The sequence below is a fragment of the Humulus lupulus genome, chromosome 6 (genome assembly GCF_963169125.1).
Source record: "Humulus lupulus chromosome 6, drHumLupu1.1, whole genome shotgun sequence".
Taxonomy (NCBI): domain Eukaryota; kingdom Viridiplantae; phylum Streptophyta; class Magnoliopsida; order Rosales; family Cannabaceae; genus Humulus; species Humulus lupulus.
In genome coordinates, this window is record NC_084798.1 from 32,883,839 (window position 1) to 32,955,927 (window position 72,089).

Consider the following 72,089-nt stretch of genomic DNA (forward strand, 5'->3'; position numbering starts at 1 on the left):
CATCTGATCTTGAGTACAGATCCATAATCACAACTCTAAAGTGGATTAGGCTATTACCGACTGATCGGGGCTGAACCACTATAAAAATATTGTGTGTTATTTACTTTTCTTGTTTGAACTGTATGTGTCGTTTACATTCTCTTGAAGGCTTGTCGTTATTGACGTTCTCACGTCGTTGGCTAAAAACACAGTCAACAACTGTATTTTTGTTTAAAACATTGGGGATCCCTTGTGTAATGCCCTGGTTAACCTAAATCATCACACTATGTACTTTAAAAAGTGCTTAATTCGTTAAATGAGTCATTAAGCCATAAACGTAAATCTAAGTGTTATTAATAGGCCAGAGTGAAAATCTCGGTCAAAAGGAATAGATATATTTGATTTAAAACGTTAAATTGTACATGGGATCCCATAAAAGTGTTTACAAAGTTTTTTACAATCGAAAATGGTCATTACAGCTCAAAAGTTACAATATGCCGACCTAAGTGGCAAAAATAGGGTTAAACCCTAGTTCCCCTGAGAAATACCTGGCCGTGATGGTCAAGCGACCGCATATGTACACATCACCACCTAAGCTTTCCACTCAAGGTCGGGTAAGCTTTTCTTTCCCTTTACCTGCACCACATAGCACCCGTGAGCCAAGGCTCAGCAAGAAAACTTATTACTGCATGTATACAATATCAATAAATGATCATGAGTCATTCTAGGGTTCGTAACCCTAATTAAATGATGACTATCAAGTCATTCTAGGGTCCTGCGTCCTGAACAGATGACTAATGAGCCAATCTCTGGGGACCTACGCCTGGATAGATGACTATTGAGTAAATCTCAGGGGTCCTGCGCCCTAAGCCATGTGACTATCAAGTCACTTGAGCTTCTTTTAGCCCTAGCTCTAAGTAACTAGTCATAGACTAGCCAAGTGCTTTAGTTTTCTTCAACCAATGGGTCGGTCAAGCGTATAATGCTCATGTTGATTAGATCTAATCATTTCAGCCTGCGATCAGAACACTAATGCCGCTCTTGACTCATAAGCTAATTCCATACGACCAACGCTCAGTACTATTGCCGATCATGACTGAAAAGTCAGAGCTTCCCAACCAGTACTAAACATCGTTGTCATTTCTGACTAATAAGTCAGTGCCATTCAAAAATAAACAATGCTACCAGGCAATTACAATGCAACCAATGTCCATATATAGAGCACTCAACATGCCTCATCAATAACCATGCATGTCACATACTGGGTGTAGTTTTCTTACCTCGGGTTCAAGCGTAAAGTAATTAAAGAACGACCCTTGAGAACGATCTGTCCTTAGGCCCCTTAGCGGTCACCTAATCACAACCAAATATGAAATCCTATCAATAAAATGAGTAATAAAAGGTTCATGGACTAAAACCCAACTCCCCGGACCTTGAATCCTACTAAAACGGTTAGTAGATTTGATCCTGGGCCTTGAGATTCGAAAACCTACGCTCAAAATTGACTAAAACCCAACCTGGCACAAAGAGGACAGGCAGGTCGCGACCTGCCCCCAAGGTCCATGGCGCGCCCCCAAGACAGAGAGCCCCTTATCTGGGTGCCAGGGGTGGGCTGCGACTTGACCCTGAGGCTAACGGCGCGCCTGCCAGACAGAGCCTAGGGGAGGCTCTGGGGTTCATTCACGTCGCGACTTGACCCCACGAACCCAGCTCCCCTGCATTTTCCTCAATTCTTACTCAGCCAAATCTCATCAATAAATCCCCAATAACACAACCAAACCTTAATACAACATTATCACCATTCTAACAACAAAAGCCAATCTTTATAACACTTAAAACATCACCAAACATCCAATTACACAATCAAGATATCAAACTTATAAACCATCTTAAAAATAGAGTAAAACCAAAGATTCAAGCTGGAAATCCTACCTTAGTTATGAATTAAACCCCTTTCAGTTGTTGCAATCCAATCCTAAACTCTCAAGCCTTAAAGCCTTAGCTTCAACTTCCTAATTTGCTTCAAAACACCAAACCGAGTGAGAGAGAGACAAAGAATCGAGATAGAGAAGAACAACACTCTGTTTTGCCTTAGTCCTTCTACAACCTGCTAATCCTGAGTATATCTAATGGTCAAAATGACCGAAATTCCCCTAGGGCATAATTGTCATTTCTCACCTATCCCGTCAATCATAACTAACATCCTCCAATACCCGTTACTCTCAATATCCTCAAATAATTATTAAATCATATCCCATTGACCAAAATAGGGAATTTGGGATGTTACACCTTGTGTATATTCAAATCTTTTATATGAGAAGTTGAAATTCCATTTACCAAAATTTTTAGTACTTGAACCATATTTAAAATTAATTACACTTTTGAGTCCAAATGACTCGCTTAACGAGTTAAGCATTGTTTTAAACACACAATGTAACAGTCCTGAATTAGTAGGGCGTTACACTCTTGGCCCGACGAGATGCCCCGAGTACTATGGGCCTATCGCACAATGGCTCGGACTTTCATTGACTACACACCATTCTCCATGGCCTATGGATTCGAGGTCATGCTTCCAGTAGAGGCAGTTATCCTTACACTCTGGTGCGACATGAATGACCCGACAATTTACTACGAGTTGCCCCAAGAGTCACTCGACATAGTGGAGGAACACCGCGAGTTACCACAACTTCGGGTAGCCTTGTACCAGTAAAAAGTTGTTCAAGACTTCAACTCCAAGTTTAAAGATTGTAAGTTATCACCATCCTGTCCCTTCGCATTTCCCATGCAAACCGGGACCACTTATTTCCCCTAATTAGACGTTTGTGAGGTCAAAGCCACCATGTAGGTGTCACCATATCATGTATTCGACCCACAACGTGGTGACAAGTGTTGTACGATCAAGTCGGACACCACCACCTAATCGGAAAGGTCAATACTAATCTTGTAATTTACTTTCTGCACCAATCCCTCATTGCCGCCTATAAATAGGGCAAGGAGGGGTCATTTGTAAGACACATCTCATCTTGGCGCAATATTATTTGTTGCTCATTGTCACCCTAAAGAACTTGTGATTTGAGTGAGCTTTAAGTGTATACAGTAACCCGTGGATTAGGCTTCATTAACAACTGAACCACATAAAAATCATTGTGTCTTTGTCATTAACTTCTTCTAATTCTCTCTAAATTTGAGTTGGCAAAAAATTGCATCAACAATTGCATATAGAAAACTTGTTAAATGTAAATGTGACTTTTAGTTGAGTTGTAGTACTTTTATTGGTTTGGGACAGAGAGACGGACAGCAAATGGGAGTGAACAGCCCTTCACAACAATATAAGAGTTGCATGACGCTGCAATATTCACCTTCTCTCCTACAATAACTATTCGAATTCCCAAACTAGTCGACCAAAGCATCCTACATCCATGGTGGCCACCACCAAACTTTATCATCCTACCTACATTGTTTGTTTTTAGTTTATTTTGATGGCCAAATGTTGGATACGGGCCCCATCCCACTATTAATAGAATTAGTATAATATAGTTGTTATGATTTGTCAGGATGCAAATAAAAGTTTATATAATTACTTTTTTCACGTAGACGCAACGTGCCAACTACCAGAAATATTATTGGTTCACCCAAATATATAAATCAGAAATCATAATGTCAGCACATAGTAATAATGATATACGACACGATCCAATTGATTTTTAATACTGAAAACATATCAATTATTTTTCCACTTATAGACAGCGCCACATACTAGCATGGGTAACATTTCATTATTGATTCAGAATATAAATTTACGTGGGTATTCTCATATAAGGGTTTCTAGTATGTGTTCTCGACCTTTGAATAATTTTTGGCGTGATCTTTTTTTATAACTGTGTATATTGTAGCTATTTAGAGCATTCTGCAAATTTTCAGAAAATTCTGAATAGTTTACAATACCGAAAACTAGGTTCAAACATGTTGTTGCACTCATGACTAATTTTTTTTATGCGCGTGGAAAACAACATGTTTGAATTTAGTTTTCGGTACTTGTAAACTATTCAGAATTTTTTGAAAATTTGCAGGATGCTCTAAACAACTACAATATACACGGTCACAAAAAAAAATCGCGTCAAAAACTATTTACGAGTTGAGAACAGTGAAGAGTCCCACCGGTTGGGGTTAAAGTGAAGTCCCTATAGGAGAATTGTCCTAAATTTATTTATATATATATATATGGGAATTCTCCTATAGGGGCTTCACTTTAAGCCCTACCAGTGGAGCTCTTAGTGTTTTCGACCCGTGAACAGTTTTCAGCACGATTTTTTTTTTATGACCGTGTATATTGTAGCTATTTAGAGCATCCTGCAAATTTTCAGAAAATTCTGAATGGTTTACGGTACCAAAAACTAAATTCAAACATGTTGTTGCACGCGTGACTAATTTATTATGCGCGTGGAAAACATGTTTGAACCTAGTTTTCGGTACTGTAAACTATTCAGAATTTTCTGAAAATTTGCAGGATGCTCTAAATAGCTACAATATACATGGTCATAAAAAAAATCGCGCTGAAAACTGTTCACGGGTCAAGAAACACTGAGAGTCCACCGGTAGGGCTTAAAGTGAAGCCCCTATAGAAGAATTGTCATATATATATAGGAGCGACTACTACGAGTACGATGCATCTATTTTTTTGACAATATCGATATGTACTTTTTCTATTTTAGGCACCTGGATAGATAAAATTCTAAAAAAAATTATATGACAGTGTATATCGTAACTATCTAGAATATCCTACAAATTTTCAATAAATTTTGAAAAAATTATTGTACCGAAAATAAGATTCAAACAGTTTATTATACACGTGTTTATGTTTTTGTATACATGTATAAAAGTCAATTGTTTAAACATTGTTTTTAGTACTGTAAATTATTCGAAATTTCTTGAAAATTTGCATGGTGTCTTAAATGATTACAATGTACATTGTCATATAAAAAAACTGAAAAAAAAAATTATCGAGGTGTAGAAAACACAAAATGGTTGCACCAGTGTTGTCAAATAAAAGGAATGCACTGTTATCCCTCTATATATATATATCAATTTTTTTTAGCTAGGGACATCATTTTTGCTCCTACTTTAGGAACCTTTTCTATTTTCGACACTTTAAGAAATTGCAACCCAATTGTTTTTTTTTTTTTTGCATGATGGCATATATTATAGTTATAACAGACTTTCCGAATAATTTTTAAAAAATTCTGAATAATTTACAGTGCCAAAATCATAGTTCAAATAGTTAGCTACACATGTGCTTGATTTTTTTATACACGTAGAAAACAGATTATTTAAACTCTGATTTAGGTAATGTAAATTATTCATAATTTTTTAAAAATTAGCGGGATGCCTACTATAATTATCATGTACATTATCGTACAAAAAAAAATTAATTATAATTTCTTCAAATACCAAAAATAAAAAACACTTCTAGAGTAGGTGCAAAAATAATGTCGCTACTTAAAAAAACTTCCAATATTTATATATATATATACTAGTTTGAGAAAAGCGTGTGTACACGCTCGCAACCCGTTGATTGAAAAAAAAAATATTGATTTAAATACATACATAAACATAAATATATATAGGGGAATTCTCCTACAGGGGATTTCCACTCGCATAAAAAAAATTAGTCACGCGTGCAACAACATGTTTGAACCAAGTTTTCGGTACTGTAAACTATTCAGAATTTTCTAAAAATCGCACTGATGCTCTAAATAGCTACAATATACACGGTCATAAAAAAAATCGCGCCGAAAACTGTTCAATGGTCGAGAACACTAAGAGCCCTACCGGTAGGGCTTAAAGTGAAGCCCCTATAAAAAAATTGTCCAATATATATATATATATATATATCAAATTTGAAAAAAAAAATAAACAAAATTAACAAAATAAGGGAAAAAACATGTAGCAGGCAGCCAAGTTAACATGTGGCATGAGGAAAAAACAAAATAAAAAATATATAATAAAGAGTGATAACTTATTCAAAATTATATATAATAAATAGTGATAAAAAATCATAAATAATATTTTGGTTTAATTTTTCATTTAATATATTCATGTCATTCTTTTATATTATAATATTATTTATTTATTTAAAATTTATATGAATGATATAAATTTGATAAATATAATTAATAAATTCTATAAATAAAACTAAGTAAACGTGCAATGTACATTGTTTGTGTAGATAATGGAAATTATTAGTTTTGACGGTTTGTTTTATTAACTTTGATAGAATATTTTAAATATTTAACGGAATATACATTTAAAACTAACTTAAATATAATTATTTATCAATTATATTAATATAACTTCAAATATTATAAAATATCATTATTATAATAATATTTAATATAGGACTACATATATAATAATTATATTAATATAAATTCAAATTCAAATCCAAATATTATAAAATAACATTATTATAATAATATATAATACAAGACTAAATATTTATAAATAATATTAATATAAATTTAAATGTTATAAAATATTATTTTTTACTAATTATATTAATATGAATTCAAATATTATAAAATATTATTATTATAATAATATTTAATACAAGATTAGAAATTTAATACTTATATTAATATAAATTTAAATATTATAAAATATCATTATAATAATATATAATATATAATCTTAATTTTTATTAAAAAAATTATTATTTATGTTTTAAAAGGTTATCATATTATATATATATATATATTTATTTTTAAAAAATCATAATCAATGTTTTGGTTTAATTTTTCATTTAATATGTTTATGTTATTTTTTTATATATAATATTGTTTGTTTATTTGAAATTTATATGATAATGATACAAATGTAATAAATATAATTAATAAATTCTATAAATAAAATTAAGCAAACGTGTATATATATAGGGAGCGACTACAACGCATCCCTTTTTTTTGCAATATCGGTGTATCATTTTTCTATTTCGGCACCTGAATAGTTATAATCCCAAAAAAATTTATGTGATGGTGTACATTATAGCTATATAGAACATCCTACAAATTTTCAAGAAATTCTGAATAAATTATGGTACCGAAACAGGGTCTAAACTGTCTGTTGCAAGCATGCCTATTTTTTTGTGTACGCGTGTAAAATTTGATAGTTTGAACTCTGTTTTCGGCTTCGTAAACTATTCATAATTTATTAAAAAATTTCAGGATATTCTAAATACCTACAATGTACACCGTCGTATAAAAAAATTTGAGATGATATCTATTCAGGTGCCGAAAGGTGCCGAAATAGAAAAATAATGCACCGATATTGCAAAAATAAAATATATGTTGTAGATGTTCCCACTATATAAATATATATATATATTTATATATATAAATACTAGTGATGGAATCTCGTGCAAAGCATGAGGTGCTGTTATAATAAAAATATATTTTATGCAGAGTACATGATAACATTTAATTTATATTATTTTTCCACATATAGATAACGCCACATACTAACCATCCTAACATTTCATTATTGATTTTAAATATATATTAATGGAAGATTTTTTAATGCCTACGTTACCATCTGGTTATATTTTTAGTGACATTTTATAAAAGATTTTAATGGACTATCAATTTTTAAATTTTAATTTTAGAATTAAAAATGAATTTAGTTATTTATTTATAATCATTATGGGATTGTAACATAAAAATACACAATTAATTTATTGATGTTGTTATAAGTAAAATCTCTAAATTAATTTATTTTTAAGACTTTAATTTTAATTTAAATATTAAATAAATTATTTTTAAAAAAATAATTATGTTCGTGTATATGCTTTGTAACTTTCTTTTTATTAAGAATTCAAAAATCTATTTTCATTTGTAGCAATTTTTGGATATATTATTTTACAAAACAAACGCATTAGTCAATATTAACTCTTAGGGTAAGTAATCAATGATTATGTCCAAAATATACTTATCGATATCGATGGTTACATTAATTCTAATCATTGGATCATTATTGAATGATTATAATTAATTTAATAATTAAAAATATTTAATGAGTGACTTGTAACCTAATATTATAATATTTATTTAAAAGATTTTGTTTCTTTATAAAACATTAATAAACATTTATTTTATTTTATCAGTAAATTTAATTATAATTGATAATTAGTTAAAAAAAATTAAGTTTTTTAATTAAAATATTTGATAGGGATTTTTTAGCAATTAAAATTCATTGTTCTTTTTATTATTTTCATTACCATGGGCTTGCATGTCTAGTGTCACAGACCGGCTATTTGGGTACTCCAAGTAGACGGAACGTGCTAGCAAGTCAGCCTTCAACACACACCTGTGGGCAAACAAACTCAGTAGTTAGCCACAAACACATCTCGGACATGCAACGGGCAATAACGAAGTATGAGCAAGCACAAAGCAAATCATTCCTTGGAACGTCCACACAACACAAAGCACACAACAAGGCAAGTGGCACGCGATGGCCCAACGAAGATGACAAACAAGTAACACATAGGCAATAAGGAAGCATACAATGGAAAGTATGGATAAACATCATTTTATTAATATATAGCCTTGATAGGGCAAGGGAGTACACAGCTTTGGCCCCTATCTGCTGGTGGCCATGGTGCTTCCCTAAGTCACCAAGTCACCTCCCCTTAAGGAGCCTTCTAGGGATACAAGGTCTTTCCAGTAACATATATGATCTTTGTCTGGGAGACATATGCATAATTACAAAATTGTCACTGCCCTACCCCATGAGGTTGCTTGGTGCAAGACTTGACTAATGATCAAGCATCAAGGCATGCTCATTTACAAAATGGCCCCATGTGGGTGTGCCAAAGGGGCAGCACGCCACACTCTCCCCCACTCAATTCTTCGGCGTCCTCGACGAAGTAGCTTGTAGATCTTCAATCTTCTGTGTGAGCTTCTTCAAGTCTTCCGCCCTCTCCCAGCTAATCTCGTCATCTGCGAGCCCCTTCCATTTTACCAGATACTCCTTATGCTTTTTACGATCAGTGGTGACCGTCCTCTCTGCCAGGGTTTCTTCAGGTTGACGCTTGCTCCTTGGCTGAATGATGACTCCTCCTCTGGTTGACTGGTTGTGCTCTGGATTTGCTGGATCTTCATGATACGACTTCAAGTTGCTAACGTGAAGGACAGGGTGTATCTTCATCCATGCTGGTAGGTCGACTTTGTAGGAAGTTAGGCCAACTTTTGAGATGATTGAGACCGGACCCTTGTACTTGCGAACGAGTCTGATGTCTTTGTCCCCTCGGAATCTCAACTGTTCGGGCCTCAACTTGATTAACACTAAGTCACCTGCTTTGAACTCTAGTGGTCTGCGTTTCTGATCTACACACTTCTTCATTCTTCTTGATGCTTTTTCTAAATAAGCTCGGGCAATCTCTATCGTTTTCTTCTAGTCTTTTGTGAAGTGAAAGGCTCGCGGGTTCCGATCGCGGTATTCGTCCACTGTGTGGGGCAATAGTGGCTGCTGTCCATTAACGACTTCAAAAGGGCTCTTATTCGATGAAGAACTCTTTTGAGAGTTGAATCAAAAGTGAGCTACATCGAGCAGTTGCGACCAGTTCTTCTGATTGGCATTGACAAAGTGGTGCAAGTACTCCTCCAACATCCCGTTGAATCTTTCTGTCTACCCATCTGTCTGTGGATGGTAGCTCGAGGATATGTTCAATTGTGACCCCAAGAGACTGAATAGTTCGGACCAAAAGGTCCCAGTGAATCTTCCATCTCGGTCACTAACAATGTTCTGGGGCATTCCCCAATATTTGACAATATGCTTGAACAATTATCGTGTTGTCTCCTCTGCCGAATGGTACTTCGACACCGGGATGAATGTTGTGTACTTCGAGAATCTGTCCACGACCACCAAGATCGCACTTAAATCCCCTGTCTTCGGTAGGCTGGTTATAAAGTCAAGCGACACACTCTCCCATGGTCGACTTGGGACTCGCAACGGCTCCAACAACCCAGGTGTCTTGTTTCTTTCGACCTTGTCTTGCTGACAGACGAGACAGGTCTTGGTGTACTCCACTACATCATCTCGCATTTGTGGGAAGTAGTATCCCTGCTTCAAAAGGGCATGCATTCTCTGCCACCTTGGATGACCTGCCCACAAGGTGTCATGACACTCGCTTAGTAATGTCTTCCGCAAATCTCAAGCTTTCAGAACATATAAGCGGCCCCCTTTGGCCCATAAAAGATCATTCTCCACCCAAAACTGGCGAGTCTTGCCTTTTTCACGAGCTTCAGGATGGCCCTGACAACTGGGTCTTTCTCCAGGTTTTCTTTGATACGCTCCTTGAGTGGAGTGTTCACCACACTAGCCGACAAACTAGCCAAGATCTTTAGAGTCGTCAATTATGCTTTGTGACTCAAGGCATCAGCTGCCTGGTTCAAGGGTCCTGCCTTGTGCTCAAAACGGAAGTCAAATTCCGCCACGAACTCCTACCGTCGAGCCTGCTTAGGGGTCAGTTTCGGCTGTGTAAGGAAATGACTAACCGCTACATTATCCGTCTTCACCACAAACTTCGACCCCAGCAAGTAATGTCTCCATACTCGCAAGCAATGGATAACCGCGAGGACTTCCTTCTCCTGGGCAGTATACTGCCTCTCAGCTTCAGACAGCTTGCGACTCTCATATGCTACCGGGTGGTCTTCTTGTACCAGTACCCCTCCCAAAGCATAATCGGATGCATCTATCTGTACTTCAAAGGGCTTGCTAACGTCTGGCAAGGCAAGAACAGGATCCTTCATCATGGCTTCCTTCAAACTCCTGAATGCTTCAACACACTTGTCAGTCCATGCCCAAGTCACACCCTTTTTCAGTAGCTCGGTCAAGGGTGTCGCTCTTCTTGAGTAGTTATCCACAAATCGCCTATAGTAGTTGGCTAGGCCCAAGAAAGAGCGGAGTTCTTTCGGAGTTCTTTCACGTTTGTGGGGGCTTTCCATTCTTGGATTTCCCTCACCTTCTCCAGATCCATGCGAATTCGGCCACGTTCCACAACGTGGCCTAGGAGCTTAATGCTCTCCTGTGCAAATGAGCATTTCTCGCGCTTCACATATAGTTGGTTCTCTCTCAACTTCTGAAATACTTGAGCCAAGTGTTCTTGATGCTCTTCAATTGTGGTGCTATAAACCACGATATCATCCAAGTACACCACCACGAACTTATCTAGATACTCGTGGAATACTTGGTTCATCAGTGTGCAGAAAGTGGTAGGTGCATTTGTCAACCCAAACAGCATTACTCGAAACTCAAATGCTCCATATCGAGTAACGCATGTTGTCTTTGGTTCATCCCCATTAGCAATCCTCACCTGATAATAGCCCGATCTTAGCCCCAACTTTGTGAAATATTTGGCTCCACTTAGCTGGTTAAACAAATCAACGATTAGAGGGATGGGGTAGGTGTTGCGAACTGTCACCTTGTTGAGAGCCTTATAATCAATGCATAGTCTCAAGCTCCCATCGTGTTTCTTCTAGAATAGCACAAGTGCGCCAAATGGCGCCTTTGACGGTCGGATGAAGCCTGCCTCCAATAACTCCTTTAGTTGTTTCCTTAACTCTTCTAGCTCAGGGGGTGCCATTCTGGAAGGCGTTTTTGTTGGAGGTTTCGCTCCCGGCACCAGCTCCATCTGGTGAACAATACCCCTTCTTAGCAGCAAGGCTTTGGGAAATTTATCTGGCATCATGTCCCCATACATCTTCAAGACCCTCGTAATTTCAAGTGGAACAATCTCTTCCACTGTTTCTTCGAACACGGTGGGTACCGCTACATAGGTGGGCTCATGTTTCTTCACGCCCTTCTTAAATTGTAAAGCTGATAGAAGCTTCACACCAGGGGGTGGTTTCACCTTTGCAGGCACCATTGAAGGAGTCTCTCCAATTATGAGCAAACTCCCAGTAGCAGGAATCAGGATGGCACCTTTCTCGGTTAGGAAGTCCATTCCCAAAACTACATCAAAGCCGTCCATATGGACCACCACTAAGTCAGTCTGCCCCTCCCATGTGTCGATCTTAACTTTTACGCCCTTAGCCACTCCAGTTGTGGCCAAGGCCTTGGAGTTGACCGCTATCATGCGGCCTGCATCTTTCTCTAGTTTTAGTCCCAGTCGCTTGGCTTCGAGTTCTGAGATGAAGTTGTGGGTGGCGCCAGTATTAATCATCACGCTTTTGGCAGGCTTGTCGTTGATGGTGGCATCCACAAACATTAGCCCCTTCCCTAGGGTCTTCTTCCCTTTTTCGCCATGCTTCTTGAGAGCATTCAACAGGCAGACAGCGCCCATGTGCACGTACTCTTCATCCTTTTCTTCTCATTTGCACTGTTCTTCTTGCCCAATGAGGGCATTCAACTTGCCCATGTAAAGGAAAACTGCCGACTTATGTGGTCCTTTACAGAGCCAACAAGCTAGCGACTTCCTCCCTGCAGCAACATCTGTACCGCTAGAACTGGACTCTGTTGTCCTCTTCTCTCCCCCACTCTTGCCCCGCAATGACTTCCCAGACTTCTTACTCCCAGCGCTACTTGAGCTGGTTGGAGGGGTAGCCCTCTTCGGCAGACTGCTCTTCGAAGTGTAGTCTGTCAAGCGTTCAGCAGCAGCTTGAGCGGTGGCTAGGTCAAACGCACGCTATCTCTGAAGTTCTTGCTTGGCCCATGGTTTCAATCCCTTGAGGAAGCAGAAGAGCTTGTCTACTTCGGACATGTCCTTTATATCGAGCATTAGTCCCGAAAACTTCTTCACATATTCTCGGACTGTCCCAACTTGTTTAAGCTCTCTCAACTGGTGTCGAGCCATGCAGGCAACATTTTCTGCCAGAAGTTGCGTCTTCAGTTCTCTCTTTAAGTCTCCCCAAGATGTGATGGTGCATCTACCATTCTCGATGTCATCATACTTTGTCCTCCACCACACCTTGGCATCCCCAGACAAGTACATGGTAGCCATGGCGACCTTTCCTTCTTCAGAATCGGCCTACACGACTCTAAAATAATGTTCCATGTCGAAGAGAAAATTTTCCAAGTCCTTTGCGTCTCTAGCCCTGTTATAGGGCCTTGGCTCAAGCACTTTAACTCGGCCATATTCCATACCTATCGGCCCTGTTGCAGGTGCATTCTCAACCGCTCGCATGGTTAGGTTTACCTTTGCAGTTAGCTCAGCCATTTCTTCTCTGAGCACGCCAACTGCCTCCCTGCAGTCTTTCGTAGTGTCATTTATGTAAACTTGTTGTTCCTTCAGCATGTGCTCCATCGTCGCAATGCACTCTTCCCACCGAGGGGAAACATAAGTACTTGTTGGAGTGTTTCTTTTCTCCAACGTGATTATTCTGGATAGCAGAACATCGTTTTCCTTCTCTAGTGCAGCTATGCGATTACTTGCATCTGACGATCCAGAGTTATGACTTGCAGAGGAAAGATCCCTGACCCTTTCATCCAGGCCATCTAGTTCCCCCACACGCTTCTCAAGTGCTTCGATCATCTGAGTGTTGCTCACCATTAGTGTGTTTTGCCAAGCTTTCTCTAACTTGGCTCTGATACCAACTGTCACAGGCCGGCTATTTGGGTACTCCAAGTAGACGGAACGTGCGGCACTTGCAGACATTATAAACCAGTAAGTCAGCCTACAACACACACCTACAGGCAAACAAACTTAGTGGTTAGCCACAAACACATCTCGGACATGCAACGGGAAATAACGAAGTATGAGCAAGCACAAAGCAAGTCATTCCTTGGAACGCCCACACAACACAAAGCACACAACAAGGTAAGTGGCATGCGATGGCCCAACGAAGATCACAAACAAGTAACACATAGGCAATAAGGAAGCATACAAGAGCAAGTATGGATAAACATCGTTTTATTAATATATAGCCTTGATAGAGCAAGGGAGTACACAGCTTTGGCCCCTATCTGCTGGTGGCCATTGTGCTTCCCTAAGTCACCAGGTCACCTCCCCCTAAGGAGCCTTCTAGGGATACAAGGTCTTCCCAGTAACATATGTGTATATAATTGTCAATAACAAGAACCCAAGCAAATTATTTTCATTAGCAAAAAAAACAAAAAAACAAAACCAAGCAAATTACGTCTCTAAAATTTATTGGCAAACCAATATATGTGTATATAATAAAGAGTTTTTTCATAATTATATTTTATAATATTTGAATTCATATGAATATAATTAGTAAAAAATTAGGATTAGATATTATTATCATAATAATATTTATAACATTTAATTTATATTAATATAATTATTAATTATCTAGTTTTGCATTATATATTATAATAATAATGATATTTTATAGGATAAATACCATTTTAGACCCTGTGTTTTGCAAAAGTTACCGATCAGACCCTCTATTTTGTTAAATGACAATTCAGACCCTGTGTTTTGCAAAATTGAACAAAATAATACATTGAGTCTAATTTTGGTCAAACTATTTTTCAATATAACCAAAATGCCCTCATATTTTATTAATTAGTTAATTTAATAATATAAAAAAATAAAAAAATTTAAAAAAAATATATTTTATATATTAAATACATTTAAATGAATTCAAATGTAAAAATAATTTTAATGAATAAAAATCAAAATTAAACATAAAAAACTTAAATGTAAATAAAATAAACAAAAAGATAATATAAATTAAAACTTATCTAACATAATAAAAAAAAATCTCCTTTCTACTTCTTCTTCTTCTTCTTCTTTTTCTTCTTCTTCTTCTTCTTCTTCTTCTTCTTCCTACCTCATTGTTTGGCCTCATGTTCTTCTTCTTCCTTTGTCTTGCAGGTAGATCAATGACGGGATCTAGGATTCTACTGCTACGAGGGCTTCCTTCTTCATCCTTTTTCGGATCTGGTCTTCAAATGGCAATGGGGATGGATCGCGGTGAGGCTTCCTACTTCTTCGATCTGGTCTTCAAATGAAGGTGGGTTGGATCCGGTCTTCTTCTTCTTCTTCGCAGGACGCCGAGTACGTGCGACCGATGGAGACCTGGGTTGAAGCTTGCAAAACCATGTGCGTGCGATAGATGGAGGCATGTGATGTGTGTGCGACAGATGGAGGTCTGGGTTTGGCGACGGGGTGATGGGGCTTCAGATATGAGCGATGGGGATAGGCCACAGATGAATCTAGGTTGGAAGGAGCTGGATTTGTGGGTTTTGTTGAGAGATGATTTGCTTGTGTAATCTGTCTGTGTGGGATAGGCTTATTTTTGTTAATATTTTTGCTGGATTTTTGTTCACATATTTATTGGGCTTTGTAACGCCCTGGTTACACCAAGACCGTTACGGTGAATGTTGAACCGTAAATTTAACTCGCTACCCGAGTTCTTTGGTTAAAAACGTGTTATTAATAGGTTAAAATGAAAAACCAATCAAAAGGAAATGATATATTTTATTTAAATCATAAAATTGTTCATGGGCCCATAAAAAACATTTACAAGTTATTTACAACTCAAAATGGTCATTACAGTTTCAAATTTACAAACCCGCCGACCTAAGCGGCAAAAATAGGGTAAACCCCCTAGTTCCTCTAAGAACTCCTTGGTCGTGGTAGTCAAGCAGCCACATATGTACACAACACCACCAAACCTCTCCACTCAAGGCTGGGTGAGCTTTACTTTCCCTTTACCTGCACCACATAGCACCCATGAGCCAAAGAAAACACAATAATGCAAGCATATAATATCAAATGATGATCATGATAATCATACAGAGCTTATAGCTCTAAACAGATGAGTGAATATCACTTTGTGGTTACCTTAACCATGAAAGAGTTTATAGCTCTTAATCAAATGAGTGGTTTAACACTTGAGATTCTGGTAAATCATAATGAGTGACTGACGAGCAAGTAACTAGCTTAAACAAATGAGTGACTGATGGGTAAGTCACTAGCTTAAACAGATGAGTGACTGATGGGTAAGTCACACGGGGCTCGACACCCACAGCCATGTGATTAAATAGTCACTGTGGCTCTAAATAACTAGCCTTTGGCTAGGCAAGTGCTTATAGTATTCATCGAACTTGAGGTCGGTCTGGGATTAACGCTCTTCTGAGTCATTTAATGCAGATGTCGATTAGATCTAATCTTTGTTGGCTTGCGTTGAACACGCTAAGGTCGTTCCTGACTTATGAGTCAGCACTGTGTGACCAGTGCCTAGTACCACTGCCAAACTTGACTAATGAGTCACAGCTTCACAGTTGATACTGACACCTTTGCCAATTCTGACTATTCAGTCAGTACCATGCATAAGTGCGCAAGATTTTCTAAGCATTCAATAGTCAATCCATGTCCACATTTAAACATTTAACATGCCTCATGAATAATCGTGCATGTCACATATGGGGTGCAATTTTCTTATCTCTGGTTCGAGCGAGAATTAATATAAGAACGACCCTTGAGAACAATCAACCTTTTAATTCCTTGACGGTCACCTGGTCATAACCAAATATGGGATTCCATCAATAAAAATGAATAACAAAGGTCCCTGAACCAAAACCTAGCCACCAAGACATCGAATCCTACTAAACTAGGTAGTAGGATCGATCCCGAGGCCTAAGGCTTGAATCCCCAAGCCAAAAACCTATTTCTGCCTAAAATGCCACTAAGGGTCGCGACCCTCCCTGGCCATGTCACGGCCCGCCCCTCAAATAGAGGCGACCTCCCTTCAACTCCCAACACGGGCCACGGCCCTCCCTGGCCATGTCGCGGCCCTTCAGCCTCTTCCTCTCTTTTTCTCAAGCTTGGGCCGCGGCGCTCTAGAATAGAGTCGCGGCCCCACCTGAAACTCAGTTAAAAGCCATGGTTTTCTCCCTTCGAGCTCAATCCAAAACCTCATTAAAAATCCCCCAACATCACCAAGCAAAGCCCCCAATTGCTACCATAACTTACCCACTATACAAGCATCAAAACCCAAGTGAACTTCCTCCAAAAACTTCCATTAAATCTCAACTTAACACCTTAAATTTTACAACTGAAAACCATAAGAAAAACATAGCATAACTAAGATGCTCAAGCCCATATTATGATGCTCTTGAATGGTGAAACACACTCCCAAGCCCTCAAGACTTACTTCCCAAGCTTGAATCCTCAAGTTAGGCTCAAAAATCCAAAGAGAAAAATGAAGAGAAATGGTGTACGGGAGGAAATTTTCTATACTCTGTGAAAAGACTAAAATACCCCTAGGCCAAATAAAGGTTTCTAAAGATCCCCAAGGGCAAAACCGTCCTTTCCCACTTATTTCGTTAATCATAATTAACTCCCTTAAATTCCCGCTATTCTCAATATCCTCAAATACCAATAATTCATACCCCGTTACCCTTTAATTCCCGGTAATGCTCTAATCACCGAAACACCCCGAGACTCATCCCGAGCCCCGAGCTTAAACCTGTTATGACCAAACCGATAGTTTATATTCAAAGATCGCGTCATGCCTAATAGCTCGAAAAAATCCACATTATAATGTGGCCTCAACAATTAATCACAAACATGCACCAAAATATACAAATATTCCCTCAACGGGCCAAATTACCAAAATACCCTAACAATCAAATGTGGACCCACATGCATGCATTTAACATCATATTATAATATAATTCACATAAACATGCATATAATTATTTAATGGCATAATTAAACAGTTATGGCCCTCCCGGCCTACTAATCCAGCCATTAAACCACAGTTATGGCCCTCAGGACCTAAGTATCTCCTTTCACCTGTCTCATCCCAATGAATGGGAGATCTGCACTTCCTACCATACAGCATCTCATAAGGTGCAACACCAATGGAAGACTAATAACTGTTGTTGTTGGAAAACTCTATCAAAGGTAGATACTTACTCTAAGATCCACCAAAGTCCAGCACACATGCTCGCAGCATGTCTTCCAATATCTGGATCGTCCTCTCAGATTTCCCATCTGTCTGAGGATGATAAGCAGTACTGAACTTCAACTGTGTTCCCATGGCCTTCTGTAAACTCCCCCAAAACTTGGAAGTAAAAGTGGGGTCCCGATCTGACACGATCGACCTCGGTGCTCCATGAAGCCGCACAATCTCTCTCACATAGAGATCTGCATACTGATCAACTATATATGCAGTCCTCACTGGCAAGAAGTGAGCTGACTTGGTGTAGCGATCAACTATCACCCAAATGGAATCATGCTGACCAACAGTATGGGTAAGCCCACCACGAAATCCATCGTGATGTCCTCCCACTTCCACTCTGGAATATCCAGAGGCTGCAATAACCCTGTCGGCCTCTGATGCTCAGCCTTGACCTGTTGACATGTCAAGCACTTAGCCACATATTCCACTACATCCCTCTTCATCCCTGGCCACCAATACAACGATCTCAAATCCTGATACATCTTCGTGGTGCCTGGATGGAAAGAGTAAGGTGTAGTATGAGATTCATCCAGAATCCCTCACCTCAAAGTAGTGTCTAACGGAACACATATCCGCCCCTTGTATCTCAACAAGCCTAAATCAGACACTGTATAATCTCTGGATGCTCCAGCCAAAACATCCTCTCTGATCTTGATCAGCTGTGGATCACCCAACTAACCCTCCTTGATTCTCTCCAACAGTGTAGACTATAGTGTAATATTGGCCAACTGGCCCACCAGCAACTCAATACCAGTTCTAGTTATATCATTAGCTAACTCTCTAGTTATTAGCCTCGCACTATGAATCTGCCTCGGGCCCTTCCAGTTTAAAGCATCAGCTACCACGTTGGCTTTTACTGGATGATACAAAATCTAACAGTCATAATCTTTTACTAACTCCAGCCAATGCCTTTGTCTCATATTCAGATCTTTCTGGGTGAAGAAGTATTTCAGGCTCTTGTGGTCTGTATAGATCTCACATTTCTCCCCATAAAGATAATGCCTCCATATCTTTAAAGCAAAGACCACAACTGCCAACTCTAAATTATGAGTGGGATATCTCTTTTCATACTCCTTCAACTGACGTGAAGCATAAGCAATTACCTTCTCTGATTGCATCAGAACACAGCCCAAACCTTGATGTGAAGCATCACAATAAATCACAAATTTCTCCTGATCTGTTGGAAGACTCAGAATCGGAGCTGTAATCAATCTCTGCTTTAGTTCCTGGAAGTTGTTCTCACACTTATCTGACCACACAAATTTCTGATTCTTGCGTGTCAGCTCAGTCAATGCAGTAGCAATCTTTGAGAACCCTTCCACAAAACGCCTATAATAACCTGCCAATCCAATGAAACTTCTAACCTCATAAGCATTCTTTGGCCTTGGCCAATCTCTGACCGCCTCAATCTTTGCTGGATCTACCTTATTCCCTTCCTTATTGACAATGTGCCCAAGAAAATATACCTAAAATAACCAGAACTCACATTTCTTGAACTTTGCATACAGTCTATGTTCCCTCAGTCTCTATAGAACCAACCTCAGATGCTGCTCATGCTCTGACTCAGATTGAGAATATACCAGAATATCATCGATGAAGACAATCACAAACTGATCCAGATAATCCTTGAACACTCTGTTCATCAGATCCATAAAAGTGGCGGGGGCATTAGTCAATCCAAACGACATAACTAAGAACTCATATTGCCCATACCTGGTACGAAAAGCAGTCTTCGATATATCTCCCTCCTTGACCCTCAACTGATGATAACTAGAATGAAGGTCGATGTTTGAGAATACCGTCTTACCTTGCAACTGATCAAACAGATCATCTATCCTTGGCAAAGGATACTTATTCTTGATTGTTAGCTTGTCCAGTTCTCTATAATCAATACACATCCTAAGAGAACCATCCTTCTTCTTTACAAACAGAACTGGCGCACCCCAAGGTGAGAAACTAGGTCTGATAAAACCCAAATCCAACAGCTCTTGCGACTGTACCTTTAATTCTTTCAACTCAGCTGGGGCCATTCTGTAAGGTGCTCTAGACATTGGCTCTATCCCTGGTGCCAGTTCTATCACAAACTCTATTTCTCTGCGCAGTGGCAACCCTGGAAAATCTTCTGGAAACATATCCAGGAATTCACAAACTAGTCTCGTCTCTTCTTGTCTCACTGGCACGACCTGAGTAATGTCAACCACACTAGCTAAGAATCCAATGCAAACCCCTTGCAATAGATCTCTAGCCCTTAATACAGAAATCATAGGTATGCGAGGTCCATGCACAATACCAACAAACACAAAAGGATCCTGTAATGCCCCAAATTTCCTAATAAGGTTTATGACCTTGATTAGGAGGCCGGGAGGGCCATAATTAATTTATTATGCTATTTAATGATAATATGCATGTTTAGGTGTATTAAATATGCATGTGAACCCATTTTTGAGTAATTGGGTGATTCTCATCTTTTGGCCATTTCAGGCATATTTGGCATATATGTGATATGTGTGTGGTGCTTTATTATTATTTGGTTATGCCAGGGTTGCCCAGCATGAGATGATCCTAGGAGGTAAGCTAGTGGGAAAGTCACAACGGGATTTATTCTTGACTCGGTGTGAGTCAAGGGGTATTTAGAGCATTACCGGGTTATTGGGTAATGGGAATCAATATTTGGTGATAAATTGGGAGTTAGTACGATCAGGGGGAAATTCTAGAGGTTTTGACTATTTTGTCCCTGGGGGTGTTTTCGAGACCCCGAGCGTTAGGATTGGGTTGAGGCTACTTAAGCTTGAAGTAACCTTTAAAGGAATAAAAAGAACGTTCAGGAAGTTATCTCTCCGTCAAAGTTCCATTTTCGCCTCCCGATCGCATTTTCGAAGGTAACTTGAATTCTAAGACTCGGATTCAAGCGAGGATCAAGGCATAGCGATCCTAGGAAAGATTAGAAGCTTATTATCTGGAGGATTTAGTTGGAAACAACTCAATTGGAGGTAATTCAAGTTTTAAGTTTTTTTAAAGTTTTTAAGCTTGAATTGGACTTTGTGTTTTGATGAGTTTTTGTTAGATTTGAGACTTGAGTTTTATGGGTTTTGGATCATGGGGATGTTTGGGAACTTTGATTTTTGAGTTTGGAGATGTTTGGATATGTTTTTGGGAGGTTTTAAAAGGTTAAAGTTGGGGAAAAATGGCTGGTCCGAGGTTGGGCTGTGGCCCTGTTCTTGGGCGCCGCGGCCCAAGCTCGATGAAGCAGGTGGAGTGTGTTGTGAGCTTTGGCGGTTTCGGCATTAGGTGTAGGGCACCGCGGCGCTTGGCCCTTATGGTTTTGTTTTGGCTAGGGGCCGCGGCTCAGGTTTTTGGGGTCGCAGCGCTTGAGGGTATTTATGACCGAAATGATGTTTTAAGCTTGGGAACTCAAACCTTAGGCCTCAGGATCATTCCTACTACCCGGATTAGTGGGGTTTGATGTCTTGGAGGCTAGGTCTTGGTTCCGGGATTTGTTTTAGAACTTGAACTTATTGGATCACCATTTATGATTGTGACTAGGTTATCACTAGAGGCTTGGAGTAAGGATTGTGCTTGTGGCTCGTTTATTGGTAACCTGTGCTTGGACCAAAGGTAAGAAAACTGCACCCCATATGTGACATGCATGGTTATTCTTGATGCATGTTGGATGTTTAAATGTGATGCATGAGATGCACGAGAAACATGTGATTAGGGCATGCCATGAATATTGAATATGAGATTGATCAGACCTTGAGTCTCTGTGTTTGTGCATGATTCCAAGTATGCTAGTAATTTTTAAGTAAGCATGTTAAATGCCCTGTGTTGGATATTTGATATATGATATACGTTTGGTAGCATTGCTTACTTGTGCATGGCCCTGATCATTCAGATTTGGCATTGGTCGTGTGTTACCAACCTAGGAGCCAGAAACGGCATAAGCGTCATGAACGCAGAGACGATAAAAGATTAGATCTAATCGATATCTACATTAGATGACTCAACAAGAGCATTAATGCCCGACCGACCTCAAGTTCGATGAAAACTAAAAGTGCTTGTGTGACTACCCATCAGTCACTCATCTGTTTAAGCTAGTGACTACCCATCAGTCACTCTTCTGATCAGAGCCATTGCAGGAAAGCCCAGGTCACGGTTTCGTTACACGGCTATGGGCACCAGGCCCCATAGTGACTTGCTTATCAGTCACTCATTATGGTTTAACAAAACCTTAAAGTGATATGCACTCATCTGTTCAGGGCTATAACCTCTGAATGATCATTCTGATCATCATTTGCATGGCTTTGGGTACTGAGCCCCGTGGTGACTTGCTTGTCAGTCACTCAGTATGGTTTACCAGAACCTCAAGTGTTGAATCACTCATCTGATTAGGATTGAATTGATAGTCATCCAATCAGGAGGGCAGGATTTCTTATCCTAGATTCCCCAGCATCATTTGAATTTACTTGCATGCTTGAATAGAGCTATGTTTACTATGCACGCCAGATGTGATTTGATATCATGATATGAATGGTCATGAGCATATTGAGTTTTCTTGCTGAGCTTCGACTCACGGGTGCTATGTGGTGCAGGTAAAGGCAAAAGAAAGCTGGACCATCCTTAAGTTGGATAGCTTAGGTGACGATGTGTGCATATGCAGTTGCTCGACCGCCACGGCTGAGGTTTGAAGGAGAGGAACTAGGGTTAAACCCTGTTTTGCCGCTTAGATCGGCTAGTTGAAATATTTTTCTTGTAATAGACCTCTTTCTTATATTTTTTGGGATCCCAATGTATACAGTAAACGTTCTAGTGAAACGTTACATCTTAACCAAAATTTGTAAATCCATAAACCGCTAATCATACTTAGTTACACGATTTTGGCCAAATGACTCGATTAGCGAGTTTAGCACTGTTTATAAGGCACACTGTAACGGTCCCTGGAGTTTAGGGCATTATAATTTGGTATCAAACCTTTCAAGGTTTATGGGTTCCTGAAGACAAGCTGGGCATGTACACTCGTCACTGAAGATAGCTTCACTCAGGGAATGGTAACTATTTATGTAGTTATGTGTTAAACTGCTTAAATATAATGTAAATGCTTTACCTGCACATTGTATTAGGGAGCATGAGATTCTGATAGAGCCTGGCTCTTGAATATATGATTATATGCTCTGTGAATATATATATATGAATGTTGGAAGAGCAGGGATTATGATTGATGTATGAATGCCATGGGCATGTTTTTAGCACTGCAGTGATTTGTGAATGTGGTGTGGTAAGATTGTTTTCATGGGGAAATCTTTTGATATGCTCATCATGCTTAATGGGTCAAGTTATTGACTGCAGATTCAATCAGCAGGTTTATATCCAAGGCAGATAATGAGGCCTGGTGGTGGTTATAATGAGGCTGGGAGTTACAGCCAGGGTACTAGTTCTTCATCTGCCCCTATGAATTTTCAGCAGATGTTCACATATTTGCAATCAAGATTGAAAAGGTATGAGGAAGAGATCAGGTGTCTGAAGCAACAATGGAACCTGTCAGAAAATACTTCTTCCTTGGTTATGCCAGGAGTGGCATCAGCTTTGGCTCAGCCTAGGGTTGAGAACAGATGGGAATTTCTCTATGGAAGATTCCAGGAGTATTACCCTCTAGTCTTTGAGGGAGGTCTAGATCCATTTAGAGCTGAGCAATGGATGGGCATGATAAGTTCCATTCTGGATAGTATGGGGTTGGTAGGTCACGATAGGGTGGCTTGTGCGACATTTGTATTGCGGGATGATGCCCGGGCGTGGTGGGAAGTAGTATCCCAAACACGAGACACATCTGTGATGGATTGGTAGAATTTAGGCAGCTGTTTAATGAGAAGTATTACTGTGATGCAGCCAAGACCGCTAAGATGAATGAGTTTCTGAATCTCGTTCAGGGAAAGGCATCAGTAACCGAGTATGTTAACAAATTTGATGGGTTGGCCAGGTTCGCTCTTGACATGGTACCCACAGATGTAGCTCGGAAAGAAAAGTTTGTTCAGGGATTGAATCCTGGAATAGCTCGGGGCATTAGAGTTGCCCTAGTGTATGAAATCTCTACCTATGCTCAGGTGGTAGAAAAGGCTCTTGCTGTTGAGAGCATAAGAGATGAGAAGAAGAGTGTTAGGGAGCACGGAGCTCGGATAGTGGTACCTCCACTTATTGGAGCAAGTAAGAATGTTAGCTGGAAGAAAATTTATCCAATCTGCACTCGGTGCAAAAAGCGTCATCTGGGAGAATGTCGAGCAAAGGCATGTTTTGCATGTGATATGGTTGGGCATTTCAAGAAGGATTGCCCAAGGCTAGCAGAGAATGAGCAAATGGGGAAGGACAGCTCGACTCCAACTCGAGTGTTTATTCCGAGGCAGTAAGAGTCTGAGATTGAGACTAGTTCCTCAGGGGTGGCAGGTTAGTTTTCTAGTTCTGATTTTTGAGTTATGCTTATTGGTTTTAGTGCCATGTTGCTCCCTTGTTTGTTGCATATAAAGAAGCATAAAGATAATATGCAGAGCACATGGTTATGTTATGATGGGAAAGTAATACTGTATTGGTGACTTAAGAGATGAGTTGGATTATGGTGAAAATGACTCATCAACTAATATGATAAGGTTGGTTATGATTGATTTTGAGATGATCCTGGATATGGATTGGTTAAGTAAGTGTGGGGCAATTTTAAATGGCAAGGAAAGAATAGTAGCTCTTGAGCTTGAGAGTGGAAAGCCTTGTGGCAGTTGGCACTGTACATAGATTTGGTATGCTGATGACATCTGTATTGAGAGCTGGAGTTTTACTGCAGGGGGATGCATAGAACTCTTAGCTAGTGTGGTGGATACCACTTGGATTGTGCCAATGGGATCAGGACAGACTAGACTAGTCTCTGAGTTTCTTGGTGCAAGACTTGACTAATGATCAAGCACCAAGGCATGCTCACTTACAAAATGGCCCCATGTGGGTGTGCCAAAGGGGCAACACGCCACATCTAGCATCTTTTCACCAAAATTTGCACCTAAAAAGTAGGAGCGGAGTTATGAAGAGTACGCCCCAACAAGATTTCGTCTAAATTGTTATAATGATTAAAACAACGAAAAGCAAAATAATCCATAATCTAGGAAGCAAACATACATATTTTCAACAGTCAAATGAATTGTCAATGAATAACAATTTAGCTGACCAAAATTTAATTGTCAGTAACAAGAACCCAAGCAAATTATTTTCATTAGCAAAAAAAAAAAAAAAAAACCAAGCAAATTACGTCTCTAAAATTTATTGGCAAACCAATACATGTGTATATAATGAAGAGTTTTTTCATAATTATATTTTATAATATTTGAATTCATATTAATATAATAAGTAAAAAATTAGGATTAGATATTATTATCATAATAATATTTTATAACATTTAAATTTATATTAATATAATTATTAATTATCTAGTCTTGTATTATATATTATAATAATAATTATATTTTATAGGGTAAATACTATTTTGGACCCTGTGTTTTGCCCAATCAGACCCTCTATTTTGTTAAATGACAATTCAGACCCTGTGTTTTCTAAAATGGAACAAAATAATACATTGAGCCTAATTTTGGTCAAACTATTTTTCATTATGACCAAAATTCTCTCATATTTTATTAATTAGTTAATTTAATAACATAAAAAAAACAAACAAAATGAATTAAAAATTTAAAAACAATATATTTTATATATTAAATACATTTAAATGAATTAAAATGTAAAAATAATTTTAATGAATAAAAATCAAAATTAAACATAAAAAACTTAAATGTAAATAAAATAAACAAAAAGATAATAAAAATTAAAACTTATCTAACATAATAAAAAAAAATCTCTTTTTTCTTCTTCTTCCTACCTCATTGTTTGGCCTCATGTTCTTCTTCTTCCTTTGTCTTGCAGGTAGATCAATGACGGGATCTGGGATTCTACTGCTACGAGGGCTTCCTTCTTCATCCTTTTTCGGATCTAGTCTTCAAATGGCAATGGGGATGGATCACGGTGAGGCTTCCTCCTTCTTCGATATGGTCTTCAAACGAAGGTGGGTTGGATCCGGTCTTCTTCTTCTTCTTCTTCTTCTTCACAGGACGCCGGATACGTGCGACCGATGGAGACCTGGACCAAAGCTTGCAAAACCATGTGCGTGCGACAGATGGAGGCATGTAATGTGTGTGCAACAGATGGAGGTCTGGGTTTGGCGACGGGGTGACGAGGCTTCAGATATGAGCGATGGGGATAGGCCACAGATGAATCTAGGTTGGAAGGAGCTGGATTTGTGGGTTTTGTTGAGAGATGATTTGCTTGTGTGATCTGTTTGTGTGGGATAGGCTTATTTTTGTTAATATTTTTGCTGGATTTTTGTTCACATTTTTATTGGGTTTTGTAACACCCTGGTTACCCCAAGACCGTTACGGTGAACATTGAACCGTGAATTGAACTCGCTACCCGAGTTCTTTGGTTAAAAACGTGTTATTAATAGGTTAAGGTGAAAAACCAATCAAAAGGAAAGGATATATTTTATTTAAAACATAAAATTGTTCATGGGCCCATAAAAAACATTTACAAGTTATTTACAACTAAAAATAGTCATTACAGTTTCAAATTTACAAACCCGCCGACCTAAGCGGCAAAAATAGGGTAAACCCCTTAGTTCCTCTGAGAACTCCTTGGCCGTGGTGGTCAAGCGGCCGCATATGTACACAGCACCACCAAAGCTCTCCACTCAAGGCTGGGTGAGCTTTTCTTTCCCTTTACCTACACCACATAGCACCCATGAGCCAAAGCCCAACAAGAAAACACAATAATGCAAGCATATAATATCAAATGATGATCATGATAATCATACAGAGCTTATAGCTCTGAACAGATGAGTGAATATCACTTTGTGGTTACATTAACCATGAAAGAGCTTATAGCTCTTAATCAAATGAGTGGTTTAACACTTGAGGTTCTGGTAAACCATAATGAGTGACTGACGAACAAGTCACTAGCTTAAACAAATGAGTGACTGATGGGTAAGTCATTAGCTTAAGTAGATGAGTGACTGATGGGTAAGTCACACGGAGCTCGACACCCACAGCCATGTGATTAAATAGTCCCCGTGGCTGTAAATAACTAGCCTTTGGCTAGACAAGCACTTATAGTATTCATCGAACTTGAGGTCGGTCCAGCATTAACGCTCTTCTAAGTCATTTAATGTAGATGTCAATTAGATCTAATCTTTGTTGGCTTGCGTTAAACATGCTAAGGCCGTTCCTGACTTATGAGTCAGCACTGTGTGACCAGTGCCCAGTACCACTACCGAACTTGACTAATGAGTCACAAGTTCACAGTTGATACTGACACCTTTGCCAATTCTGACTATTCAGTCAGTACCATGCACAAGTGAGAAAGATTTGCTAAGTATTCAATAGTCAATCCATGTCCACATTTAAACATTTAACATGCCTCATGAATAATCGTGCATGTCACATATGGGGTGCAGTTTTCTTACCTCTGGTTCGAGCGAGAATTAATATAAGAACGACCCTTGAGAACGATCAACCTTTTAATTCCTTGACGGTCACCTGGTCATAACCAAATATGGGATTCCATCAATAAAAATGAATAACAAAGGTTCCCGAACCAAAACCTAGCCTCCGAGACATCGAATCCTACTAAACCAGGTAATAGGATCGATCCCGGGGCCTAAGGCTTGAATCCCCAAGCCAAAAACCTATTTCTGGTCAAAATGCCACTAAGGGTTGTGGCCCTCCCTGGCCATGCCGCGGCCTGCCCCTCAAACAGATGCGGCCTCCCTTCAGCTCCTAGCACAGGCCGCGGCCCTCCCTGGCCATGCCGCTGCCCTTCAGCCTCTTCCTCTCCTTTTCTCAAGCTTTGGCGGCGGCGCTCTAGAACAGAGTCGCAGCCCCACCTGAAACTCAGTTAAAAACCATGTTTTTCTCCCTTCAAACTCAATCTAAAACCTCATTAAATCTCCCCCAACATCACCAAGCAAAGCCCCCAATTGCTACCACAACTTACCCACTATACAAGCATCAAAACCCAAGTGAACTTCCTCCAAAAACTTCCATTAAATCTCAACTTAACACCTTAAATTTCACAACTAAAAACCATAAGAAAAATAGAGCATAACTAAGGTTTCATGGATAGATTCTTACCTCAAGCCCAGATTATGATGCTCTTCAATGGTGAAACACACTCCCAAGCCCTCGAGACTTACTTCCCAAGCTTGAATCCTCAAGTTGGGCTCAAAAATCCAAAGAGAAAAATGAAGAGAAATGGTGTCCAGGAGGAAATTTTCTATACTCTGTTTTCTTCAAGCTTCCACAACCTTCATGGCTTTAAACTATCCTAGGGGTAAAAAGACTAAAATACCCCTAGGTCAAATAAAGGTTTCTAAAGACCCCCAAGGGCAAAATTGTCATTTCCCACCTATTTCATTAATCATAATTAACACCCTTCAATTCTCACTATTCTCAATATCCTCAAATAACAATAATTCATACCCCGTTACCCTTTAATTCCTGGTAACGCTCTAATCACCGAAACACCCCGAGACTCACCCCGAGCCCCAAGCTTAAACTTGTTATGACCAAACCGATAGTTTATATTCAAAGATCGTCTCATGCTGAATAGCTCAAAAAAATCCACATTATAATGTGGCATCAACAATTAATCACAAACATGCACCAAAATATACAAATATGCCATCAACGGACCAAATTACCAAAATACCCTAACAATCAAATGTGGATCCACATGCATGCATTTAACATCATATTATAATATAATTCACATAAACATGCATATAATCATTTAATGACATAATTAAACAGTTATGGCCCTCCCAGCCTATTAATCCATCCATTAAACCGCATTAGGGATTTCGAGGCATTACAGGTTTTATTCATACTTTTACATGATTTTTTATCATCATTTGTGTATGAAAATGGGTATGGAAGAAATTAAATGGATTGCTTTTGTTATGGATTTTGGATCTTGATTTGTGATGTTGATAATTTTTTTTTAATCTGGTTTTGACGATGAAGATCTCAATAACAGAAATCCAATTTTTTTTTTAAAAGTTGGGATATTTGAGAGTTATATTGTTTATATTAATTTTTATTTTATGTGATTAATTAAATAATAAATTGTATTTGTAATTTGATTTAGGATTGATTAGTTTTAATTCAATGATATACAATTATTTATGTTAATTTTTAATTAATAAAAATATTTTGTAATTATATTTTATTTTAAAATCAATTTATATAATTTTTTATTTAAAATTTATTTTTGATTATATAATTAATTAATTAAAAAAATCAAGGGTATTTTGGTCATATTGAAAAATAGTTTGACCAAAATTAGGCTCAGGGTATTATTTTGTTCCATTTTGCAAAACACATAGTCTGAATTGTCATTTAACAAAATAGATGGTTCAATTGGTAACGTTTGCAAAATACAGGGTCCAAAATGGTATTTATCTTATTTTATAACATTTGAATTTGAATTTATATTATAATATTTACATTTATATTAATATAATTAGAGAACATGTGATTAGAAGATATATATTTTCTATATAAAAAGTGTGTAGATAACGGAAATTCTTGGTTTTAATGATTTTTTATTTTTTTCCGTTGAATTTAACGGATTATTCTATATATAAAAAAAATATTCTTATATTTAACGGTAGACTGTAAACATGATTTAAACTTAAATAAATAATTAAAAATATATATATGATATTTTTGAGATATTTTACAATGATAATTATTTAAAAATAATAAAACCATAAGTTTTATAATTTAATTAAACTTAAACTTCACATATTAAAATAATATCATTTTAACCATATAAGGGTAAATACCATTTTGGACCCTGTGTTTTGCAGAAGTTATTGTCGGACTCTCGGTTTTGTTAAATGACAATTTAGACACTACGTTTTGCAAAATAAAACAAAAGAGTACCCTGAGCCTGATTTTGGTCAAACTTTTTTAAATATGACCAAAATACCCCTTAGATTTATAAATTAATGAATTATTTAAATAATAAAATAAATATTAAATAAAAAATTATATAAATTTGTTACACCCAGATTTTGAGATGAGAAATTATGACCTCGAAAACTGGGCTCGTCAGGTGTGAGCTCGAAATACATGCGGTTATCATATGGTCCAACTATTAAACCTCTCTGAAGCAAACAACAATCTCGAGGACGTATAGCCTCGAGTATTCTCTGAGCTCGTAATGGCTTGACACTTGAGTATATTTTTCATCGATTGCCTTCAAGCGAGATAGCTCGAGCTCGGGAAGTGCAAGCTCGGATGTGATAGCCTCGTCAGCATCTATTTGTCCCGAGCATAGCACAGGTTAGGTGGAAAGCTCGTGATTGACTCATGGTCTTGACAGACTCAATGCCAATTGCTGATCTCGAAAGATTTGATGAATCATCTGGGATAACCCATTACGTGTGAACATGTTGGTTGTTGTAAAATCCCAATATTTAAGGGATACCATTTAATCTGTTATCCGTTCCCGATCTTCATGGGACGTTTCCGTGTATGTAGGAGATAATGCATTTAATATCATTATTTCAATTGATTTACAAAATATCTGCTCGAAATATGTGGGAATGAATTCTGCAACATTCTCTATAAATAGAGAAGGAATCACCATTTGTAAAGGACCGAATTCTGATTTCTGGAAAGAAAACTCTGGGCAACTCTTCTCTGAAAAGTTTCCAAAAAACTCTCAAGTCTTAACAACACAAACTCGTGGACTACGCAGAGTTAACTGCTGAACCACGTAAAAATCCTCTTGTTTTCCTTGTGGTTCATTTGCATCAATATTTTATTGTTTAATTGCTCTACTATTTAAGTTGACGAAAAGCAGGGTCAACAAAATTCATTTTAAAATAAAAAATATATTTTAAAAAATATTATAACCTTTAATTAATTAAAAATTAACATAAATGACTAAATATATCATTAAATTAAAATCTAATCAATCCCAAAAAAAATCACAAATGCAATTTATGGTCTAATTAATTAGTTGAAAAAGAAATTAATATAAACCTTCTTAACTCCCAAATATCTTAACTTAAATATAAAAAAGAATTGTTTTTGTTCATGAGTTCGTCATTGTGCAAATCATGATCCAAACCCCATAAAAAAATCGATCAATTTCATTCCTTCGATACCCTAATTTCATAAAGAAAGCATGAACAAAAATCCAATAAAAACATGAACAAAACCCAATACAATCTTCATAACCCAACACAAGCTTCAAAACCCAGTTGAATAACCACCTTTTAGATATACCCCAGTCATACAAGAACCCTCGCCCAACCAACTTTCTGATCTGGTCCATTTGCACAAGAACCATCTACCTGCAACTATGGTCATCCCTGTTCCTCCCATGCGCCCCAAGCTTTAGATCTGGACATTTCCTCTGCCAAATTGAGCTGCCATCCCGACCATCTATAAAAAGATTATCACCATATGAAGATCTCAAATATATATATATAAATTAAACCTTCAATCTTGGAATTTGTGTGTGCCTTCGTCCCTAGCCCTTGCCCTAACGTCGTCCCTGGTCTTGATCAAAGCCCCATCTCAGATTGGTCATAGCCCCTTCCTAGATCTCGGGTCCCTTCTCCAAGCTCTAGGGCCTTTGTTGTCCACATCGCCTCGCTAGACCTTCTTGACATCTCGGCCTCAACCCAGCTGACCCCAACTTGCCTTCTCCATCTCCATTCTCTTCTCCGTTGTCGCCCCCAACCTTTACCCTAACGTCCTCCCCAGTCTCGATCAAAACCCCATCTCAGATTGGTCGTAGCCCCTTCCTAGATCTTGTATCCCTTCTCCAAGCTCTAGGGCCTTTGCTGTCCACATCGCCTCGCTAGACTTTCTTGAGATCTCGACCTCAACCCAGCTGACCCCAAGTTGCCTTCTCCATCTCTGTTTTCTTCTCCAACCTTCAGTTCATGTAAAGCTTTGAAGTTTTTTTTTTTCTTTTAAAACAAGCAAATTTAATTACAGTTTAAGATTTTAGTCACAAGGTTTAAGTGTTTATTAATGGTTCAATTTGTTGGTATAATGTAGTTTATTAAGTTTGTTTTAATTTTTTTGTTTAAGTTTAGAGTTATGATTTTAATTTTGATTTTTTGTTTATTAAAATTTTATTTAAGTTTTAATTAAGTAATATATATTTTTTATTCTATTTAAAAATAAAATATTTTATTTTTATATATTTTTTAAATTTTATATGAATTTTTAATTTATTAAATTAACTTATTTATAAATCTCAAGGGTATTTTGGTCATATTTAAACAAAGTTTGACCAAAATCGGACCTAGGGTATTATCTTGTTTCATTTGCAAAATACAAGGTCCAAATTGTCATTTAACTAAACAGAGGGTCCGATTGGTAACTTTTGCAAAACATAGAGTCCAAAATGATATTTAACCAACATATAATATAGTATAATCTACTATCAACTAGCAACAAACTTCATTTAAAAAAAAACTAGTAACAAACTTAAATTTAAAATCTATGTATAATATTAATATTATATTAAACATACAATATATAATCTCCTGTTGTCACTGCCAAATTCAAAAACTAGAACAAATATAAACTTATACAAAAATAAATTAATTAATTAAAATATGATATTTTTAAGATATTTTATGATAATTTAAATAACTAAATTATATTTATTTAAAAATAATAAAGACATGCATATAATTTTTTTATCTTATAAATTTGTGTGTTAGTTTATTTTTTATTAAGTGATTAAAGTTCTTTTTCTTCGTTAGAAACTAAAAATAATTGATGCATGTAATACTACTCTACACTATGACTCTTTCTATTCTTATTTTATTCTATTATTAATTAATTTTTAAATATTATTGTAATTTATATATATATGTCATGTAGCCATATAAATATATATATATATATATATATCTATGTCAATGTTTTGTTTAGATATCATATATGTAGATATTATTGATATAAATATTTATATATACTATAGAATTGTAATTCATTCTATTATATATTTTTAAAAAAAGTGAACCAGTTTTTATTAAAATTATAGACAATGTTTTGCCCTAATTTCTTTAATGCATTTATGTCATACATTATATTAAACATATTTTATTTATTTTTATGATATTTTTATTTATTTAAAATTTATATGATAATTAAAAAAAATACATATTTGAATAAACATGTTTACAACTTTAAAATTAATCAATATATACATATATATATATATACTAGGTAGAAACAACGTGCAATATGCACGTTATTAGTTTTATATATAGAATTTATTAATTATTTTATTAAATATATATTAATGTCATATAAATTTTGAAATAAATATCCTATTTTAATTAAATAATTTTTTATTTTTGTTTAAGTTTATGTTTAAGTTTGTGCTATTTTTTGAATTTGGAAGTTACAACAAGAGATTATATATTATATGTTTAATGTAATATTAAATATTATACGTGGATTTTAAATTTAAGTTTCTTGCTAGTTTTTTTTTTTTTAAAAAAAAAAAGCAATTTCTTGCTAATTCACAGTAGATTATATTATATGTTTAATATGATATTATTCTAATAAGTGAGTTTAAGTTTAATTAAATTTTATTTTAAGTTATAAAACGTATGATTTTATTATTTTTAAATAATTATCATTGTAAAATATCTAAAAAATATCATTTTTAATTTGTTTAATTATTTATTATTTTTAAATAATTATCATTGTAAAGTATCTCAAAAATATCTTATTTTAATTTCTTTTAATTATTTATTTTATTTCATTTAAGTTTAAGTGTTGTTTACAAACTACCGTTAAATATAAGAATATTCAGTTAAAGTTAACATTAAAAAATATAAAAAATAGTTATAACCAATAATTTTCGTTATCTAAACACTTATTACATAGAAGAGTCTCTTCAGATATGATATTTTTCAGATATTTTACAATAATAATTATTTTAAAATAAGAAATAATTAAAAAAAATTAAAATATGATATTTTGAGATATTTTACAATGATAATTATTTAAAAATAATAAAATCATAGGTTTTATAGCTTAAATAAAATTTAATTAAACTTAAACTCACTTATTAGAATAAAATCATATTAAACATATAATGTAATCTACTATGAATTAACAACAAATTACTCTTTTAAAAAACTAGCAACAAACTTAAATTTAAAATCCACGTATAATATTCAATATAACATTAAACATATAATATATAATCTCTTGTTATCACTCCAAAATTCAAAAACTAGAACTAACATAAACTTAAACAAAAATAAATAAATTATTTAATTAAAATATGATATTTATTTCAAAATTTATATGACATTAATATAAATTTAATAAAAATAATTAATAAATTCTATAAATAAAACTAAGCAAATGTGAATATTACACATTGTTTGTATCTAGTATCTTTTCTATATAATAAGTGTGTAGATAACAGAACTTATTAGTTTATCGGTTTTTTATTTTTTTTAATGTTAACTTTAACATGATGTTCTTATATTTAACATAATATTCTTATATTTAACGGTAATTTGTAAACACTTAAACATAAATAAAATAAAATAAATAATTAAAAAAATTAAAATAGGATATTTTTGAGATATTTTACAATGATAATTATTTTAAAATAATAAATAATTAAACAAATTAAAATATGATATTTTTTTAGATATGTTACAATGATAATTATTTAAAAATAATAAATAATTAAACCAATTAAAATATGATATTTTTTAGATATTTTACAATGATAATTATTTAAAAATAATAAAACCATACGTTTTATAACTTAAATAAAATTTAATTAAACTTAAACACATTTATTAGAATAATATCATATTAAAAATATAATATAATCTACTATCAATTAGTAACAAATTGCTTTTTAAAAAAATCTAGTAAGAAACTTAAATTTAAAGTATACATATAATATTTAATATTACATTAAACATATAATATATAATAATTTTTTGTCACTCCCAAATTCAAAAGCTATAATAAACATAAACTTAAATAAAAATAAATAAATTATTTAATTAAAATATGATATTAATTTGAAATTTATATGACATTAATATAAATTTAATAAAAATAATTAATAAATTCTATAAATAAAACTAAACAAAAAATAATATTGTTTGTATCTAGTGTATATATATATATATATACTAGATACAATTAACTTGCAAGGCAAGATTACTTAGTTTTATTCATAGAATTTATTAATTATTTTTATTAAATTTATATTAATGTCATATAAATTTTAAATAAATATTTTATTTTAATTAAATAATTTATTTATTTTTGTTTAAATTTATATTTATTCTAGTTTTTGAATTTAGAAGTCATAACAAGATATTATATATTATATGTTTAATATAATATTAAATATTATACGTGGATTTTAAATTTAAATTTTTTGCTAGTTTTTTTAAAAAGTAATTTGTTGCTAATTGACAGCATATTATATTATATTTTTAATATAATATTATTCTATTAGGTAAGTTTAATTAAATTTTATTTAAGTTATAAAACGTATTATTTTATTATTTTTAAATAATTATCATTGATAAAATCTCAAAAATATCTTATTTTAATTTTTTGCTAGTTTTTTTAAAAAGTAATTTGTTGCTAATTCACAGCATATTATATTATATTTTTAATATAATATTATTCTATTAGGTAAGTTTAATTAAATTTTATTTTAATTATAAAACGTATGATTTTATTATTTTTAAATAATTATCATTGCAAAAAATCTAAAAAATATCTTATTTTAATTTTTATAATTATTTATTTTATTTAAGTTTAAGTGTTTACAAACTACCGTTAAATATAAGAATATTCTGTTAAATATGAGAATATTCTGTTAAAGTTGACATTAAAAAAATAAAAAACCGTTAAAACCAAGAATTTCCGTTATCTACACACTTATTATATAGAAGAGATATATATATATATATATATATTTAGCTAGAGTGTTATAATAATTATATGTAATCTAAGTTTAAATATAGATAAATAATTTCATCTTATAATTTTTTTTTTCTAAAGATTATCTTTTGGTTGGGCTTACTAATTCTTTTCTCCACTCAGATTAACACTTTATCTCTTAAAAAGAAATCAGAGTACCTTGCTTGGTTTTTCTCTCTCTTTTTTTTTAAAAAATTTAAAACATCTTATTTCTAATCCAAATAGATATAGATTTTGTTCAAAAACATAAAATAATTATCTTTTAAAATTAAAAAATAAAAATAAAAAAGAGTAGTTTTTAAAAGGAAAGAGCCTATTTATTTTTGCTTTGAAGTCATCTCCAGTCCGTCTCTTCTCTAAATAGGTTTTTCTCTCCTACTCCATAATCTTTTAATTAAGTCTCTTGCATGAGATCCCCACAACGTAGACGTAATTATAGTTTTAGATGTCATTGTAATTGAAACCATAATCAATCTTCCATCTTCAGAGAGTATTTTCTCATTGCTTTCACATGGCTCTTGCCTTGTTACCTTGAACAATTAATTTAACATGAGTTTGCCAACTACGTGATTCAAGCAACTCTCAAAGTTTCTAAGGTATTTGTATCTTTCACCATCTTGTAAGGTTTTAATTTTTTTTTCCTGTCTTTCAAGAACTTAATTTTAGTTAAGCTTATGATTTGTTATGCATATCAACATGTCACGACCGGTAGGGCTCCCTATGAGTAGTTTTTCTGCTCAAACTAGGGCCCACACTGGTTCAAGCAATCAAACCGCACGAAGCAAACTTGAGCAACAATCCATATTCAAGGAAGATTTTTTCTTTGAAACATTTTAAGCAGTGATGTACATTTTCAACTCTGCCATCTGCCATGTGTATCTTTGATCCTTTATGTAGCTTATTTTCTAGTTTTACAATAAAGTTCTGTTCCGATAAGATTTTTATTTAATTATAATTTTGGAACTTCATATGTACTAGTTATATATATATTTGTTGATGTAGGATGGTTATTTTATTTGTCACTGTGCAGTATATATTTTTCAGATTTTATAGTATTTTGATCTTTCAACCATTAGACAATTTTAATTTGTTTCCTGAAGTAATAGATTATATAACGAGAGAATAACATAGAGTGCAAGCCATAACTTTCAATCTATTGTTATATACGTATATATAAACTTGTAGCGATAATGAAAATCAGATATCAAGCATATAACCAACACTTTAATGTGTCCTTTATGTGTGCTCAAATTTATTATTACAACATAGTAATTATGATACACAGTGAAGCCAAATCGAAGATGTACTTTTCTTTTTCCTTTCCTCACTTATAAGGGGAAAAGTGGACCATTTTATCTTTGCTTTGATAATACAGACTCCTCTGGTGTTTTCCAAATGACAAACTGTTTTAAGTGTCGTGAAATCTAAGTACAAAGAGGGGTGTACATTAAGGATATTATTTTTCAGAATTGAGAGAGTTTCATAATCACTTATTTTATTAGAATGAAAAACCCAAAAAAAACACATGAACAATGGAAAGTAAGTAGCTCAGGCATTGTGATGACCAATCAAGGCAAGCAGCATGCCTTCATAGTCTCCCGATGTGTCACCCTTTATATCAGTCTCAAGTGGGACACTGTTTCTTTTGTAGTAATGTTCCATGACTCGTTTCATGTCAACCTCAGCTCGACTCACAATCACTCTTGTAAGAGCCTCCTCATCAGTTCCAAGGCCTTTGACAGAGAAACGAACAACTTTCTCAAAGTATTTCTCAGGACAAATCAGGCATTTTATGGTGCTTCTTAACAATGCTAGGTAGTCTTCCTTTGGATCTGTCTTCAAGTCCTGCACATTAAGTTTTTCCCCAAAAGATCAAAACAAAACTCCATAAACGAAGAAAATGTATTTTGTGATCAATTCGTTCACTCTTTCTTGTGAATCATAGGTTACAAAATGCTGTCTTAGATGTGTAGCAGAATAAAAGTTACCCTTCTTCAAGGAAGCTAGCAAATACTAAAATCTTTCTGGTTTATTGCCATTTGTAAGTAAAAGATGAGAATGTCAATTTGTTACAATCTGTTTATAATTTTCAGGACATATTCTGTTTTCATCAAAAACCAGTAAGCTCACCACTTGGTAACGGCCACTTATCAAATATAACTAGCTTGAATTTCAATCATTATTTTGATCAAGTTTTATACTTGTATCATGGGAAAGCAGGTCGAGTAACTCGGCTTGAATTGAAAAGTATTAACTCTAATGCTTGCTTTTTTGTTAGCCTTCTGGATTATTTATATAACACAAGCCAAATGAATATAAAAGTCTAAAAAATACCCCTAAGGTTTGTATTTAATCAAAATCCCTGAATTTTCCTTTTATCATTACATTAAATTCAAAGTTGTTCATTTTTAAGTGTACTAGATAATCCAATACTTGATGGGATCTATCAGGACATAAGCCTAACCAATCCATTTGAGTGAAGCAGTTGTACTTAATCATTACTTGTTAAGACTTAGAAAGTGCTTTGTGTTTTGGTCCAAGAACAAAATCACCAACCAAAATATAAAGTCAAACATCATATAATGGAGGGTGGTGCAGCACAGAGTTTGAGCTTACCTTATTGATATCATTACCAAACTGATCTTTATAGTGGTTAAGTGTTGCATTGAGTTGTGCCTTGCTTCTGGTTGTGAGAATCCTAATGATCTCCTCATCTTTATAAGCCTTCTCACAGATTTTCTCATGCAGTATTTTAGCCTCAGAATTAGCAAGTGCCATGTTGACCTCTGCTCCATCATATCTGAATGCACTCACAAGAGGCACCAAAAGCTGATAGAGAAAATAAAAATCTTATTATCTGAGCAACTGAAAGAGGATTGCATGGTTAGTTATCTTAAAAGAACTCAACAAAACAGAATAAAAAAAGTTCAACCAAACCAATTGATATGGGCATTTAACCCCTTCAGAGGATACATGGGAATTTACATTTGGTAGAAGGTTTTGGCATTTTTCTTTTTCTTTTTTATACTTCTCTTGCTGAGTCCTACAATCTTATAAAGGCAAGAAATTGTAAACATATTACTAGGCCGATCCTCCTGAAGAATCGAACTCAGTATAACATGCAAACCTAATGGGAGAAAATTGCAGGCTTGATCACTCAATATATACCCTTCTTGAGTGAATGTTTATAGAATCAGTTTCCCACATTTTGAAACTGAATCATCACCTTCTCAAAAGAGTAATCAAGTTTCAATTTCCCATATTCAACATGAGTTTTCTAGAAGTGTTATATGCCGAGCTTTAGTGGTATGAAATTTGATTTGCATTTCACAAGAAACTGAAATAGAAACTCATTTATTGTACATCTTTCAATACAAACTCTTTTCAACTTGTATGAAACTAAAGAATAGCAAGCATTGGTTACCTTGCGAAAATCGCCAGTGGTGTGATATGCAACATCTTCCTCCAGAGATTTCTTAAACCGAGCATGGTAGTTTTCCCTCGCTTGGAACAGCTCACGCGAACTTCTTGCGCAAGCTATCTCCAACAAAACATAATAAGCATTCGTCGTGTTCTTCCTTACAGCTTCATGAGCTAGCAATGCATCACGCTCAGCAGGATGCAGTGTCCAAAGATGCACTGCTCTCTGTACACAAATTTTTCATGGAAAAAAAGTTTTCAATATGGTTTCAATCACTTCAAGCAAGATTCTCTATATATTGAAGCAATATCATACATATCGAGGGAAATTAAATGGTTAAGCTATAAATCTAACCCCAAAGTCACTTGAAAGTTCACTGTCTAGTGCTTTCAAGAGGTCTTCTCCATACGTCTCAACATAAGTTTGGCGAATCAAACTACGTTGGCTTGTATTCCTATGCGCCAATATGGAGATTATTGCTTCTTCATTAGTTCCCCACCCTGAAATATCAAAAGTGGATAAGAAATTGTAAAACTTACCCTGTTTGGCTAAAAAAAATTAAGCTATTTTTTAGTTTCTAAATTAGAATAATTTTCATAATTCTTAATTTACTCATAAAAGATTTTTCTTTTAATTAATATATACTTTGAAAATAACTTTTTATTAAAAGAAAATCTTTACTTAATAGTTATTCAAACATAAAAAAAAAACCACTACTTTATCTTAGCCAAACGGAGCCTAAATCTATTTGAATAACTTGAAATTATAAAATTCAGGATAAAATTTGAGATACAAAAGTCAAAATTACAGTATTCAATTTTTGCTATTTCAATCATTCAATCAATATAATCATGACACTGTTGCAATGACTAAAATTGTTGAAACTCGAGAGTTCACATGAACATGTTTAAAGGTAACAAATGGTGGTATAGTTTGAGTTTCCAATGGTTTTACAAATGGTGTATCTTTCTAGATCGAATTCAGCTTTAAAGATCTAAAATACATCATTTGTGACATATATAATTATATTAGAAAAAATGGAACAAAAATGTATGAAAAATAATAGATATGTGATGAAAGAGAGACCTTGAAATGCTTTGTGTAAGTGGTCACAATCGTCGCCTACGGGAGGAACTGGATGAGGCACCGTAAGCGTTGCCATTCTCTCTGTGTGAATAGTTTCACAAAATTTGTTATGTTTTCAAGCGTTACAGCTCTTCACATTTTATAGCTCAACTTTTATATATTATATTGTGTTGAGTGTGATTTATTTTATTTATTTGTTTGTTTTTCTGTTCAAATATGAACAAACAAGACACTTTCTTCTTAATTTTGTTAAAAAAAAAACTATTTATTTCAGACAACATCGATGTTGAGTAATTGTTATATTTCATATATTTATTAGTGCTAATCTTACAAATATATTTCATATAGTATTAAGACCATAAAATAATTGATAAACAAAAAACGAGTTGGGCATAGAGTTACTATATATATATATATATATAAAAATTATTTTTAAAATAATGTCAATGTTAATTATATAAGCAAAGCCGCCCTTGGGGAATTATACAAATGTTTCTTCTCGTTTGATCATAAATTTTTAAAAAGGGAATCATACAATCTTATATTCTTATCCACCCTTTTGACCTCATTCATTAATCTGGCTCTTCAACTTCTGGAGATTCTCTCATGTTCAAGTTGGCTGGGGACTTTTATAGTTTATCAATTTTTGTTTTTAAACTTTGGTGAGCTAGGTCTTTATTCTTTTTTATTTTCTTATTTTTTATTAAAGCTTATTTATACAATTGGTTCTTTTTTGTGTGTGTTAATAAATTAGAGTCAGTTTGGTAGAGTTGTAGCTTATGTAATAATTAAAGTTCAGTTATGTTACAAGAAAAAATTGTCCAGTATTTAAAAATTATAGATTTAAAAGTCTATATTTTAATTTAGCAAATTGGTACAAAACCTCTCAGATTTGATGCAAGTACATAACAATTTGAAATACAATTTCGTCCTTTTACTTTGTGTGTATTAGTGAATTAATCCTCAATTGTATTTTTTTAATATATTTTAAACATTTAAAAATAGAATTAAAACTAAATATAAAATATCTCAATAAGAACTAAAAGAACTGTAAAAGTTTAACTCAACAAATAAATAATAATAAAATATAAATTTATTTTGAATTAAAATATATTAAAAAGTAAAATTGAGAAGTATTAAAATGAATAAAAATAAAGAAAAAGATTGACTTAGAATTAAAAAAAATATATTTGTGGCATAAATATCTTATGTTATCGTGTTTATACACTTATATACCAAAACTTTTTTTGGCATTAAAAATATCCAACGTTAGTGTAATACCCTACTAATCAATAACCGTTACAACGTGTGTTTAAAATGGTGCTGAGCTCGAAAAACGAATCATTTAGACTAAAACATGTGATTAAATAACTAATAGCTCAGGTATTAAAATTTTTGGTCAAATGAATAAATATTTCCATTAAAAACTTTAGTCTTTACATGAGACCTAACATAGAAGTTTAAAAGTTGTTTACAACTCACGGATTACAAAATAAGCCGACCTAAGCGACAAAACAGGGTCAAACCCTAGTTCCTCTGTGATATCTCGGTCGTGGCGGTCGAGCGGACTGCATATGTACACACCGCCCCTAACGCTCTCCAACTCATGGCTGGCCAAGCTTCTCCTTATCCTTACTTGCACCACAGAGCACCCGTGAGCCAAGGCTCAACAAGAAAACTTAATTAAATAGATTCAGATAGTCAATAGAATATAAACAACATGCTTAGCAGTAATAACTGTAACCAAGCAGACACATTATACAAGTATGCGACCACAGAGTCACATAAGTGTGTATCACACTTCTATTTATTCAAGTGGCATCCGAGCCAGACAAGTGCATAATACACTTCCAAGGTGGCCTAGCCATAGCAGCTTGCGTTCTGCACGCATAGTGCCGACCACGGCTTATAAGTAGAGCTTCCAATCAGGAATAATCATACATATAATATATTTATCATATAAACAAATACAGCGCATTCCAGTATACTTAATCAAACATCCACAGGCATAATTATAATCATGCTCGTTAACAGGGGCCTGAGCCCTAATCATGTTTACATTTAACAACCGAGCCAAATCCTAATCACATTTACATTTAACAACCGGGTCAAGCCCTAATCACATTTACATTTAACAACCGGGCCAAGCCCTAATCACATTTCTCACGCATTGGGTGCAGTTTTCTTACCTCGAGCTTCATGCGAATCAAGAAACGACCCCTAGCGCTATCCCTGACCCGAGCTTGTCGAAGACCCTAGTCATAATACTAGTATACGTTTATTAGGAATCAACCCCAGATCCCGAGTTCCAATCTGAACTCTAACTCTCAAAACCATTGTTTCCAGTTAACAAGGCATTAAAAATGTCCCCTGAGCCCCCAAGCGGCTCCCAACCGGATTCTCGAGCCCCCGGGCTTTACCCTCAAAATTTAGCAAATCAGCCTTTTGGGGCACCTGGCGCAGTCGCCCCCACAAAAAAATTGGGGTCTCAAGGGCATTGGTGCGGTCGTGCCCCTCAACTCGTGCCCCCAAATCGAAGTTCAATTTCCCAATTTCTGGGACACTAGCGCGGTCACACCCAACCTAGTACGATCGCGCTAGGTGTAACGCCCTACTACCTTAGAGCCGTTACTAAGTGAATTTTTAAGACAAAGCAGTGTGCAATGAACTCGCTAACCGAGGTTTTGAAACAAAAGTGTGACTAATTAAAAGTTAAGGCTGTAATCTTTGAAAATGCGTCGTTTCATTAAAACTTCTATTATTAAACATTTGGGATCCCAAAATAAGGTTTGAAAACTAATTACATCTTGAAATAAGGTTACAGTTGAGAAATCATGAAATCATAGATTATTACAGCCATTTTCGAATAAACCCCCAACCAAAGCAGTCGGGCAGGCCAAACATGTACGCGTCGCTTCACGCTCTCCGTACTCATGGTTGGTTGACTCATTCCTTGCAACTACCTGCCACACGGAGCACCCGTGAGCCGAAGCCCAGCAAGAAAACCCAAATAACACATAACATATGCGAATCAAATAGCTGGCATAATTCACTGACACATAGGAAAAACCATCATAATAAACAAGTACGGCCATGCCGCCCCCAAGGCCTTACCAAAGCCTGGAGTTTCGGTTCTCACCGCGAGGATAACTCATGTATCCCTTGGGTCCCACCCTGAATATAAGCATCCCATGTGCTGTGTGTTACTTTCGGCCCCACGGCCGCCCCGGCCTACGCCGTACTCGGCCCCACGGCCGCCCCGGCCTACGCCGTACTCGGCCCTTGCCGTTCAATTCATCATAATCACACATATAGTACATTCAAAATAAACATTCACACACATCACGGTTCATTTAAGGTTAAGCATTTGCACGTAATACAATCCGGGGCCATGCCCTACAATCACACAGTGGGGCCATGCCCTAATCTCGGGTGTTACGGTTTTCTTACCTGTATTCCGTGCTTTCCGATGCACCACGATCACGAGCACGGTCCACTAGCACGAGCCCCTCCGAAATCCTAGTCACAACACACATAAAACACTTTCAATACTAACCAAGCCTAGAACCACTTCCCGGGACCAATCCCGCACTCCCGGGACCTCTAAATCCATAAAGCAAAGTATCGGAACCATCCCCCGAGTCCCCGGGCAAAAGCCCTAAAAACTCAACTTTTGGGCTGCCAAAATGGCCTAGGGCCGCGGCACTCCCTTCAAGGGCCGCGGCGCCCAGCAGCCTGACCTCCCACTGATGCAACCTCGCGCCGCGGCGCCCAAGAACAGGGTCGCGGCGCTCATACGCGAACCCAGATTTTCTGGGTTTTCTCTTGCGTTTTTCCCTAACTAAAACAATCCCAAATCATCCCAAACTCAAACCTAAACCCCAAAACCATATCAAAACCCCAAGTAGACCATACATCAACCCATAAACATCATAACCCAACTCAATAACACAATCACACTCAAAATCACCCATTTGATTTCAAATTTCAGAAAACTCAAACCCAAAGGCCAAAAACACAACCCAAGCTTGAAAATCCTAAACCATGGCTCCAAAATCTTAAACCACAACAGAAAAGAAACCCAAGGATGTTTAAAACTCTTACCTCAATCAAGAATCCACACCAAGCTTCCTTGATCTCCTCCTAGACTCTCACTTCTCCTTCTCCTCCTCTTCTTGCCCTAACCTTCTTTTTCCTTCTCTTTCTTCTCTTCAATTTCTATCAAGCCTCAAGTGACATAATGCCCAAACCGAACCCCCCTAAATCCCAGCTGAATTTTGTCTATAACCCTTGCCAAAAGACCATTTTGCCCCTCCTTTCCTATCCTTTCCTACTTAAACCTCAAGGGTACTTAAGTCTTTTCATTTCTATTTCATTTCTACCATTTTCTTTCTAAAACTTGTTACTCTCAGCAGTAACTAATGGTTACCCAGGTTACTAAATCTCCAATAACCATTACCCGCTAAATCTCAACTTAACCATAAAATTCCCGAGGTACCCCTAGGCTCCTCCCGAGCCGGGTATAGAAATCCCGTTGTGACTCTTAAGTTAACTAGCTCTCTAGGACCGTCTCGGCACGTGCATCACAACAATAACACCACACTCACGTGGTACAATTCACAGAATACAATTATCACATACATGCCCTCAGCAGGCTAAAATTACCAGTTTACCCCTATCATGCAAACGGGGTCCACATGCATATTATTTCACCTAACATGCATACTAACCACATAGTCATGCGCCTCAATGTTCAATTAGTCATATAACATGCTTTAAATCATAACCATGCATTTATCTCATAGAATCACACACAAATCCCAATATGCCCTCCAGGCATGCTAATCAAGGCCCTTAAGCCTTATTAGCGATTTTGGGTCGTTACACTAAGTCTCCAAAAATCAAAAAATGGCCCAGAACATTCGTGTTCTTACCCAATTGAAAACTCTGCGATTTCCTACAAAAATCAGACTCCGAATTCGACCAAAACCAGTGTTTCTAGCAGGATTTTAACCATAAAACACCACCACAAAGCTCAGCTATACAAAATCCAACACTCATCTCACCACAAAAACACCTTTAAACTATCGACCAGGGTCGTGTAGTTAGTGAACCTCGACCCTGGTCGCCTGAAAGGGACTGAGATGTGAGTGGCCTGATACATTTCTGCTCTGTTGTCGACCAGGGACGTGTAGTTAGTGAACCTCGGCTCGTATCTTTTTTGTTTAGGGCGGTTGTTATCAAACGCCATCTGCTCATTATTTGCCCTTTTTCCTCTGTTCTTATTATTACTTTTGTCGTTATTGCTATTGGGTTTGCTAGACCCACTAGCAGCCTTGGTCGAATCTTCCTTTTTGCCCTAGTCGGCCTGTGGAGACTTTGCTTCATTGGTGATAGCCTCCTCTAGCTTGATATATTTTTCTGCTTGATCCACAAATTCTTGAGTACTTTTGACTCCATTTTTCCTTAGGCTACTCCAAAGGGGAGATTGGCGTTGTACTCTAGCTGTGATGGCCATCACTTTGTCTCATCTCCAACTGTCTTGGCCTAAGTAGCTGCTCGTATAAACCTCTGGATGTACTCATTTAGAGGCTCTTCTTCCTTTTGTCTGATATCGACCAACTAATTGACCTCTGTCAGATGTATTCAACCAACATAGAATTGTCTGTAGAATTCTTTTACGAACATCTCCCATGAAATTATGCTGGCAGGTGGAAATTTGAAGTACCATTCATGGGCAGCATCAGATAAAGTAGTAGGAAAGATCCTATATCGAGCATCTTCAGACACCTTCTAGATGTCCATTTGTATATCAAATTTATTTAAGTGAGATACCGAGTCTTCTCTTCCAGTAAAGTTGGGCAGTACTGACATTTTGAATTTGCTTGGGATTTCTGCCACAATAATTTTGTTGATGAACGGGGTACCCTGTAATGACCCAAATTTCTTAATAAGGCTTAGGGCCTTGATTAGGAGGCCGGGAGGGCCATAATTGATTTATTATGCAATTAAATGATTATATGCATGTGTTAGGTGTATTAAATATGCATGTGAAATCATTTCTAATTAATTGGGTGATTTTCATATTTTGGCCATTTCAGGTATATTTTGTTATATTATTTTATAATATAATGTAATATTATATTATTTTATAATATAATGTTTTAGATTAAATAAATGTGACATAGAGTGTCACATATTGTAACATGTAATAGAGAGATACATTATTTGGATATATGTGAAATATCCAAACATGTAACATATTTTGTGTTACAAATTCATCACAAATTTGTAACTCCTAAATATCACCCATTATTGTGTAGATTTGTTGTTACACAATATTGAGATGAATTTCTTAAAGCCATATGAGAAATGGCTGATAGAGATGTGATTTTAACTCCCATATTGTGTATGGAAGTTACAAAATCAAGTGGGAATAAATTGGAACGTTTTGAAAAAACAGAAAAAATGTGTTGCTGAAATTGACTGTTCCAGGCGCCGCGGCCCTAAAGGCTGACAGCTTCATATAATTTCAGTTTTTATCCAATTTTGAACAATTCCAACAGCCAAGTAACTCCCAAATCTCTATTTTAATTCCATAAAACACCCAATTAATCATTGGTAACAGCCATGGGGGTTGGTGGAATTTGAAATTCAATGGGTGTCTCTAAACTCTATAAATAGGAGCCTAATGCTCACTTGTAAGATACACCATTTTTCTATCCACTAGAGCACTTGGCTAGAAACACCTTGAGGCTTGATTATTCCAGAAAGCATTTCCAAAATCTGAGAGAGATCCCTTAGTGCTTGAGTTAGGGGGAAATAAGCTTTTGGACAAAGGTTTCAAACCTTGTTCAAGTTGGTGATCCCCAATCCTCTTCACTTAGGTTGTGTAAGTGAGAGTTTGTTTGTGGTTTATGTTCTTCCTTTTATTCTATTATTCTTCTTCTTATTCTCTTGTTTTATTTACTTGTATATTTTGTTTAAGAGTTATAATCTCTTCATTTGGTCCAAACACTTTATTTTATTTGTAGCTTTTGTTTTGAGTTGTATTTTACTATTCTCTTCTTCTTCATCATCTTCTTCATTTCCTTTGTTTTATTTGTATTTTCAGTTATAGAGTTGTAACACTTTATTTAATCAATCTTGTCCATTGTAATATTTTGCATAGAGTTGTAACATTATCTTACCATTTCCATTGAGGCAATATTATTTTTCCTAACATTCAAAAGCTTAACCCCATTGTTTGTTTCAATGGAAGGTGAGACTATCAAAATCATGAACCAATACCTAGTAGGGTGGAATAGGTTTCATGGATTCAATTGAACTTGGTGGTAAGACAAGGTAAGTGTAAATTTTATATAATAGTGATGAAATTTTATGTCATGTATTAGCATGTTTTCCAAATGTTGATATATGAATAATTGTGTAAATATTAACATGTTAATATAATATGAGATACATTGTAACATAGGTTACACATCTATTTGTGAAAGTTAAATCTTTAGAAGTGAACTTTTGAGAAGCTCTACATAATCTAGTGATTTTTAATCTTATGTGTATGCTATATGTGAGATAGTAAGACATACATTTGACATGAAAATTATTTTTTTTTTGAGATTTTATAAATCATGATAATTAGGTAGTTTTTGACATGCCTATATATTGATTTTGTGAATCAATAGAATATATAAATATGTGGATATGTAAATTATTGTATGATATTTGTGATATACTTACAATATAATTATGAGATTCAAAATGCATGCTAATATGATGGATGTATGTTGAAAAATTATGTGAAATTTCTTTGAGACATAATTGTGTTAATATATAAAAGTATATTGATATATACATGAGAATTATCATGATTATTATGGTGTGCCATATAATATGATTATTAAGGTGATAATAATAATATAAATATGTTTTATCATATTTTATTGCAATGTGATGAGTTACCATTTATTTGGTAAATAAAGAGAATTATTTGAGAAATTAAAATTTCTCATTTAAGTGTTGACCATCTCAACTTATGAGATAAGAAAAGATGAACCTAAAAGGGTTACATCTTTTGATAAGAGTCTTGCTATTGCAAGAAAATGGATTAAGAGAATCCAAAATTATGGAATGAAATATTGACCTATAGGCTTGGAGTCTACAGTGTGGTCAAAAGAGAAAACATTTGAGAATTATTTAGTGACAATAATTCTCAAATATTCAATGTCTCAATGAGGTGACATTACAAAATTGGAGAAGCAATTTTGAATCTTTATACCAATAATAAATAAGGTTGAAGAGAATTTTATTCATTCTTGTTAAAGATGGTGATATGTTTTAAATTAATCTCAATGAGGAGACAAGGTTAAACCAAAGCATTAGAAATCAAAGTGTTTAAATAAATCATTGAGGGTTTATTTTCTTTGATTTAAGTGTTTAAAATTGACATCTTCAAATTGATTTTGATGAGAAAATCAATGAATATCAAAATGATGTTTTCAAAAGAATCTCAAAGAGACTCTTAGAAAACGCACAAAAGTTGGTTAAGTGACTTTGAGATTATTTAGTCAACTAAATAAAAAGATTAAGGTGCTAAGAAGTGATAGATGAGGAGAGTACTTCTCTAATGAATTCAATACATTTTGTGAAGAAAATGGTATAATTCATGAGTGCACTGCACCTTATACACCACAACACAATGGTGTTGCCGAAAGGAAAAATAGGACTTATCTAGAGATGATAAATTCTATGTTGGTGTTTTCTAAGTTGAACTTCAACTTATGGGGTGAAGCGCTTTTAACCGCTTGTCACATTCTTAATCGAATACCAATGAAGAAAAATGAGATATCTCCATATGAGTTATGGAAAGGAAGAAAACCCAACATAGGGTACTTCAAAGTGTGGGGGTGTCTTGCATATTGCAAGAAAACCGAACCTAATAGAACAAAGTTAGGCTCAAGAGCCATAAAGTGTGCTTTTGTTGGTTATGCCAACAATAGTAAAGCTTATAGGCTATTAGACTTAGAGTCTAATATTGTGATTGAATCTAGAGAAGTTGAATTCTTTGAGAATATGTTATGTGACAACAATTCTCAAGCTTCAACATCTCTAAAGGAGAATTTGTTATATGAGAATAATTCTCAAGCTTCTACATCCAAAGTTGATTCTCAAGAGGAGAATTCTCAAAAGAATGTAAAGCAACCCTTTGAACCTAGAAGAAGTCAAAGGCTTAAAAATCATAAAAGTCTAGTAGTGGATTCTCAACGAATTTCATTCTACATGGTAGAAGGAAATAGAGAGGAAGTCATTAGGAAAATTCCTATTGTACTTCTCGTTGAGGATGATCCTAAGACTTATAGAGAAGCTATGCAATCGAGAGATAGTGCATTTTGGAAAGAAGCCATCTATGATGAGATGGTTTCCATTCTTTCCAATAACACTTGGGAATTGGTAGACCTCCCACCGGGGTCTAAGCCAATTGGGTGTAAGTGGGTATTTAGGAGAAAATATCACACTGATGGCACTATCCAAACCTTTAAAGCTAGATTAGTAGCTAAAGGGTTTAGGCAAAAAGAGGGTATCGATTATTTCGATACCTATGCGCCTGTTGCAAGAACAACTTCTATAAGAATTTTGTTCGCCTTAGCTTCTATGCACAACTTGTATGTTCATCAAATGGATGTCAAAACGAAATTCCTTAATGGTGACCTCAATGAGGAGGTCTATATGGAACAACCCGAAGGGTTTGTCCTACCAAAATATGAACATAAAGTTTGTAGACTTGTAAAATCCTTATATGGATTGAAACAAGCTCCTAAGCAATGGCATGAGAAATTTGATCAAGCCATCATGTCTAATGGGTTTAGACATAACAATGGAGACAAGTGTTTGTATTCCAAAACTTGTAAGGGATATGTGATCATTGTTTGCTTATATGTGGATGACATGCTTATTCTAAGTAATAGCATGAAAGGGATAGAAGAAACGAAGAGATTTCTATCATCAACCTTCATGATGAAAGATCTTGGAGAAGTTGATACCATACTCGGTATCAAAGTAAAGAAACATAGTGGGGGTTTTGCGTTAGGGCAAGCCCACTATGTTGTGAAAGTATTGAACAAATTTAACCATCTCAAGGTTAAAGATGCCAATACTCCATTCGATCATAGTGTAAAACTAGAGAAGAATGAAGGAAGAGCAGTGGCTCAATTGGAGTACGCTAGTGCTATAGGGAGTCTAATGTATGCTGCCCAGTGTACTAGACCTGATATAGCATTTGCGGTAAGTAAACTTAGTAGGTTTACAAGTAATCCAAGTGTGGATCACTGGAAGGCAATTGGAAGAGTCCTTGGTTATCTCAAGAAAACCAAAGGACTAAGCCTTCACTACTCCAAATTTCCTTCGATATTAGAAGGATATACAGATGCAAGTTGGATATCCAATATTGGGGACAACTTGTCCACAACTGGTTGGGTATTTACACTTGGTGGAGGTGCAATTTCTTGGGGTTCCAAGAAACAAACCTGTATATCTCATTCCACTATGGAAGCGGAGTTCATAGCTCTAGCTGCTACTAGCAAAGAGGCTGAATGGTTAAGGGATCTGTTGATAGAGATTCCTCTAATCAAAGATAATGTATCTACTATATCGATACATTGTGATAACCAAGCAACATTGGCTAGAGCATACAACGGAGTGTATAATGGGAAGTCTAGACATATTAGTCTAAGACATGGATATGTAAGAGAATTGATTCAAAGAGGAGTCATCTCAATATCCTATGTGAGAACAAGTGAAAATCTGGCGGATCCTTTTACTAAGCCACTAACAAGGGATTTAGTGGCTGCATCATCTCGAGGGATGGGACTTAAACTCCCTAAAGAGATTCACGATTGATGGCAACCTATCTTAACACTAGTTATTCAACTAGTGTTAGGTTCAATAGGTAATAACAAGTAAATCAAGTGAATATTAGTTGTACTCAAAACAAGTCCCATCTGAGATATTGAGTACTTGTGTGTTACCAAGTGGAGGGTTAAAACCGAAAGGTTTTTTAATAAAATTCAGTCTTGTAAAGACAAGTATTTCTGGTAACAAAATACTGTAAGAATTCTACCTATATGGACCTAGGGGTGGTGCCGCCTCTCATGAGAATTGGGAGTATTCTCAAGAACGTCCATGAATGGAAAGTGCACATGGCCATTAACGGTGCAAAGCGAGACATAGAGGTCTCAAGTGAACATCGCAAAGGTGTGTGTATTATCACCGATTTGTCATCATGAAAAGATGGTTCAATGCCTAGTGCAACCAAATTTTCGACAAATTTTGTGATAATTACACTATAGTAAAGTTCAAGTTGAAAAACACTTTACTTTATGCATCAATGCAATGACTCCTATAAGAGAGAGTTCTTATTTAATCAAGTGGGGGATATGTTATATTTTAAATATAATGATTGATTAAATAAGTGTTACAATAGATGACTATTTAATCTAGTGGGGGAATGTTATATTATTTTATAATATAATGTAATATTATATTATTTTATAATATAATGTAATATTATATTATTTTATAATATAATGTTTTAGATCAAATAAATGTGACATAAAGTGTCACATATTGTAACATATAATAGAGAGTTACATTATTTGGATATATGTGAAATATCCAAACATGTAACATATTTGGTGTTACAAATTCATCACAAATTTGTAACTCCTAAATATCACCCATTATTGTGTAGATTTGTTGTTACACAATATTGAGATGAATTTCTTAAAGCCATATGAGAAATGGCTGATAGAGATGTGATTTTAACTCCCATATTGTGTATGGAAGTTACAAAATCAAGTGGGAATAAATTGGAATGTTTTGAAAAAACAGAAAAAATGTGTTGCTGAAATTGACTGTTCCAGGCGCCGCGGCCCTAAAGGCTGACAGCTTCATATAATTTCAGTTTTTATCCAATTTTGAACGATTCCAACAGCCAAGTAACTCCCAAATCTCTATTTTAATTCCATAAAACACCCAATTAATCATTGGTAACAGCCATGGGGGTTGGTGGAATTTGAAATTCAATGGGTGTCTCTAAACTCTATAAATAGGAGCCTAATGCTCACTTGTAAGATACACCATTTTTCTATCCACTAGAGCACTTGGCTAGAAACACATTGAGGCTTGATTATTCCAGAAAGCATTTCCAAAATCTGAGAGAGATCCCTTAGTGCTTGAGTTAGGGGGAAATAAGCTTTTGGACAAAGGTTTCAAACCTTGTTCAAGTTGGTGATCCCCAATCCTCTTCACTTAGGTTGTGTAAGTGAGAGTTTGTTTGTGGTTTATGTTCTTCCTTTTATTCTATTGTTCTTCTTCTTATTCTCTTGTTTTATTTACTTGTATATTTTGTTTAAGAGTTATAATCTCTTCATTTGGTCCAAACACTTTATTTTATTTGTAACTTTTGTTTTGAGTTGTATTTTACTATTCTCTTCTTCTTCATCATCTTCTTCATTTCCTTTGTTTATTTGTATTTTCAGTTATAGAGTTGTAACACTTTATTTAATCAATCTTGTCCATTGTAATATTTTGCCTAGAGTTGTAACATTATCTTACCATTTCCATTGAGGCAATATTATTTTTCCTAACATATTTGTCATATATGTGCCATGTGTGTGGTGCTTCATTATTATTTGGTTATGCTAGGGTTACACAGCACGAGACGATCCTAGGAGATAAGCTAGTGGGAAAGTCACAACGGGATTTATACTTGATTCGGAGTGAGTCAAGGGGTATTTAGCATTACCAGGATTTTTGGTAATGGGAATAAATATTTGATGATAAATTAAGAGTTAGTAAGATCAGGGGGAAATTCTGGGAGTTTTGACTATTTTACCCCCAGGGGCGTTTTCGGGACCCCGAGCATTAGGATTTGCTTGAGGCTACTTAAGCTTGAAGTAACCTGTTAGAATTATAAAAAGAACATTCAAAACGTTCTCTCTTCCTCCCGTTCCCTTTTCGTCACCCGGTCACATTTTCGAAGGAAACTTTAGTTCTAGGACTCGGATTCAAGTGAGGATTAAGGCATAGTGATTCTAGGAAAGATTAGAAGCTTATTAGCTGGAGGATTTAGCGAGGAACGACATAATCGAAGGTAATTCAAGTTTTAAGTTCTTAATTTTTAAAGTTTTTAAGCATGGATTGGATTTTTTGTTTTGATGAGTCTTTGGAAGAATTGAAGCTTGGGTTTTATTGATTTTGGGAGATTAGGATGTTTGGGAACTTTAATTTTGAGATTTGGATTGGTTGGGTCGGTTTTGGAGCTTTGAAGCTCAAAGAACTCGAATAACACGAAGCTGAAACCCAAAATTTCTGGTTTGGGCGCTGTAGCGCTAGGGTGGTAGCGCTACAGCGCTAGGTGCTTTGTTTTGGGGGTTTTGAGTCTACCTGTAGCGCTGTAGCACCCAAAAGTAGTGATGTAGCGCTACACAGTCTTCAAAATGAGATTTTTTGGTACTTTTTGGGGTTTTGACCCGAGGGCTTGGGGGATGATTCCACCACCCTGTTTGGTGGAATTTGAGGTCCCGAGAGCGCGGGATTGGTCCCGGGATTGGGTTTTGGAACTTGAACTCATTGAAACACCGTTTATGGTTGTGACTAGGTTATCACTAGGGGCTTGGAATCAGGATCGTGCTTGTGGCTCATTTATTAGTAACCTGTGCTTGGACCAAAGGTAAGAAAACTGCACCCAGTATGTGATGCATGTGATGTATGAGATACATGTGATTAGGGCATGACATTGTAATGCCCTAAACTCCAGGGATTGTTACGGTGCGCATTTTAAACGGTGGTAAACTTGCTAACTGAGTCATTTGGCCATAATCGTGTACTAAGTATGGTTAGCGGTTTAGGATTAAAAATTTTGGTTAAGATATAATGTTTCACTAAAACGTTTACTGTATACATTGGGATCCCAAAAATATAATTTAAAGGTTTAGTACAACAAAATATTTACAACCAGCCAATCTAAGCGGCAAAACAGGGTTTAACCCTAGTTCCTCTTTCAACCCTCGGCCGTGGCGGTCGAGCAGCCGCATATGTACACATCGTCACCTAAGCTCTCCAACTCAAGGATGGTCCAGCTTTCTTTTGCCTTTACCTGCACCACATAGCACCCGTGAGCCGAAGCCCAGCAAGAAAACTCAATATGCTCATGATCAGTAATAACATGTCATCAAATCATAACGTGCATGCCTAGCAATAACAGCCTTATTCACGCATGCAAACAAGTTCAGATAATGAATGAGTGACTGATCAACTGGTCACTAACAGGGGGTCTGCACCTTTAAACAGGTGACTAATCATCAAGTCACTACCAGGGGGTCTGTACCTTTAAACGAGTGACTAATCATCAAGTCACTATCAGGGGGTCTGTACCTTTAAATGAGTGACTACAAAGTCACTAACATGGGATTCCGCTCCGTTAGCCATGTGACAAAACAATCACCTAGGCCTTTGGCCCTGGCTCTGAGTAACTAGTCATAGACTAGTCAAGCGCTTATGATTTTCATCGACCTTAGGGTCGGTCCAGCATTAATACCCCATATGAGTCATTTAATGTTGATATCGATTACATCTAATCTTTTATCAGCTCTGCGTTCATGACGCTTATGTCGTTTCTGACTCTAGGTCAGTAACACGCGACCAATGTCGATCCTGAATAGTCAGTGCCACGCACAAGTAAGCAATGCTACCAAGCATATATCATATGTCAAATATCTGAATACAAGGCATTCAGCATGCTTACTTAACAATTTCTAGCATAATTAGGATCATACATAAACACAAAGCTTCAAGCTTTGATCAATATCATATTCAATATTCATGGCATGCCCTAATCACATGTTTCTCGTGCATCACATGCATCACATTTAAACATCCAACATGCATCAAGAATAACCATGCATGTCACATACGGGGTGCAAGTTTTCTTACCTTTGGTCCAAGCACAGGTTACTAATAAACGAGCCACAAGCACGATCCTGATTCCAAGCCTCTAGTGATAACCTAGTCACAACCATAAACGGTGATCCAATGAGTTCAAGTTCTAAAACTCAATCCCGGAACCAAGACCTAGCCTCCGAGACATCGATTCTGTAATGCCCCGAATTCTCCGATGTGCTTTAATGGCGGGATTAGTAGGCCGGGAGGGCCATACTTGTTTAATTATGCCATTAAATGTTATTATGCATGTATATGTGAATTATATTATAATAAGATGTTAAATGTATGCATGTCGGTGATATATGTTGAGATCACATTATAATGTGGGTTTGTTCGAGCTATTCGGCATGAGACGATCTTGGAATATTGATTAGCGGTCTAGTCACAACAGGTTTAAGTGCGGGGCTCGGGGTGATTTTAATGATTAGAGCGTTACTGGGAATTAAAGGGTAACGGGATATAAATTATTGGTGTTTGGGATTATCGAGAATAGCGGGAATTGGAGAGCGTTAATTATGATTAACGAGATAGGTGGAAAGTACCAACTTTGCCCTTGGGAGCCCTTAGAAACCTAAAATTGACCTAGGGGTATTATGGTCATTTCACCCCTAGGATAGATATAAGCATTGTTGGCTGAGAAAGAGGTAGAAAAATAGAGCAAGTTTCTAAGCTTCTCTCGTACCTTCTTTTCTTCATCCTTCTTTGTGATTTTTAAACCATTCTTGAGGATTCAAGCTTGGGAAGAAAGCCTTGGGAGTTTGGGAGTGCGTTCCCCCATTGAAGAGCATCATAAGTTGAGCTTTGGGTAAGTTTCTAACCATAGAATTCTCTGGTTTACCTTGTTTTGGTTCTGTTTTGCAGTTGAGATTTCTAGGGTGAGGTATTGGTTTTGTTGGGAGTTTTGGCTAGGGTTCCTATGGTTGGGATGTTTGGGATATGTTGAGATGGTTTTTGGGTTCATTTGGCATCAAAAATGGGATTTGGAAGCTTTGGAATCAGGTGAGAATCGAAGGAGTTGAAGAAGGTCGGCTCAAGGGAGTTCTGGTCTGGAGGTAGAGCTATAGTGCCCACCCTAGGGCACTACAATGCTCCTCAGGAGGCTTTTGGGCATGTTGGAGGTTCTGAGAATAGCACTGGGGTGCTAGGAGTCAGCGCTGTAGCACTACCCTGTTCCTTTAAAGTCCAATTTTGAGTGCTCTTAAGGGTTTTTGACTTGGGGTTTCAATCCTTAAGGCCCGAGATCGAATCTACTCACCGTGTGGGCATGTTTCGAGGTCCCAAGAGTGGTGCTTAGGTTAAGACCCTATCCATGTTGATTCTCATTAATGGAGGTTATAATTGGTTGTGATTAGGTAACCGCTAAGGAACTAAAAGATCGATCGTTCTCAGGGGTCGTCCTTATTATATTTCTCGCTCGAACTTGAGGTAAGAAAACTGCACCCTGTGTATATATGACATGCGTATTTGCTATTGAGGCATGTTGATTGATAAATGTGTACATGGATTGCATATTAAATGCTAGTGAATATTGATTATTTGTATATGGCACTGACCTAAGAGTCAGAAATGGCATAGCGTCATGAACGCCGAGCCAAATGAAGATTAGATCTAATCGATATCAGTGTTGAATGGCTCTAAGGCATTAACACTGGACCGACCCTAAGGTCGATGAACTTATAACCGCTTGGCTAGTCTAAGACTAGTTACTGGGAGCCAGGGCATAAGGCCCAGGTGACTGCTTGTCACATGGCTAGGGAACGATGTTCCAGGGTGTTATCCCCAAAAATTAGAGATCAATGACGTGGCAATAAAGGTGACAAGCGGTAGTGCATGGTCAGTAAAAGACAGATTAATAGTCAATAAATACATTGACTCCTCAGAGTCGTGATAAAGTGACCCAGTAGACTGGTAAAGAGTTTGGACTGCTTGAAAGATGTCATAACCAAGCCAAGTGCATCCTAGGAGATCCCAAGGGTGTGGTCCGAGGAGACCCCAAAGGGGTGGTCCTAGGAGAGCTAAGGAGAGTGCATCCTAGGAGATCCCAAGGGTGTGGTCCGAGGAGACCCCAAGGGGGTGGCCCTAGGAGAGCTAAGGAGAGTGCATCCTAGGAGAACTAAGGAGAGTGCATCCTAGGAGATCACAAGAGAGTGGTCCTAGGAGACCCCAAGGATGTGGTCCGAGGAGAGCCCAAGGGACTTTGGTCCGAGGAGAACCCAAGAGAGTGGTCCTAGGAGACCCCAAGAGAGTGGTCCTAGGAGACCCCAAGGATGTGGTCCGAGGAGAGCCCAAGAATTTGGTCTTTATACATATGTCCAACAAGTGCATGGTTGCCCAAATAAAAGAGTGCCATGTTAGAGGAGAGATATGGCATGCTAGAGGAGAGTGTCATGTTAGAGGAGAGGAGTGCATGTCCTACTACCATGCACTTGTCCGACCCACAAAGACATGTCCTACCACCATGCACATGTCCGACCAGCACTTGCATGGGTGGTCAGTAGGAGGTGGATCAACTAGCTAGAGGATGACTAACTCAAGATTCCCATAAACAACTTCAACAAGATATGCGGGAATCTCTCATTCTTCCCACAAATGGGGGGTTTGTTACATTTTGAATGTTTTTTGTAATTTAAATGTAATAAGTATAATAAAATATCTCGGTTCTAGGGGATACCATATGATGACCCTAAGCCTATAAATAGAGGGCTTATGGGATTAGAGAGGGCTTCTTCTTCTGCTTCTTCTTTCTAGACTTTTGGGTCTGAGTATTCTAGAGAGAGAAAATTTGGGTCTGAGTATTCTAGAGAGAGAAAGTGCTAGTATTTGAAAGGATTCTTGTATTTTTGCAATCCGTACTGAAGAAACTCAGTTGGCTCTGTCCATCTGATCTTGAGTACAGATCTATAATCACAACTCTAAGTGGATTAGGCTATTACCAACATATTGGGGTTGAACCACTATAAAATCTTGTGTGTTATTTACTTTTCATGTTTTAAACTGTCTGTGTGATTTAAATTCTCTTGAAGGTTTGTCGTATTTGACGTTCTCACATCGTTGGCTAAAAACACAGTCAACACAGGGTTATGACTCTATGGTCATGAGGAAGGTTATGTTGGTGACCAGTCACCATGCACCTATCCTGTTTAAGCTAATGAAAGGTTTACTCACTTGTTAAGCCTCGGTGACCCTATCGTCACAAGGCTGAAGGGAGCTATTCCCAATTCAGTGGCTTTTGCGACTGTCACCTATCTGTTTTGGACTGTTAGTCCTGAATGATTATAATGATCATTGTTGATATTATATCATGCTTTATTGTCTTTTCTTGCTGGGCCTTGGCTCATGGGTGCTATGTGGTGCAGGTAAAGGGAAAGAAAAGCTCACCCAGCCTTGAGTGGAGAGCTTAGGTGGTGTTGTGTACATATGCGGCCGCTTGACCACCACGGCCAAGGAGTTCTCAGAGGGACTAGAGGGTTTACCCTATTTTTGCCGCTTAGGCCGGCGGGGTTGTATAATTTGAAACAATAGTGGCCATTTTGAGTTGTAAATAACTTGTAAATGTTTTGAATAGCTCATGAGCAGTTTATATACTTAATAAAATATATCATTCCCTCTTTATTATTTTTTCACCTTAACCTGTTAATAACACTTAGAACACGTTTTTAACCAAATGACTCGAGTAGCGGGTCAAATTTCTGGTTCACCGATCACCATAACTATTTTGGGGTAACCAGGGCGTTACAGATTCCCACTAAACCAGGTAGGAATGATTCCGAGGCCTAAGGTTTGAGTTCCCATGCTCAAAACATCACTTCGGCCACAAATGCCCTCAAGCGCCGCGGCCCCAACTCACTGAGTCGCGGCCCCCAGCCAAAACACAGGTGCCAACATCAAGCATCAGCACCAAGCGTTGCGGCACCACTATTCAAGCACCGCGGCCCCCAGACCCCTTCAGCAACCTTCACCTGCTTCATCGAGCCTGGGCCGCGGCGCCCAAGAACAGGGCCGCGACCCAACCTCGAACCAGCCATTTTTCCCCGATTTTCCACTTTTAAAACCTTCCAAAAACCTATCCAAACATTTCCAAATACAAAAATCAAAGTTCCCAAACATCCCCATGATCCAAAACCAACAAAACCCAAGTCTCAAATCAATCAAAAACTCATCAAAACACAAAATCCAATTCAAGCTTAAAAACTTTAAAAACTTAGAACTTAAAACTTGGATTACCTTCAATTGAGTTGTTTCCAACTAAATCCTTCCGCTAATAAGCGACTAATCTTCCCTAGGATCGCTATGCTGTGATCCTCGCTTGAATCTGAGTCTTAGAACTCAAGTTTCCTTTGAAAATGCGATCAAGAGACGAAAATGGAACTTAGAGCGAGAGAGAACTTACTGAACGTTCTTTTTATTTCTTAAAAGGTTACTTCAAGCTTAAGTTGCCTCAAACAATTCCTAACGCTCGGGGTCCCGAAAACATCCCCAGGGACAAAATAGTCAAAACCTCCAGAATTTTCCCCTGATCTTACTAACTCCTAATTTATCATCAAATATTTATTCCCATTACCCAATAACCCAGAAATGTGCTAGATACCCCTTGACTCACTCCGACTCAAGAATAAATCCTGTTGTGACTACTCCACTAGCTTACCTCCTAGGATCATCTCGTGCTGAGTAACCCTAGCAGAACCAAATAATAATAAAGCATTACACACATATCACATATATGCCAAATATGCCCGAAATGGCCAAAATATGAAAATCACCCAATTAATCATAAATGGGTTCACATGCATATTTAATACACCTAAATATGCATATTATCATTAAATAGCATAATAAATCAATTATGGCCCTCCCGGCCTCCTAATCAAGGTCCTAAACCTTATTAGGAAATTTGGGGCATTACAACATGAATATTGAATATGAGATTGATCAGAGCTTGTGTAAATGTGCATGATCATAATTATGCTGGTGATTGTTAAGTAAGCATGATGAATGCCCTACATTTGGATATTTGACATATGATATATGCCTGGTTGCATTACTTACTTGTGTATGGCACTGACCCATGAGTCAGAAATCGGCACGAGTCTTATGGTATTGGCTTAAGAGTCAAGAACCACATTGATGTGCTCAACACAAGCCGAAATGATTAGATCTAATCAACATAAGCATTGAATGAATCATCATGAGCATTAATGCTTGACCGACCTCAAGTTCGATGAAAACTAAAATCACTTGTCTAGTCTAAAGGCTAGTTACTTAGAGTCAGGGCCAAAAAGCTCATGTGACTGCAATGTCACATGGCTATGGGTGTTGAGCTCAAGTTCGTGACTCACTCATCAGTCACTTATCTGATTAGGGTGTTGAGCCCAAAGTGTGACTCACTCATTTGATTAGGGCTACAAGCCCCATCATGATTACCAGAATCTCAAAGTGTTAATCACTCATATGATTTGGGCTACAAGCCCCAGTATGATTACCAAAATCATAAAGTGATATTCACTCATCTGATTAGGGTACGAACCCCCAGTGCGTGACTTAATTGTCACTTATTTGAGTCACTTATTTTAGATGGACACATTGGCCATCTATTTTCATTATGACTTGATAGTCATCAATACAAAGGGCAGGGCCCATAAGTCATCTACACAAAGGGCAGAGCCCATAAGTTAGCTATACAAAGGGCAGGGCCCACAGTCATTATTTGGACTTATTTGCATGCATGAATAGGGCTATTATTTCTAGGCATGCCTATTATGATTTAGTAACATGTTATTATTGTTCATGATCATATTGAGTTTTCTTGTTGATCTTCGGCTCACGGGTGCTATGTGGTGCAGGTAAAGGAAAAAGAAAGCTGGACCATCCTTGAGTTGGAGAGCATAGGTGACGATGTGTACATATGCGGCTACTCGACCGCCACAGCCGAGGGTTTAAAGAGGAACTAGGGTTAAACCCTATTTTGCCACTTAGGTCGGCTGGTTGCAAATCTTTTATTGAAATTAGCCTTTAAATTATATTTTTGGGATCCCAATGTATATGGTAAACATTTTAGTGAAACGTTGTATCTTAACCAAAAAATTTAACCCTAAATCGTTAATCACATTTAGTCACATGATTATGGCCAAATGACTCGATTAACGAGTTTAGCACTGTTTAAAATGCACATCGTAACAGTCCCTGGGTAGTAGGGCGTTACATACCATTTCTCCAATCATACTCAATATGGGACATTTTATTCCCGACCAGCTGTTGTACAACCTAATTCAAGGCATCTATTTGAGCCTAAACATTGTCTGGTATAGCAGGGATAGGAGCGGTCGCTATAAGTGGGACGTGCTCATCGTGCATTTCCCTTCATCCATTAAGCATGTCCCTTAGGTCTTCATCCTTTCGCCTCTACTCGCTTGTACCTAGTCGGTCAAAGATGTTGGGGTGTCTAGGTTGCCCCCCACCATTATGGCATGCTGGTCGGTTGTCCATTGGAGGAGGGTTTTGCTGTCCATTCCTTTCCTCCTGTTGTCGACCAGCGTTTCTCCTATTATAACTTGAGTCCCCCTCGTTGTAATTATGGTCGTCTCTATATTGCGACTTGTGCGTTCGCGATCGACTGTATGCATTGTCCCCCTCTCTTCTCCCTAGTCTGTCTCGGTAAATAAAAGGAGGCTTGCATTGGTCGTTGGGTCCCTGGACATTGCTCTGTTGTGGGGGATCCTGGACCACTGAGCCTAAGTCTGTCTGCCTCCTACTTCCTGAGGGACACTGTCCCCTACCAGGAAGGTTTTGTTCACCTACCGCTTGATGTCTAGGGCTTCTGGGACGCTGCTCATCCCTATTCTATCTATGTCGCTGTGTATTACCTCGATCAACATGAGAGGGTTGACGCTGCTCGCTATTTCTAGCACGATTCTGAGGTTGCCTTTTCTGCTGAGCAGCTAGATGTTGTTATGGCCATTGTGGGCTCCTTGGGTCTTGTGGATTTGGAGGACATTAGTGGTGCTCTGATCGCAGGTTTTGAAGAGGATGAGTGATGGACCCAAAACGGCTATGTTTTAAAAATGTATAACTCGCAAGCGCACGAATCGTATATGAAATATAGTGTTCGTGTAAGCACGAGATCGAACCTAAAGGAGTTGTCTAAAATAAAAAAGAAAATTATTTTAAACCAAAATTAATAAATTTTGACCAAGCTCCAAAGATTGATGAGATTTAATGTCATGAACATAAAATAAAAGATTTAAAATAAAGCTATTTAAGAGAATGCAAATAAACCAATAATGATTTGAAAATAAGTGTTAAAAGGAAAGATTATTAAGATAGTAGAATCCACAAAATGTAAGTTTAATAATACTTATTAGTATATTGATTCCCAAGTTTTAGTGATAGTTAAAATAAGTCAAACTATAATTTTCCAAATAGATTTATAATTTTAAGTACAAACTATTTCTAAAAGATAGGATTTTGCTTCACTTTTCAAAAAAGTATAATTTCAAAGTATTTAATGTGAATCAACCTAATGAAACAAAAAAAAATCAAATAACATTATTTATAAGGCAAAACATAGTATTTTTGTTCTAAGCATTGGATGTGTACAATTTAATGACACATCTTACCCAAACAATATTATGTTTTGCAAAATGAAGAACAAAGTGCAATATTATCTAATAATCCAAAATATGAGATATTAAATATGAAAGACATATATGAAGAAGAAAAATCCATAAACTTTGTTCCATTACAAGGGAAATCAGCATACAACATAAATATTATCTAGTTACAAGTTGCTTCATCATGATCTTAATATTCTTATGAAAAAGATTAGAAGTACATAACTAGAATAGAAATTACAAAATAAATAAAATACATACTTGAAAATGCTCTTGAAAAACACCAAAATGGAATAGAGAAAATGGCAGAAAGAAGATGGTAACCAAAAATTAAGCACCCTAAAATGGTCTTGAAATTCCCTATTTATAGCCAAAATGAGAGCATTAAAATAATCAACTTAAATTAATTAAACAAAGTAGATATGGCATGTAGAGGTAAATTTTAGGGTGTAATGATGATTTTGGGGTAAAATTTGTGGAAAAATTTGGGTAAAAAGTTGGCATTTTTGGGCAAAGGGGACAAGGAGACAATTGGTGTATTTGATGGGCTCAAGAAGAACAAGGGAAAAAGTGGCTTGGTGGGCTGGCAGGTGGTTGGGAAGTGGTTTAGGCAGCTGGGCCAGGGGCAAATGGGGCTTGGGCGTGGCAAGGAAGGAGGCTTGGCTGGGCAGTTATGGGCCTAAATAGAGGGGCAGGCCCACGATGGACTGGTTGGGTGACTTCGGGCCTGGCCTGGGCTCGGTTGGCAGGTGGCTGGCGGCCCAGATGGCTGGGGGGGGGCTTCGGCTGGTGCTGGGACCAAGGGAGGCACGGGCCTGTGGGCAGGTGGGCCCAAAGGTTGGGAGAGGCAGCTAGGCCGTGGGGTGCTGGTAGCTGCAGGCCTAACTTTTCAAAAATGTCATTCTTTTTTTCCTTTCTTTTTTAGCTTTCTATCCTTGTTTTTCAAACACAAAAATACACCAAATTCCCTAACAAACTTAACATAAAATAAATCATAATAAAATATTTTCACTATAAAATAAATCAAGTTAATTCTTTGAAAATATTAATTATAACTTAATTTATATTTAACATTTAAGTTCAATAATACAACATTTTTTTTACCTCAAACTAAATAATAATAATTCAACTAATTAACTACAACATTTTACAACAAAATAACTATAAAAACACATAAAAATATAGAAAATCAAAATAAACCCAATAAATTAAAAATTATTTAAAAACTTAACAAATCAATTAAAAACTCTAGAACTAAGCAACAATTAGCAAATAAAATATGGTAAAATAACTCTATTTTGTAGAGTTATCAATGAGGATTCGATGGTAGGTCGGGGTGAGAGTTTGGTGCAGGTGGTTGTCCACAAGCCTATTGAATTGCCGCCTTTAAAGTCGTTGTCGCGTCTCTTTGACGACGATCCATGTCCGCTTGTCTTTCGTTCAATTCTCGACGTTGTCGGTCGATCTCCATTTGCTACATCACCATAGTTTCAGCCATATTCTTTTGGTTACCTTTTAATGTAGCTAACTCAACTTGCAATACTGCCAGAGTTGTTCGCAAGGTTCCAGCGTCCATCTCCTCCTCTTTCAATTCCACATGTGGTTCATCCTCCGCTGTGCCTGGTGGAGGAGATGGATTTGGTACATTTTCTGACGCTTGTCCAGCTTGACCCATCCTCCTTGTGCTCTTAGCCATTGTTTCCTAGATATCCTTGGGTTTAACTCTCAATGAAAGCACCAAAATGTTGACCCTCGATTTGGTCAATGACATGGTGTCACAAAAAACAATATGAACTAGAGAACTGAATGCAAGAATATAAACGACACAAGGATTTTATAGTGGTTCGGTCCCAAAGATTGGTAATAACCTACGTCCACTTGGTATTTTTATTGATGTAAAAACCCAAAACTTGAGATCAACGAACAATGGTTCATTGAGTTTCACAAGTCTTGAAGCTTGACACAAGTGCTGCGTATAAAAGCACTATTTATCTCTAAATACAAAATATTGTGCCTGAAATAAATGAACCCTATGAGTCCTATTTATAGACAAATGGATGTACACATGGGCTTATGGTCGTATGCCTCTGCACCCCTTCTTTTCTTGATGCTCAGCATATTCCTTGCGCCTATCGAGCAACTTAATTTCCTCTTAACACTCTGGTCGTCGATCGACCAGGCCTTCGTTAATAATAACCACGTGCCGCTCATGTGCCTCTTCAACATGCCACGGCATCATGCAAATTGATGGACCCAAAATGAGTATGTTTTAAATATTTATATCGCAAGCGCACGAATCGTTCATATAGAATAGTGATCGTGTAAGCAAGGATGTCGAACCCAAATGAGTTGTCTAAAATCAAAAGAAAACTATTTTAAACCAAAATTAATAAATTCTAACCTAGCTCCAAAGATTGATGAGAATTTGTGACAAGAAAATCAAATAAGAGACAATAATAAAGAAATTAAAGACAATATATAAACATAAATTAATAGTAGAAATCAAGATGGTAAAAGAAGATTATTAAGGTATTAGAATCCACAAAATATAAGTTCAATAATATTTATAAGTACATTGATTCCCAAGTTTTAGTGATAGTTAAAATAAATCAAACTATCATTTTCCAAATAGATTTATAATTTTAAGCACAAATTACTTCTAAAAAGATAAGATTTTTCTTCACTTTTCAAAAAGTATAATTTTAAAGTATTTAATGTGAATCAACCTAATGAAACAACAAAAAATCAAATAACATTATTTATAAGGTAAAACATAATATTTTTGTTCTAAGCATTGGATGTGTACAATTTAATAACACATTTTACACAAAGAATATTATGTTTTGCACTAATGAAGATGATAACTCTTGAATAAAGAGTTATTTCATGTGCTTTTGAACTTATAATTGTGAAAAAAATCATGGGTGATGTTAGTTTATTTTTAGTTCTTGTAGCTAACCTTGATGTTTTCATTATCTTAATTAAGTGTAATTATTTTTTAGTTTTTAATAGCTATTGGGTTAAAGATAATGATTTCATGGATAAATGTTTGCACAAAGTAATGAGCTAACATATGAATCTATTGTGGTGAAATTATGTTGTTGATGGCTGAATATTCAAGTTTGCTGCAGCAAACCTGAAGCATTTTGATCAGGCATATTTTGGGGCACATGGTACGTGTGGCAGTCAATGGGTGAGCTGACATTTTGGCTGAGGTGGCAAGGGCAGAAGGACTATTCAGCATATTGGAGAAAAAGACAAAAAATCAGAGGAAATGAGGACTACATGTTTTGGGAGAAAAAGGGGCATTAGGGTACTTTTGGAAAAAAGAGGAGAAAACCTAATATATACAAAAAGAGGTTCTAGCCGTGGAGGTGAAGTAGCAGCCATTTTTGGAAAAGAAAACCAGAAAAAAAAAAAAAAGAGGAGAAAAAACTCAGAATATCAACAAGGAAGAATGAGGACAAACAAAGAAAGCTCAAGCATCATTTTGGATTTGTTCTTTCTTCTTTTCCTAAACTTTATTTTATTAATTTCTGAGTTGGATTCTAAATCTGAATATTATGGGCTATTTTGATTGTGGATTAATGTTTATGAACTCAGCCATGAACTAATTTTTAAGTAGCTTGAATTGTTGATGAACCCTATGTTATAGTCTATAAATTTCTTGCACTTTATTTTAGTAAAATCTCCTTTGTTCATTCAAGTGTGCTTATATTAATTTCTTGTTGTTGTTTGGCCAGCAATGGCAAGTTATTTAATTATGTTTAATGCTAGAAAGATTAAATGTAATGGGAAGAACTTGGATGACACAAGTCATAATCTAGGTTATGTTATGTTAGTAAGTAACATAGGGATATATTATTTGCCTTATGTAACTTTTGAGAATTAAACTTTGATTTGCATTCTTAAATCTGATTTTGCATAGGAATGTGTTTAATTAGGTAGAAGAATTAATTTCATAAAATTTGGGAAAGTTTTATGAGTGTTTAAATGAATTCTTATTAACCTGTGAGTTTTGCTAGAATATTGCTGCAGCAATCTGTCCGCAATTTGTTCAAGATGAATAATATAGGGGAATTCAATAATTCAAGTCCATTTTGCAATCTATATATTTCTCTCAATTTTCTTGTTCAGTTCAGTTTTTGATTTCAGTATTTCCATTTTTTTAATATTTTGTTTGGCCTATAAACAACCTACTTGATTTTTAATTTCTTAAAATTGTTTAGTAATTGTTTTGCTTATTTTTTTTTCTAATTTGCAATCCCTGTGGAGACGATTTACTTATCATTATATTACTTGTGTAATTGCGTGCACTTGCGTATTTAAAATCAAATATTAAATTGATCGCAACAGAAGAACAAAGTGTAAATATGTGCTAACAATAAAAAATACATTATTTTTAAGATGAAAGAAGATATTTGAAAAAGAAAAATCCATAAACTTTGTTGCACAAAATGAGAAATCAACATACAAAATAAATACTATCTAGTTACATATTGTTTCATCATCATCTTAATAATCTTAAAAAGATTAGAAACTCATAACTAGAATAGAAAATACAAACAAAAAAATTACAAACATAACTTAGGAAAATTTGGAGGAAAACCCCCAAATTGTTCCTCTAAAAATACATAGAAAATTAACCAAAAAGAAGATGAAGATGAAGAAAATAGAGAGGTTTGAAAGTGTAGAAACTTTGTGGTATGACCTCTCCTCCAATGAGCCCCCCAAATGGGCTTAAAAATTCCCTATTTATAGCCAAAATGAAATTAAAATAATCAATTTAAATTAATTAAATTAATAATAATATGCAAATAGGGGTAAATTGTAGGGTGTAATGATAATTTTTTGGTAAAATGTGTAGAAAGTGGGGTAAAAATGTGGCATTTTTAGACAAAGGGGACAAAGGTGCTTTTGTTGGGCTCAAAATAGGGGAAAAGTTGCCTGGTGGCAGGCTTTTTTGTGCTGGGGCGAAGGTTGATGGCTGTTGCTGAAGGAAGTGCACGGTTGGGGCACTTGGCTTGGTCTTGCTGATGGTTCGGTTGGAGGCAGGCGTTGGGTTGACTTTGGCTGGAGAGAAGTGCTGGCGCGGATTGGGCTGGAGGAAGAAGGCAGGCCTTCAGGTGGCAGCTGGGTTCGGCTGTGGGCCTGGCAAGGGCGACCGTGGGCTTGGGCAGTTGGGCCAGGCGGCTGAAGTGGTGGTGTTTTCAGTAATACCATATTTTCCTTTCTTTTCTTGTTTATCTTGTCTTTCCTCTTCTTTCCAAATAAACAAAATGCAACCTTGTTTTCTACAAAATAATCATAAACTAAATTAAAATTAAATATTTTCATTAATAAAATATACCATATAACTTCCATTAAAATATTAATTAAAATTTAATTTACATAACATTTAATTTCAATAAAATCATATTTTTAGCATTCAAACTAACAATACTAATTTTAAATAATTAAATTACAACATAAAACAATAAAATATCTATAAAAACATATAAAAATCTAGAAAATTACAATAAGACTAATAAATGCAAAATTTCCTAAAAACTTAATAAATTACTTAAAAACTCAAAGACTAAGCAACAATTAGTATAAAAAATGTGGTACAATAACTCTATTTTGTAGAGTTATCACAAATATTTTGGGAAACAAAATAAATGAGCGCTCATATTTGTGATTAAGTTCATGTATTTATCATTTACAAGGGACTTAGTGGGAGTTAAGGATAAAATACAAACGAGGGGTAAAACGGTAATTTGCACCCATCTCGTTAGTAAGTCATCGATAGATGATTGACTGACTGTAACAGTTATAACAATGGATAACGTATTTGTGGTTTGTAAAATATGTTCTATCAATTCAAGAGTTCAATTCTGAATCTATAGTTGTGTCATGATGAATTAATAAATTGTGAGATAATTTATTTAATAAAAAACTCATGAGAATTTATTGAAGCTTGTATTCATGGATTAATGGTCCCCATGTCTTCTCTTATCAAATCAAGTTTAATAGTCTCAAACAATTGATTTAATTATCAATTAGAAATATCAAATTGACTAGGTCAATTTAGTGATATTTACATGTAACAATAATTTAAGAATAAAAGATAATCTTTAGGCAAATTTATTAATATTGATAAATTGGTGTCAATATAAATAAATAATATTAAATCAAGTTTCAAATTATAATTAGTTAATTTGAATAAGGATTTATTTATTTATTTAATTAATTGAAAGATAAATAAATTAAAAGATTTTGAATATAGACCCAATTGATATTTAAATTCAAAATAAAGAGTTTAGGCCCAAGTCCATTTGTAGGAGTCCAAAGCTTTGATTTTTTTTGTTTATTATTTCAATTAATTTAAATTTAAATATAGCCCATTAATTTGCCTATACAAAGAGTGTGATGTCTAGGGTTTTATAAGTAAGTTTGAATTGATTCATTTAGGTAAGTAAAAACCTAGACAATCTAATTCTCTTCTTGGTTGCTCATTCTCTTGTTATTCCCTCTTTAATTATATTTTATGTGTTGAGAAATTGCCCACTCTTTGTTAGACTTGATTTAGAGATAGACTTGGAAAAATTTGGCACAATCTAGCGGTTTAGATTCTTGACAATACCTTGCTCCCTCCAAGAATCAAAGGTTATAGAATCTTAAGGAATGAGTCATTGTTTTGCTACGTATTTGTAAGTTTCTATTTTTTTGTGTTTGTTTATAATTTACAAATCTGATGTTCATATGTCTTCCATGATATTCTATATTTCTATTATGTTTTTGAAAAAATAATAGGGAGCATGCATCTAGATTTAAATTTCAAGATGCTACAAAACTAACAAAAAAAATTATTATAATTTAAATTTTATTTTGTTTTGGTGTAAAGATGATACTATTTTTTTGAGAGAGTAATGATGATACTATTTGATCTTATAAACTATGAACATTTGAATCATGCAAAAAAAAAAAAATACTTACTATTTATATATTATTATTTTTTAATATTTATGCAATTTTTATTATATATTTATTTTAATAATTTAAAATTTTATAACTTATTCTGATTCAATTTTTTTTTAATTACTTAATTTGTTTGTATTCGTTATCGTTGACATTGTTTTTCATCAAATTTTTTTAAAAAAACTTTAAACTAATCAAGACAAAGATATTTTACGTGGTTTGGCTGTTAACTAACCCTAGTCAACTAATCAATATATTAGATAAGAACTCACAAAGTTCAAGTTCTGTTAGGGTTTTCAATTTGGTAGCGTTTTGACTTGCTGAAATTGTTATATGTTTACAATGACTGCTACAACCTTATTTATAGGCGATTGTGAGAAATTAGTCTTCTTTGTTAGAGTTAATCACACTATTTTTCCTAATTACATATAGTAAACATGGTTTTACATAGAAAAAAAGTAGGAAAAATGCATTATGTACACAAAGTCTGCAGGAATTCCAATGTCCAGCAATGATGATGGCTTACTCATGTCTCCGAGTAGCCATAACTTGGTTTGCTCAGATGATAAAGTTTGTACGTTATACGGCCATGCTTCGAGAATTGGCAAAATGTGGTAGGTTGTATGAAGCCGACAACCAATCTTCTCCTACAACCACTAGGTTGGCAGTGGTAGTGTCGACAAAAAGTTGCTCCTTCTAGAGAGAAAAAAAATGCATTTTCTAGAGAGAAAAACTCCTCCTTCTTTCTAGAAAATTTATCTCTTCCTTTCTTTTTTATCATTTTTTTTCCATATTGTACATATAGTGGTTGATGTTTGTCTGATAATCGTCGATGAGTATCTGCCCTAATTTTCGTGCTCAGTGACAATTTATCTTTTGTTCTTTTCTGAAAGAATATGTCTAAAAGGGTGGCCAGGGTAGCAGCGCGTCACGACAAGTTGGTTGATCCGTAACCCCAAGTTTTTTAAATCGGCTACTATGTGGCATAAGGACTTCAATTCTGACACAAGCAAGATAATATGTGATTAAGATTTGTGGATTGAAAGGGGTTTTTCTGGGTTCTCAACATTAGTGACATGCTATACGATGTTTCTCATAGTGGTAGGGGTTTTGGGAACTCTCCTATGTCTTTTTGGTTCTTGTTACATCTTCTGGAGGGGTTGAATATGGATCTCCAGTGGAAACGAGTTAGGGCTAGTTTGGTATAGTTGTGTTGTGGAAACAAACAGTTGTAGCTGTGATGTGGGGAAAAACATCTGCAGCTGTGCTATTGGGAAAAATTGTTGAGAGTTTGGTAAATTACAGATTTTAAAGTGTTGTGAGTTGCAAAAACTGTATTAGAGTATTTGGTAAACTATATATATGATTAGAGTGTTCTTAAATATTAAAATACAAAAATAGATTTTCTATTTATTTTATTAAAACAAATTCACATATACTAAACATACTCAATATAAATATTGTATTTATTTCAACATGTTAAAATTATAATTATTTTTTATTTTCTTTTTCTAAAACATGAAATTGATGTGTTTGATAAATTATAATGTAAAAATACTATAAGATACAAAAATATTATTATAGTGTATAATAAACTCGGTTTGTTAATATAAAATTACTAAAACAAAAAATATTTAAGATTTAAATATTATTTATTTTGAATAATATATAATAAAAAGTAAATATATTTAGATAAAACAATATTTTATATTAGGCTACCTAGATGGTGCTTAGAGTGGGCTTTTGTCCGCACTGAAAGTTTTTTTCTTAAAAAAATTTATTATTATTTATACAATTTAGTCATTCTTCATATAAAATTTGACACGCCCTCTAAATTTTATAATTTTATCTTTCTTTTTATGTAAATATTAACAATTATGCCATCTAAATTTTAAATTTACTACTTTTTTATGTATATTTTAATATGATTGTCCTTACTATTTTTTTTTAATTATTACCTCTGTGAACAAAATTTTTGGGTTCGCTATTGCATTTATGTTTTTTTTCTTCATAAAACTAA

The 72,089-nt window shown here is 35.7% G+C and overlaps 1 protein-coding gene across 1 annotated transcript; it reads right to left on the bottom strand.

The window, feature by feature from the left end:
* Positions 1 to 37,235: 37,235 nt before the first annotated feature.
* LOC133783949 (annexin Gh1-like) lies at positions 37,236 to 40,595 on the bottom strand. Its single transcript, XM_062223523.1, has 5 exons — positions 40,503 to 40,595; positions 39,771 to 39,916; positions 39,420 to 39,641; positions 38,612 to 38,824; positions 37,236 to 37,840 (listed from the first exon to the last, which is right to left on the bottom strand). Exons 1-5 carry the CDS (start codon positions 40,576 to 40,578, stop codon positions 37,544 to 37,546), a joined length of 954 nt encoding a protein of 317 aa, XP_062079507.1. The 5' UTR covers positions 40,579 to 40,595; the 3' UTR covers positions 37,236 to 37,543.
* Positions 40,596 to 72,089: the final 31,494 nt, after the last annotated feature.

Coding starts and splice junctions, on each gene's coding strand:
- LOC133783949 (XM_062223523.1), bottom strand. CDS start 40,578: ATGGCAACGCTTACGGTGCCTCATCCAGTTCCTCCCGTAGGCGACGAT. Junction 39,917..40,502: donor CTTACACAAAGCATTTCAAG/GTCTCTCTTTCA, acceptor TTGATATTTCAG/GGTGGGGAACTAATGAAGAA. Junction 37,841..38,611: donor TTGGTAATGATATCAATAAG/GTAAGCTCAAAC, acceptor CTTAATGTGCAG/GACTTGAAGACAGATCCAAA.